This window comes from Macrotis lagotis, chromosome 5 (assembly GCF_037893015.1).
Source record: "Macrotis lagotis isolate mMagLag1 chromosome 5, bilby.v1.9.chrom.fasta, whole genome shotgun sequence".
NCBI lineage: Eukaryota > Metazoa > Chordata > Mammalia > Peramelemorphia > Peramelidae > Macrotis > Macrotis lagotis.
In genome coordinates, this window is record NC_133662.1 from 70228979 (window position 1) to 70301067 (window position 72089).

Below are 72089 nucleotides of genomic sequence, written 5' to 3' on the forward strand. Positions count from 1 at the left end.
TTATTAGAGAAATGCAAATTAAAGCATCCCTAAGGTACCACCTCACACCTCTCAGATTGGCCAATATGACCAGAAAGTACAATGACCAATAGTGGAAGGCATGTGGGAAATCTGGGACACTAATACATTGTTGGTGGAGCTGTGAACTCATCCAACCTTTCTGGAGAGCAATTTGGAATTACGCCCAAATGGCAACAAAAATGTGCATACCCTTTGATCCAGCAATACCACTACTGGGTCTATACCCTGAAGAGATGATGAAAAAGGGTAAAAACATCACTTGTACAAAAATATTCATAGCAGCCCCATTTGTGGTGGCAAAGAATTAGAAATTAAGTGAATGTCCTTCAATTGGGGAATGGCTTAATAAACTGTGGTATATGTATGTCATGGAACATTACTGTTCTATTAGAAACCGGGAGGGATGGGAATTTAGGGAAGCCTGGAAGAATTTGCATGAACTGATGCCGAGTGAGATGAACAGAATCAGAAAAACACTGTACATCCTAACAGCAATATGAGGTGATGATCAACCTTGGATGGACTTGCTCATTCTATCAGGGACAGCCATGGATGATTTTGGGATATCTGCAATGGAGAATGCCATCTGTATCCTGAGAAAGAATTGTGGAGTTTGAACAAAGACCAAAGACTATTGCCTTCAATTTAGGAAAAAAACCATTATCTTATTATGTAATTTTACTATCTCTTATACTTTATTTTTCTTCCTTAAGGATATGATTTCTCTCTCATCACCTTCAACTTAGATCAATGTATACCATGGAAACAATGTAAAGACTAACCGACTGCTTTCTGTGGGGGGGTGGGGGGAGGAAAGCAAGATTAGGAGAAAATTTTAAAACTCAAAATAAGTAAAATCTTTCTAAAAAACATATATATAGGGGGCAGCTAGGTGGTGCAGTGGATAAAGTACCGACCCTGGAGTCAGGAGTGCCTGAGTTCAAATCCTGTCTCAGACACTTAATAATTACCTATCTCTGTGGCCTTGGGCAAGCCACTTAACCCCATTTGCCTTGCAAAAACCTAAAAAAACCCCAAAACATATATATATATATATGTATATATATATATATATATATATATACATATATATATATATACATACATATACATATATAGTCATAGAAGTTATGAAGGTAAAGAACTAATCTTCCACCTTGAGGGTCTTTTTTAGTCTTGTTTATGGATCTATCCCTTGTAGGTTGCTCTAAAAAAAGTGTGATTAAGGAAATATTTACTATAAGATTGAATCACAAATATACAAAATTCCTCCTTGAACATGTGAGAAGCATAATTTCCTTCCTTCTCTAACAATTCTATGACCTCTTCAGTCTCTGCAGAGGGGAAGGGAATTAGGTTCATGTCTTAACTCAGTTACTATTGAGCACATGTTGCTGCTGGGATTTTTGGGATCACCTATTAAAGACAGAATTTGGGGTACCTGAGAAATCAAGGGTCACTGAAAGGACAAAAGAATTCAAGCTCTCTGGGATGGTATAAGCTCAGGATTTTATTATAGCAAATTATTACAAATATACAGGTTAAAACTAGAAAAGCAGTAACCACTTTAAGGATAGGTGAGGTGATGTTTGAATGAAAGTGTGAGAGAGAGAGACAGAGAGAGAGAGAGAGACAGAGAGACAGAGACAGAGAGAGAGACACACACACACACAGAGAAAGAGAGACAGAGAGAGAGAGAGAGAGAGAGAGAGAGAGAGAGAGAGAGAGACAGAGAGAGAGAGAGAGGCAGGCAAGCATGAGGCTTGGCTTAGTCTGGCCACATGGCATATAAGAGGCCCATGGTGATCCACATGGCCTAAGAAAGAGCATGAGAAGAATCCATCCTGCTAATCAAAGAAGAAGGCAAGAAAGCAAAGAAGTAGTGGTGCTTCCTGTTATATATTTTTCTGTGGTAGTCGTTGAGCAAGGGTTGGAGCTTGGGGTGTGGATATACACCTTGGGTCAGCTATCTTCCAATGGCAAGCTATATACCGGTCCTTCCTGTCCCAAGTGCTCAATCCCCAAGTTCAACATGTCATTTACTATCACCCCAGTGTCTTTGGCCAAGGTTAGGTAAAGGGGAAAATGGGTACAAGATACAAACAACAAGGTCAAGGGGAAACAAGATACAATTGATAGGGGTCAGTTTACATCTCAGGTGCAAACAACCTTCCACTATTAACAAAATTTTAACAACATTAGAGAATTCATAATTCTCTACATCACACACACATTCATTTCCAAGTCCAAAACCCTACTTTGACTCAAGTCCCTGTCAACCTTGGTTCTTCAGGGCTTCAATGTTGTATTGGCTTGCTACAGTCCTGTCTGCAATCCTGGCTCCATGGTCATCATACTTCAAACTCCTGAGTCCAAGAGAATCAACTCTGGCACCTAAAACTGAGGGTTAAAAAAAAAAACATGGAACAACAACAAATATCTCCAGACCCAGATCCAGAGCAGGGGAAGAAAGGTCCTGCCCTTTCACAAGGTCAGTTTATGGTGCCCCTGCTATGGGTGAATTGTTATCTTCATCTTAAAGAACTAAGGAAAATGAAACAGAAAGAGGAAAAGAGAGTACCTGGCTCAGTCTTGCCAGTTTTAAGGCTGAAGGCAGTCAAAGGAAGCTACCCCCACCCACTGAGTAGGGGGTCACTATGTTAGGTAATCTGGATATGTTCCACAAGAGTACCACTATGTTAGATAAGCCTGGGCTATACATTTCCTCCTGTTTGACATTTGAGATCCCCTACAAAAGGCAGAAATATATTTTTTAAATATAATTTATCTCAAATTCAGAACAATTTTCTTTGGTCTCTGAAGAGGCATAAGCAAAGTCCTTCCACATGCTTTCTCCATAGACTACAGCAAAATCTCAAATATCTCTATATACAGATGAAAATTCTTTTGCTTGTGAGTTGAGAAGGGCCCTATAAGGCTTAACAAGCAGTGATATTTGGGTAAACTTTGTAAAATACTTATTTTGTTGGCTTATTTGAGGGACTTTGTGAAATACTCCTTGTTCTGTGAATCTGAAAAATTTTGCATTTGGAAATAATTGTAGTTTTCTTTGAATCAATGCAAAAAAAATTGGAGATTGACATGAATGAGCAATAGGCATACCAAGTTAAGGAAAATGGAGATGAGAAGTTGTGTGCATGCTAAGTGTTACTATGAAAGAATGTGTTTGTGTGGTTTCCTTCCAGGAATTAATGATGCTAAGTATTTGGGAGACTGGTGCCCAGATAAAGGGATGGGGAGGCAAAAATTGAGCTTCAAAGAACTGAAAACCAAAGAGCTTTGGTATATCAAAATCTTCTGCCAATACTAAAACATCCAAAGTAATTTCTTAGTCCCCACAGAATTTCACACCAGTCTTTGTGTTGACTTTTATAAAAGGACTGTGGGAATTGTTCCTTTTGCTCCCCTTCCTACTGATTTTGGGGGCAGGGTTCAACTTGGGTCAGATATTGGAATAAAACAAGATATTTGTAAAAAACAAAAGATTTATTTAATTATAGCAGAAGGGTATTCAACAAGAATTTTCAATAAGGATAGGGTGATTTGGATGAATCAAAATCCCTTGCTATTGTTGCCTTGGTAGTTAAATATTCAAATATTTCAATGATTGTTTTGGATTCGGATGGTCAAGAAGTGATATGGAGAGCCCCAGCTGTTAGTCCTCTGAATCAATCAAGTCCTGAGAATGATTGCAAAACTTATTATGGGGAAAACTAGCTTATTTTGCCCGGAGTTTAGGATATTGCTCTCAGTGTAACTACTACCACTTATGGATTATGACCAGGTGTTTTTTTTCCCTTCCAATATTGTCAAAATAATAAATAATAATAAAATAATAAACTTGATTTCAAAATTTACCTATACGCACATGATTCCCTAATCTATATTTCCAGCTCCAACATCTTTCTTATGCTTCAGTTTTGCTTAGCTCATTTCCACCTGGATTTAGCATTTTGAACTCAGAAGTATAGTGCAAAGAATGAGGAACTTGGAATCAAAAGACCTTAGTTTGAATACTAATTCTGCCATTTATTACCTATGAGACTTTAGACAAGTCATCTCATCTTCCTGGGCCTCAGTATCCTCCTCTGTAAAATGAGGTGTCTTCCCACTCTAAATTACATAATTTTATGGCTCAAACTGAAGTTATCTTTTCCTCTAATCAGATTCTTCCTCCTGATTTTATTATATACCTTATCTACCATTTTCAAAAGAGTGATTTTGTCTTTGACTCTCTCTTCACCCTCACATACTATATCTAATCATTTATTATTGTGTGTCACCTTGTGTGACACATGTGACACTTGGACTACAGTAGCTGGTTCATGTGCTGCCTTCCTTAAGCAGAGTACAAGTTTCTTAATTAACCAGCAAAAGGATAACTGTAATTATAATTTGCCTGCCAGTTGGTACTAACTGGCACCTTGGTCAAAGTTTCTCTAATGCATGCTCAAGAAATTCCCCCCACCACAACACTGAGGTGCATAGCTGGACAGTCCTTAAAAAAAATGATATGCTGTCTGAATTTAAAATGTTGACTAGGAGATGACCAAATGTGACTCAGAATCATTAGAAAATTTTAGGAAAATCTAAGGCTTTACCAACAATTGAATTTTGCTTGTCAATTCATAACTTGCTTCTTTTTATATAAAAGAACCATCCATTTGCTGTTATTAGCAAATAGCTTACTAGATCCTCCAAATGAGCATCTGTATAAGGCTATCATTTAATAAAGAATAAAAACCTGTACATTTGGGTGATAATAAAATAACTCAAATCCCTATTACCCCATAGGTTATTAGATGCAGCAACAGGTAAAGAAACTGGTTAATGTTATAGAAGGCTTGGCCCAATCATATGTTCCTCTCCCAGAACATCTCCTGACTGATCTCCTTATTTCCTACTCTCAGGACCCTGAAAAAGGTCCCTAAATACCTGATCAACCTATTCTTGGAATAGGAATAATAGGGAAGGTATATGCATTTGTGGGTGTATATGTACATGAATTTGTGTGTGTGTGTGTGTGTGTGTGTGTGTGTGTTTGTGTGTATATCTGGTGTTTCAACTTTGGACCTTGGAGTGTATAAAGGAAAGCTAGGGTAAGGATTTCAGGGATTTCAACAAGGTCCCTGAAAATGGTTGACATGGTCAAATCTATTTTGGGATATCCATATTAGGAATGCCAATTTTCAGATTTGTCAAGAATGAATCTGGGAGGGCAGAGACTGGCAGCCAATCAGGAAGAGATTGTTATACTCTAGTTCAAAAGTTCTTAGGGCCTGAATCAGAGTGGAAAAGTTGCTCAGATGCAAAAGATATGAGGTAGAAAAGACAAAACTTGATCAATTGAGAATGGTAAAGAACTCCAGCATTGTCAACTTAAGGGGACTGGAAAGATGAAAACTACTCATTGGAAGTGGTCATTCTGGAAAGAGAAAGCATCAGAGAAAGAAAGTTACAATAATCCAGGTGTGAGTTAATGAGGGTTCAGTTAAAGATGGTGACAATTTGGACTAGGAAGGAAAGAAACAATAGGAGAGATGTCACCAAAGCTGAAATCACAGGACTCTGATGAATGGTGAATGTGAGTGAATAGCCAGCCACCTTTACTCTGTTTCCTTATTCTCCCTGAAGAGAAGCAATATGTCTTGTCTAATAATCTGCAGTTTATATTACATTAGTTGGAACTTTTATTAACCAACGAAATGACAATCTCCTATCCTACCCCATCCATTTGGCAGCAATTTATAAATCAAATGAGAGAAAGCCGGGAAGCCTGTTTCACACCACTGCTTTAATTTCTTGTTTGTCAATTTGTATAGATTTCTAGCTCCTCAGAAACAGATGACTGATGCACCAAAGAATGCCATGGATTCAGTGAGTCCCTTCAGGCCTGGCCAAGGAACATTTTGCAGGAGCATGGTGAACTAATTTTCTTTACCTACCAAACTGATTGAAATGGGACACAAATTCCAAGATATTAATTATTGCTTAATCCTCTTCTCCATGACTTTTTCCCTGGTGTACTCATCAGAAAAAGCAACCATGTCTGAGGCAGGAATTACTACTCTCTGCCAGAAAAAAAAAATAATAAATGCATTTTAATTTGCGCTGGCATGATTTCAAAGCATTGCGTTCTGTGTAAAAAGTGAGAATTACTCATGAATTCTTAAGCACCAATCAAATTATTTGATAAGCTAAATTAAGGAAGTCAGGAATATATTCTATTCTACTCATCCCCCTAAATTTTGAACATTAAGAGTGCAAAAGCACTTAGAGTAAATGTTATAGCTTCTTCCTAAGGGAAAGGCAAATGACCTTCTTTCTCTATCCACTAATGCTTCTTTTTATATAAAAGAACTATCCATTTGCTGTTAATAGCAAATAGCATACTAGATCCTCCAAATGGGCATCTGTACAAGGCTATCATTTAATAAAGAATAAAAACCTGTACATTTGGGTGATAATTTAAGGGCCTTAATGTTCACCCTGATATTGGATTGTTTCAGGGAAGCCATCACAGACGTGTCAATTATCTAAATGGATTAGGTTTGATGTTGGTTTTTATTATAGTGCCTTCCTATTGTGGAAACCTAAATCATTCTGATATTTCCTATGCCAAAGACTTCCTAAATAAACTCCCAGTGGAAAGTGAAGTGTTTATTAACTGTGTTTCAGCAGCCATTAGCTAAGGAAAGGCAAATTCTGTAATGCTCAGGACTCATTCTGTAAGGCATGAAAAGATGGAAAGTTCCTGATATCCAAGTGGCAAATGGTTGCAAGGGACCTCAGTAGGAGGTTTCAACATTCATCCTTTCAATGCTTTCTGTGGTGAGAGACCATGATATGTTCTCCAATTTTAGAGTATCTAGTTGGATTGAGAGATACAGATGTGGTAGGGTAGAACAAACATTGGCCTTCGAGGATGTTAAGGTATCCCTAGAACCCTGAAGAGAGATAGGACTTGCTCTGAGAACCCAATTTGCTAGTGAAGTTTGGTTGGCAGAGCTTTTATGTGGGCTGTGTAAACAATTTGCACACAAAGATGATGCCATGTAATTTGTTTCTCTTCCCCCCCCACCCAAGAAATCATCATGGAATCATATATTTAGAGTTAAAGGAGTCTTAGAGACTTGAGTTTGAGTCCTTGCTCTAATGCTTACTATCTATGAGACTATGGGAAAGTCATCTGGTTCAGACCTTGTTCTACTACCAAGTACCAATGTGATCTTGGAAAAATCTCTCAACCTGTGTACCCATTTCTATCAATCAACTAACATTTATGAAGAGCCTATCCTGTACCAGACATTATCCTGGAGAAACAAGATAGGCCCTATCCTTAAATAGCCTACAATTTAAAGAAAATAATGTAAAATACCAGGATTGATGGTGGTAGATTAATAAAGCTTCTAAGATGCTTTGAAACTTTTAATATTCAGTGATTTTTCTACAGTCATTGCTTTTCCCTTCCCTCTCAGGACAAATTTAATCAGATAAACTGAATGAGTATAACAAGATCATAGAATTAGAGATCAAAGTGAACTTAGAGATCATATAGTCCAACCTTTTTATTTCAAAGATAAAAATCTTGAAGTCTAAAGAGAGTTGATTTTCCCAAGCTATTATGATCTTTCCCAATCCCTATGAGTATTCCTGATTGTGTGACTTTATACACAGCAATTCCTGTGTTTTGAAAGACTTTCCTTCTCCTTGAGTTTAGAGTACAAATATACTTGTACGACACCACATAGGACAATGGCAGATGATTCTGAGAAGTATTGCTTCATATAAAAGTGAAAAGAAGTAGGGGGAAAAACAAGACTGAATAAAGCTTGCCATGAGACTCAGTTAAACATGTGAAGACCCTACTATTTGTTAGGCAGTCAGTTAGATGCTGGTAACACAAAGATGGAAACAAAATCACCCTAACCTTCAAGGAAATTATATTTTAATGGGGAATTCTCCTCTGGTACTCTCTAGTTAATGTCTTTTCTAAAGTGTACTCTGAGCTTAATATAGTACTCTAGATGTAGTCTGACATGGGCAAAGTATATCATTTCTTTAGTCCTAGTCACTGTGCCTGTCTATGGAGCTTAATACCTCATTACTTTTTTTTAGTTGTCATATAACTCTTTACTCATCTTATGCTTAAAATCCATTAAAAATCACCAAAAAATTCCTCAGCCAAATTGTAGTCTAGCCTTGCCAATTCCATTACAAATTTATGTAACTGATTTTTTCAAACCCCATTGGGAAACTTAGACTTATCTGTAACAACAACAGCAACAACAACCATTGTCCCTTGTTGCCATGTGGACTTGGATTCAGAAGAATGGGGATTAATTAGTCCCACTCTAATGCTAACTGCTTGTGTGATCCTAATCAAATAATTTAATCTCTCTGGGTCTCAGTTTCCTCCTCTGTAATATGAGCATGATAATATTTTTTTACTATATCATCAATACTGTTTGTTATAAGAGCATCTTAAAACACTAGTTTATGTAAAATAAATCATTTACTTCTTACATGTTCATGAGGAATAAATGATTAATATTCTGAAGCACCTTTCAATTCAAGAAGTATTTATAATATACCTACTCTAAGACTGGCCCTGTATTTGACTTTAAGAACACAAAAATAAAATTTTCATTTGTGTCCACAATACCTTCCCTCAAGAAGATTGTGGGGATAGGGAACAACGTATATATATATATATATATGTATATATATATGGTTAAATAAATTAAAAATTAAATTAAAAATATACAAATGTATATATATATATATGAAATTTCAGAATAGTATGTTGAAGAAATTTGTATTCTCAATAATTCAATAGCAAAGTACTATAAATGAAATGAGAGCTATAAAGCACTTGGCAAACCCTAAAAAACTATAAAAATATTAGCTATTATCTTTATTATTCTCCTTAGTATATTTTTCTCCAATAATGTAATTCACATTTTGAACATGTCCCTTTTTCCCTTCCCCCTCTCCTTTAGCTCCACCTCCCACCATGTTGCTTCTATATTCAGGAACTAGGCATGGGGAGGGGGTTTCACAGGAAGAAGTCTCTCAAAAAATTTCTGTTCTATTATCACCCCCTAGGGGATATAAGGTATAAGAAAAATTGACAATGGATGGTTATTTCTGCTCTTGCTTCTTTCCCAGGAAGCAGGACTCCAACTGGACACTCTTCTTGTCCAGTGCCCTTTTCATGCCACTGGCTGGTCTCTTTATTCTTCTCTGAACACACCACACTGCCACCTCTGTGCCCTCAGTTAAGCAAAGAATACAGGATCTGAAGGCACATCCTCTCTCTGTGAACTTGGACAAATCACACAACCTTTATGAACCTCAATTTCCTCATCAGTAAAATGACAAGGTGTAGATAGATGCTGTCTGAGATCCCTTCCAGCTTTTACCTTTTGTGATTCTATTCTTGTCATTGGATTTTTTCCCTTCTTTGTATTTTAGGGCAGATTTCTCTATGACAACAAAAGATCTCTTCTCAGGCAACTAGTTGCCCTTTAATTTTAGTTGGTCTTGAGCCAAAAGACTAGAGTTTCTGTCTTGTCTCCATTCCCTACTAAATTCATGAATTAGATAAAGTAATGATCTCTCATCCACATGTAGAAAATCTTGATAAAATTATTTGTTCCACCTCCACCACAGAATTTGCTGTGATAATTAAATGACATAAATGCAAATAGATTTGTTGTTAGCAAAGAACTATATGACAGGTAATAAAAAAATTTAACAAGGATTGACCCATAGAAACCTGGACATATGCTCTGCTCAGAAAATCAGGAAATTTAGGGAACCTGATTCTGAAGATGTATGATGATATATATATATATAAAATAGAGGTTCCTCCTCTCCACTTCAAAGCAAGAGCTGATATTGTGTCTATTTTCTGTTTGCTTACTGTGTAATAAATAAAGGACTGAGGGCACATAAAATGACTCCAAGAGAGGAATTTAAACTCATTCTTTTCCCTTTTAGTGAATAAAAAAAACTGTTATAAGCATCTTGGTTGGAAGGGTGGGGAGAGGTAATTGGTTTGGCTATATCATCTCTCTTTTGGGCTGGTCATGTAGCTCTTGAATGCATGCCCTGCTCTTTGCTGTTATATTTATTCTGTCCTAAAGCTAGTTTAAGGAGAGTTGGAGAATGCCCTTGTAAACTTCAAAAGGTCTAAAAAGCCACAAGAGGTCTAGTGACAGAAGTCTGTGGCAGAGACTGTTGTAGCTGTCACATCCAAACTGTGTGAGAAGGAAATGCAGCCCTTGGAATGACACATTTGACCCAACCCAGCAGTGAACCAATCTGGCAGCCAAAAACAACAAAAAACAAGTCTTGCAAGTTAAGGAATAACTAGTCCATCATCTATATCACATTTGGAAATGAACTTAGGGAGAAGAATTTGAGCCCATTTTCTCCAGGCCCTGAGGTAGTAGAGGGGAGAAGAGCCCACCAGGCTTCAGGGAATATATTTCTGTTCTTGTTATTTATCCCTTTATAAAAGCTATTAGGTATTAATTACTTATTAATGGGGAAATATAAACTAATATTGGCAAATGATATCAGGTGCGAATCACTAGTGAATGGATTGATCTTAGGGAAAAATCACTGGAATGAAAAATCTCAAATTTGTTGCAATCCTTCAGTGATATCCCTAGAACCCTAAAGAGAGATACTTCAGTGGCCTTGCTCTGGCATTGACAGTGGAATTGTGGTTGGGAGAGAGAGTTTAGAGTCTGTATAAGGGGCAGCTAGGTGTTGCCGTGGATAGGGCACTGGCCTTGGAGTCAGGAAGATGGGAGTTTGAATCCAGCCTCAGAAATTTGACACTCAGCTGTGTGTGACCTTGGACAAGTGACTTAACCCTGATTGTCTTGCATCCAGAGCAAATTCCAGTAGTCCTGATTCATATCTGGTCACTGGACCCAGATGGCTCTGGAAGAGAAAGTGAGATTGGTGACTTAGCATAGCAGCCCCTCACTCAAATCCAATTTATGTGCTTGTCATGGCATCATCTCCCTGAAATCATGGTCTTCTTTGAGAGTGAAGAACAAATAACAAGGGTGACAAACAATTTACACACAAAGATTTTGCCAATCAGACCACATTTTATGTTACTTTTTTCCAGGAACAGTGATAATGGGGCAAAATATTTCGAGTTTAAAAAGACCTTAAAGGCCCCTCGAGTCCAACCCCCTCAATCTATAGATGAGAAAACAAGGTATAGAGAGCTTGTGTCTTGTAGAGAGATTTGGATCTACCTGATTGCAAGGCTAGTCCCCTGTCCACTACAGCATGTTGCCTCTCTGGTTTACACTAAACCATACACTTTTCTTATTTATCTTATGGCCAAGTTTTCAAACAACTGGCCAGGTTTTAGGGGCTGCATTGGATCCTCATGAAATAGAACATTTCTCTGTGCAAAATTTACTGACCCATGAAGGGACTAAATTATGGCCCTGTCCTTAACACCAATTTCTAATTGGCCTGAGAACTAAGTTCTTGTTTGTTCTTCATTTTTTTTTTGTCTTTCATTTTTGAAGAGGATCAATGATCGCATTCATTGGATTTAAGTGAGACAGTTGCATTAAAGTCATCAGTCTCACTCTCTCAGAGTCATCAAAGTCCTGTGACAAGATAAAAGTCAAAATGACTGGTGACCAGTTGTACACATAACAGCTATATCAAATTGTTTGCTGCCAGGAAGAGGGGGAGAGAAGAGAGAGTGATAGAAAAATGTGGAAATGTGGAAAGCTTACAAAAGCTTACAAAAAGATGAAGGTTGAAAACTATTTTGGCAAGTAACTGGAAAATAAAAATAAAAATAAATAAATAAATTTTTAAAAAATGACTGATGATGGCTTGGGATGCAGTTGGATGACCTTGGTTTCTTCAATGTCTGCTCAAGCTCCAAGTGCTCCAGAGGGTCTGTTTCAGATGCCTTAGTGGCTATTAGAACAAAACTATTCTTCTCTGCCCATTCTGCCTGGGTAAGGTTTCACATGCTTGGTGTAAACATCTCCCTAACAAACTAATAGGATTTAGGCCCAAGTTTGCTAGGATGTGATTGCTGTGCATGCTACAGTTTTTTGGAGCCACAAATAATAGTTGATTGAAAGGTGGATACCAAGGCCCTCCAATACACTCAGTGAACCCTCACATAAGAGATGTTAGTCCTTGAATACACTATATATCCTGAGTACAAAGTAAACATTGAGTAAGAATCTAAAGCACAAGCACAACACATTAAAAGGATTCCTTGGGAAATCTTTTCCAATAAAGTCCTTCAAAATGAAAGAATGATAGTAGTCTGAGGATGAGATCATTAAAACACATCCTTTGGTGAGTACTGTCACAGAACACTTATTGTTATGTCTGATTTTCTCTAGAAAGTGTCAACAATACTGAGTGTTGTATTTTGACAGACTTTTTAGTCCCAGGAAGGGAAGCTTCTTTAATAGTGTACTCAGAACACAGATGAGCGCTATTTAAATATTGTACCTTTTGAGTACTTGAAATCATAACACCCTTAGTTTGGCAGAAGAAGGCACGCACATGTGATTTATCATACATCGGGATACTCAACAGATTGCCCAGTCATACTTGTCATCACACATGCTATCACCTGCAGAGATGGCTTTTACTTTTTCACAAAATGTGATGGGTTGGGTAAAAAAAAATTTTTTTTATGACTCACTAGAGCACATGCTTCTAGGTTTGAAATGAATTATTCACTGTCACTCTTAGTGTTTTATGTAAGAAAGGAAAGAATAAACTTACTTTTGCAACAGAAAATATCAAACTCAAAAAAATTTCTCTCTAATAACCCCATTTTAGAGGTATTTAGAGGTAGGAAACATGTAATGGGTATATTCAATGTAACAGGTATATAAAGGCATATATATCTCTAGAGAACTTAATCTTCTTTTCCCTCCAGATTCCTTTTTTAGGAAAAAAAAAGCTTTTACAAAGTACTCTTTACTATAAAAATGATAAGAGTAAAAATATCAATATTTCTTCCCAAAGCTGAAGGCAAACTCTCTACTATACTTACCTTGGTCCTGAGGAAGATTGGACTCAAACTTAAAGCAGTGGTCCCACCAACTTCACTTTCAAAGTTGTTGAATGGTACTCAACTACTGCTGGGCAGGGTCAGAAAATTTCCTCAGTACTTAGTTCTTCAGTTCTGTTTCCAATAATCTCAATATGAACTCTAGTTCCAAGTCCTGGCTGTTTTGACCTTGTGATGCTGCAAGGTCATCATACTTTTTCACTTAAGAGAAAGGAAGAAGAGCTGTTTATAAAAGTTATAAAAAGTAAGAACATATATTCTTTGTTTAATGTTGGCAGGGTCAGAGGCCTCTCCCTCACCTAGAAGTTTACAACAACTCTAGTATCAACCCAAAAGATTAACCCCTCTACTGTCCTTGAATGGAGTTTAAATTGTGTTCAAGCTTTGAATACTTTTAGTCCTGGGTCCTCATCACTTTCCCTATCTGCTTCTATTTGGACTTAAAAAGCAGCTGAAGACCACTGAATTGAGACCATACTAATGACAGAGTCCATCTGCTTGAATTAGTCCTTTGGCATGACCTCCACAAGGAGAGGAAGGACAACTAGTGCTAGATCAAAAAGAGGGAGCTAATGCTTAAAGTTTCATCAAGAACCTTCAGAAGGAAAGGAAGCCAGAAAAAGCAGAGAGGTGCTTCTGAAGAAAACCAGAGGATACTGACAAACTAGAGGAGGAAATGAGTGAATCTTTACAAGTCCTTCTGAGAGGGTCTGCCTGTCAGAAAATCACAGGCACAGCCAGAAGCAAAGCTGTACATTGCCTCAGAAAGAGCTCTTGGAAAGAAAATATCATTTTCTCATGGATACAGGCATAAAATGAAGACACAGAAAGGGAAACGGAAGAGACAAATGATAAAGAGAAGGGGAATTTCAAGCTATTGAGAAGAAGTGGGAGTAGGAAAAAAGTTTCTCTTGGACTTAAGTAAATGTCTGCAAGTCACACCACCTAAGTGGTGCCAAGGAGGAAGAAGCTACACACAAAAGGAACTACCAGTGCCAAGGTCTATCTCTTCACTTTACTCCAAGTCATGTGGGTTGTATTTAACCTGAGAAAATGAGACTCAATAGATGGGGAAATTTGTTTAAGCTCTTTGAAAAAAGATTGAAGAATTCTGTCAATGGGCTAGAACAGGAATTCATTCTGCATTATTTGTAGGGTTAAATAAATCATAATGAGAGAAATTGTTATATCATATACATATATATCTATATATCTATATATCTATATCTATATCTATCTATCTATATAGATATATATAGATACACACACACACACACATAGATAATCAATGCTATGGAGAAATCCAAAGGTTCCTGTTAATCTATAGCCTTATTTCAAAGTTCAGTCTCTTGATAATGAGATTGAATTAAATCTCCTCAATCTTGTTCAGACCCCACCCAACCTTACAAGAAATTGAATCCCTTTGTTAGATTGCTCAAGACAGGGTAATTTAGAAGTAAATGAACAAAATTCATTGGAATAGTTCCAGCTCCTCATTATATTTATCCTCTTATTACCTGTTAATCAATCAGAGTTGATTTACCACATTCTAGAACATCCACTTTTTCAAGGTGATATAAGCCTTGAGTTAGCTGTCATGAGAGTCTTTGGCATTCAAGAGTGCCACTTACCTCTTTTATTAAAATGCAAGCATTGTTAATAAAATAATTACCCAGAAATTGTTACTCTAACTTTTTACACATCACACTATCCTATATCCAATAACTCATTATTCTATATTCTTCCAGAGTAGCTAAGGGTCCTTAGAAAGTCATATACTAAATTTCAATATTCATAAAAGGGAAAAATTGATGGAAAAAAGAGTCCCAAAAAGATTGTTATTCAGATAGATCCACAAGTGAATCTAATTCTGCATGGCTGACCTACAGATATTAATATAAGTGATACCAGGACTGGAGTTATGATAAAATGTGCTTATCTAGCTTTTTTCTATGGGACAGATATTTGAGAAGGCTAGGATCAGATAATCATAGAGCTAGAGCTAGAACTAGAAGGGACCCAATAAGCCTTCTAGATTGGAAGATAATAGGATTTCTGGCAACTGTTAAAACATCAAATAACTTTAAGCAATATCCCTAGAAGGTACATCATAAGAACACATTGGCATGAAAGAGAAGATTAATGAATGGAAGATAATTGCAGAGGAACACGCTGCCAGAAAAAAAAAATGTAGTTAATGAATGGGAGGAGACTTTTGTGTACATATATGATTTTTTTCAGTTTAAAAAATTTGAATTTAAAAAAAATTACATCATTTAAATGCTTACTATGCTAGATATTAGGCTAAGCACAAGAGATATATAAAGAAAGGCAATAAACAGCCCTACCTTCAAGGATCTTTATTCTAAAAGGAGCTTGGGGGGGGTGGTATCTGGAAACAAAGGGTATGATATCTAGTGAGGAAATAGCACCATCTGGAGAAGGCGGAGTAGAGCCTGGAATGAAATGAGCATAGTCTGGAAACTTCATAAAATGGAAATCTGAGCCAGAGACTCTCCAATCAGAAGAGAAAGTCATAGGGAAAAGGAATCACCAGGGTGAGTCATTTCCAAATATTTCCATTCTTACCCTTCTCCCAGTGAAATAGCTCTTCTAACAAAAGATAAGAAAGAAATAAAAAAAAGTAGGCCTACAAATACTAACACATCAATCAAATATGATTGTGCATATGTGATGCTCCACACCCATAGCACTTCTTCCCCCACTCAACTTCCCACAACCTTGGCAAAGAAGGAAGGAATATTTTATCTTCTCTTCTTGGAGTCCGAATTAGTCATTTTAATTAGCAGGTGTCAAGTTTTTGGTTTTTGATATTGTTGTTCTCTATGTTGTAGTCATTGTATATATTTTTCCTGGTTCAGTTTACATAGGTCTTTTTATGCTTTCCTCTCTTTTTTAATAGTCTTCATTTTTATACTGTGGGAATATTCCATTAGATTGCTTTAAATATAAAAGCTTTGTTCAAAGAGGCAGAGAAGATACTGTTAACACAGATCCTACAGAGACTAGAGTACCACAAAAAAAAGTAAAGGTGGCCTGGTTAGGTAGTGAGTCTTGATAAAAGGCCTACTCAACCATCTACTTAGTTTTCTTTGAGCAGGTAGCAATGCCACCAGCAACATATGAGTCCAAATGCAGAGGGTTAGAGAGATAAGTCTTTTAATATAGTACATACCTTAATAAAGTTACTTTTTAGTGATCTGAAGCCACTCCTGGCTCCTCTCTTCACTCTCCTGTCCTTTACACTTCCTTACCATTAGCCTTCTTATTCCCCAAATGTCTCTGCCCTCTGAGTCTCCATCTGCTTGCATTTCACCCTGGTGATTCCTTTTCCCTATGACTTTCTCTTCTGATTGGAGAGTCTCTGGCTCAGATTTCCATTTTATGAAGTTCCCAGACTATGCTCATTTCATTCCAGGCTCTACTCCTCCTTCTCCAGATTGTGCTATTTCCTTACTAGATATCATACCCTTTGGTCCCAGATAACCACCCCGCCCCCTTCAAGCTCCTTTTAGAATAAAAGATCCTTGAAGGTAGGGACTGTTTTTTGCCTTCTTCATATCTCTTGTGCTTAGCCTAATGTCTAGCATAGTAAGCACTTAATTAATGCTTGTTCTATTTGTCTATCTGTCTATCTATCAATCTATATCTTTCTGTGGTCCATGTCTATCCATGTGTATGGATGTATCTGTCTATCCGTCTGTCTCTGTCTTTTCTATCTATCATCTATCTATCTATCTATCATCTATCATCTATCTATTATCTATCATCATCCATCCATCCATCCATCCATCTATCCATCTGTCTGTCTGCCTGTCTATCTATATCATCTCTATCAGTAGATATTATAGAGAAACAAACAACAAATTCATTCAGGAAACTTAACTCTGCATTTTCTTTTATTTGAATACCCATTTCACCCAACCAAATAATTAACTATAGCTTTTAGCAAGTCCATAGAGTTGTATGCAAAAAAATATCTCTTGAGAGAAACTGACTTGCCAATTAAAAAAATTATTTAGCGTAATCACAACTTGTACATCTTTAGCACTCCTAGAATAAAAAGGTTGTGGAGTTTTTCTTCTGAGGAACATGATGATGTTGGAGTTCCTAAAGGTCAGTAGTAACAGAGGAAATACTGAAAACTGAAAGCTGGCTTAGCTCTGACTGACATATACAGGCTTTAGTGGAAGCAGAACATTTAAACACATCATGTACAAACCTTTTGTTCCTGCATTTTACTGCCTGTCATTGGATTCTCTTTCCATTCTATCCTCAAACCAGAAGACAATATTAGCTCAGGTTTTGACTATTATAAACAGGAATGCTTGGAAGACTGTGTGTGTGTGTGTGTGTGTGTGTGTGTAGAAAGATTATATACATATATATATATATGAAAAAGATTTTAAACCTGGTCTTAGGTCAACAGAAAGAGTAGTTCTTGGTATTCATGAAGGTTTATCTGTCTAATTTTGCAGAGGCTATTGTTTGGTTCTGAGGTGATTTCCTTTTATTTAAAGAAGGAAGGGGAGAAAATCCTTCATTTCTCTGCTGGTCCCTTTTCTGTTGTTTGTTGTTTTTGATTTTTTTTTTGTACAGGCTCAAGGCCACTTCAAGGAAATGTGATGCTGTTTTAGTGTCTAAATCCAACTCTTTTTTTTTTCAGAGTTTAATACTTCAGGAAGTCATCCCTCTGATCTCAATGTTCTAAAGGAAAAAACCTTGAGAAAAAAAAAACTGACTGAATCTGGCTTAAGCACTACATGGAGAAGAGGGATATGTGTGTGTGTGTGTGTGTGTGTGTGTGTGTAGATACATATGAATTCAGAGCGTGAAAAAGCAAATCTAGGAAAATAAATATATCCAATGTCACTGACATGAACCAATCCATCACTGGATGTTTGATTTAACTCCCTTTCTCTTTCCATGTCATAGCATCAAAGAATCACAAATTTAGAAGTAGAAAGGACTTTAGAGGGTCATCCAGTCCACTCCCTTCAGTTTTCAAGTGAGGAAACTGAGGACTAGAGAGGTTAAATGATTATTTTTGGTAGTAATTTGAAAACACATATGGGTGAGAAGGTTAGTTTTATTTTTGGATATTTTTTTCCATTTTGTTTAGATAATGTTTGGATAAATTTGGACAATGACTGAGGAAATCAATAAATCAGGAAAGAAATATTGGTTGCCTGAGATTCATAGTAAAGATGTGATAGTGTCTTGTTGTGTCCTTGTGTAGGTCACAATGGAAAGGAAGAAATAGGATACAAATCTATGTAATCAACATATATATATATAAATATATATATATATACATATATATATATATATAAAAGCATAGACAAGATACATACATAGTATGTATGTAGGTATGTTGAAGTGGACAGTGAACTAAATTTGAGTTATAATACCAGTTTGAGATAGGAAAAACTAATTTCAAACCCTGCCTCAGACACTTACTAGCTGTATGATCTTGGTGTAATAGGGATCTGGTACATTCCTTAGAAGGCCTTTCTCTATCAGGAAAACCTAAGGAGTCAACTTCTTAGATACCATGATGATATGGAAGAGAAGAGCCTTAGAGAGACTGTGGGATGTGTATACATATTCTTTAACTTGTTCTGGTCAGTTAACTACAGGTAAATGTAAGATTCTTTGATAGGATGCAAAGGCATTTCAAAAGACTTAGTTGGTTCTCTCCCTTTCCCTTGTTTCAGTATTTTCTTCTGCTCTGTTCATAACTGGACTCCTTTGCTCATAGAGCCTGGTGAGAGATCATGCTATAAGGGGAGGAATCATTGAGACCTTCTCCCTATTGAGGCATGTGGCCCTGAGAAATATGCCTCAGGCCTCAGATGCTATGTGTGTGTTTTTTTTATCCATTCTAGAAGAAAGGAGTGGAGTCTCCACATTTGTGAGTTTCCAAATGTCAAAAAACATAATTTTCTTATGTTTCAGAGACCAGATATACAGAGATCTGGTACCCCAAGGAGAAAAAAGTGATGACCTTCCCTAATGACCTAACAATGATAATTGAGACAAGAACTCATCCAGCATCCGAAAAGGATCTTAATAGGAGCAACATTATGTGGAAACTGGAGTGGTTTGTCATTTTCTTCTCCCACTCATTTTATAAATGAGGAAACTGAGACAAACAAGATAAAATGACTTGTCCAGGGCCACATAGTTAGTAGGAAGATAAATCTTCCTAATTCCAGGCAGGGTGCTCTATCTACTTTGTCACCTATAAGCAGAATCGACAATCACAGTGATTCAGAGAAACATGGGCTTGGGGGTTGATGAAATTAGTTGGAAACAAACTTTGTAAATCTTTTGTTTGCATTGTAAAAGGAATCTTCTTTTATCAACTAATTTAGGCCACACCTGAGGACCTGACCTTCAATTTGGATTGCATTGGGTAGTCAGGAAGCACAGATCCTGAAGACCACCCAAAAGAGACCCCTCCGGAAATGGCAAGATCACCATTGAGGGACTTGGGTCACTCCCAGGACACTACCTCCTCCCATGGACACTGGGAGAGAGCTTAAGGGGGGGGGGGGGGGGGAGGAAAAAGGAGCTCTCTCTTTTTGACTTTCCAGTCTCCTGCTGAATGCTGGCCAGTTAGCAACCCACATGGTCTCTTAAAACTCTAACTTTTCTATACATTCCTTAGTATGCTGTAACTTTCTTTAATAAATCTCTATTTTCTTTCCAAAACCTGAATTCCTGAGTCTGAATCACAATTCCTCTCAGGGCAGAACTGAACCCAAGAAACAAATCAGCCATTACAACCAGACTAAGGGCTGTGGGGCTTGAGTTCTTATTTTCATTCCCAGCTTTCCCATCTTTTTCTCAACAATGTCTCTTGCCCTGAGGTCAAAGCCTGTTTTTTTATGAGTATTTTTATCCTAGCCTACATTTAAATGCTTTTTTATTCATTCACTTATTCATGAAGAGCAAGATTCCTTAGGTCTTTTGTTTGTAGGCATTTCAAGGATAACTGACTGTTTCTCCTATCTCTTGGAAGGTTAGCTACAGTTGCTGTGAAGAGTTCATGATTGATTATGTGGCTAATTTCAACTCCTGGAGATTGGACTGGCTTGCTTTAGACAAAGAAAGAGGTAGCATACTTTAGGGGGCAGAGTGCTCTATCCATACAATTATTACAAAATTGACTAAAATGTACCAAAAAAAAAAAACCCCTCCAAGATCCCATCATTTGCTGTTTTGAGATTTTTAAGGGCAGTTAAGTTTACTAACCCTAATGTGCCCCCAAAGGCTCTCCTTTAACCAGGAGTCTCTCATTATAAGTGAAAGATTAAGTTCATGGAGGGTTATTTGATAAATAGAAGCAGAAACTAACCTTCTATTGAACTGTACTTAAAAATCTCTGTTGAGTAGTGGATTTGAATTCTCAGTAAGTAAAAAAAAAACCTTCCTAATAATTAGAATTGAGTATGTAATGGACTATCTTGGGAGGCAGGGAATTTCCCATCAATGGAGAGTGGGATTATGAATTGTTGAATATTTAATAGATGTAGATCATCGTCATAAAGATTTTTTTATAAAGACATTAGGTGTAAAGTTTGTTAATTATTGATGTTATTTCTATTAATGTAGGAACTAGCATAGTATAGTACTCAAAACACACTCTGTTGTCGAGAGATCTAGCTTCAAATCTGTCTCTGAGGATATTAGATATCTGAGCTTGGCTGATTCCCTTAATCCTTTCCTCTGTAAAATAAGGGGGTTGGGCTAGATAGCCCAGGTCCTTTCTAACTCTAAATCTGTGATTTTTTTATTTATTTGAGATAGTTTTATTTTTCAGTGATGATATAATTTATGAATTTTTTATGATAGATATAGCACCAGATGGGACTCAGAAACCACCTGGTTAAACTTCTATTTTATAGATGATGAAACTGAGGCTGAAGTAGGATCAGAGGACTTGAACCCAGATCCCTTCACTCCAGATCCACTGCATTTTCTCATTTTATTATTCTTCCTTTCCCTGAGTTAGGTCATAAATGATTGATTGATATAGTCTATCCGGGCCTAGGACTGCTGATTCCATTGACCATCTAAGCTTGCAGATTCTGAGTCTCAGGTAAGCAAAATCATTCGTCAGAGGGCTACATTAACTCACCAGGACTCTAGTCTCTGGAGCCATCTGCTGGGACTTCTGTGATTCATTAAGTGGCCCTGGCATCATTAGCCATCAGTTTGCTGACAGCCAGGGAAGGGCTACCTTGGTGTTCAGGCCAAGTCTGGGGGGATGGACAATCTCCTCCTGGGGAGGCATGCAGGGTCTGACTTGGCATGCAAGTAAGTATGAAATAAAAGCTAGACCACTTCAATACTCCAGATTATTCAAAACCCTCAAATCCAAAGGGCTGAGAAAAACAGTTGTAAAAGCCAGTATTCAAGCTGGATGAGATTAAATGACCAGAGGTCAGACAATTCATTTACAATTTCCTAAAATGTAAGTCTTTTAAGGAGGCACCTGCATACTACACTAGTCCTCCAACCCCAAACCAAAATCAAAAATCAGCAACATAAATATCTTGCTTTGCACACAATAGGAGCTTAAGAATTGATTATTGCATGGGATTGTTGTAAAATTCAATAAAGAAAACCTGTTTATCTGCAGAGGTTATCTTATTGTTAAATCTGAAAGAAGGAAAAACAGGGCTTAATTGGTGACCTTGCAAGGCAACAACAGGCATGACAAAATCCATTGAATCTAGGTGCTTTTTGGGGGTGAATTAATTAAATATTTGATCAAATATAGCTTGAGAATGATATAAATATTCAAGTGATCATTGACAGAAAAAAGGTTCCCCACCTTTGTCTTAAGGGGGAGTTTAGACAGGTCTTATGGGAAGTGTTATAAAATGGCTCCATAGCCCAGAGTGATTAAAATGGTTTTTATTAGGATATCTTAACAAAATAGCACACCTCTCATGGTGGGAGAGAAGGGCAGGGAAATCCCAACATACAAGCTCTTTTAGGCACTTTGAAAGACTTTGTTCCTGCCCCATTCATGCCAAGCATAGGCTGGGGTCACTAATCTGATACATTGGTTCCTATGTTTCCCCACCCTGCTCTTTATACTAAAGAGCAAGAACAGATGGATCTCTTTGAGCATGTGCAAAGGAGAAGGTCAAGTTTCGGTTACTCTTGACCAGTTAAGGACTAGTTTCTTCTAATCTAGTTTGTCATTTTTGGAATGGGAGTAGAACTCTCTCAGCTTTGTGATTGACTGGGGCCATTCCCCCCTTTGTAATGGATTTCAAAGGGGCCCCCCTCTACACCCTGTGAAGACCAACAACGCCCTTCATTTCTCACTGAAAGCTAGATGGCAAAATGGATAGTCAGGAGGACCTAAATTCAAATTTGGCCTCAGACACTTATTACCAGTGTGACCCTGAACAAGTCACTTAAGCCTGTTTGCCTCCCTCATCTATAAAAAGAGCTGGAGAAGGAAATATCTTTGCCACAAAAACCCCCAAGTGGTATCATAGAGTAAGACATGACTGAAATGACAAATAGCAAGATAAATATTTGTGATGAGAAGGAAATATCTCCAAACCTAAATGAAAAAGAGAGATTTATAGAGTTCAATGAGCAATGGATCTGCAGTCTGTAGACAAGGATTTAAATTCCACCTCTGCCTTTTGCTGCCTGAAACCCTACTCAAGTCAATCAATCAATCAATCAATCAATATTAAGCATCTACTACAGTGGCACTGTGCTAACAGCTGGGGATTCAAAAAGAGGCAAAAAAAAAAATAGTCCCTGCCCTTAGGGAGCTTACAGTCTAATAAAGTAGAGAACATGTGGACAAATATATACAAAGCAAGCTATATACGGGTAAATAGTAAATAATTAAAAGAGGGAAAGCATTAGAATTGAAGGGAGTTAAGGGAGGCTTCCTTTAGAGGCTGGGATTTTAGCTGGGATTTAAGGGAAGCCCTTGGAAGGTCAGTAATTAGAATGGAGGGGGGGAAGGGGATACAGTACTTATTTTTTTTTTGCAACAATCAGGAGACCCTTTGTCACTGGATTGAAGAATGAGATTTCTAGCCTTAGATCTAATGAATAACTGAAGATGCACAATATCTCTCTCCTTTGGCTCCTATCCCTGAATCCTTGTTACAACCCTCAGCTATTGAGGGAGAAAAATAGGCATTTTCTCAGCAGCTCCCAGAAAGAAAAAAATTCTCTCTTCTGGTTGCAGCAGATTTCTAAAACATCTTCAAATAGGAAAATTCTGATTGTAGAGGCTTCAGATTAAGTAAACCCAGGTTCTCCTAATGCCTTTATGTTTATTTTCTCCTTAAAACAAATCAAAAGACCTGGACCCAGAACGCAAAAATCAATGAGACAGCAATTACCAGTACTCTTTCTGACCATACTTATTAACAACCATTATTATAAAATGGAACACAATCTGTAGAAATATTTTTGAATCCTGTAAGAATGCTTATGTAGCATCTACATGAAACAGAATACCTCAAAAGTCATTGATTGGTTATTTTTAATCCTATAAATAGATTACATAAAGGTCTAACAAAGATCAACAAGACTATAGAGGACTGCAAAATTTATATTTACCTTGAAGACAATATGGAAACAAATTTAAGGGATTTTTACCCTTATTTCATTTATATGTAATTGAAGATTAATCTAGATTTTTTTTTTATCCAGCATAGTGCAAACCTTCTGTTTTCCTCCAGCTTCCCCAAGAATTAGTAGGAACAACTCTAGGTCTTGTTTACAATGAGATTTTCTTTTTTCCTTTTTTTCTTCCATTTCAATGTGCTTTTTGCTTCCATGCTGCAACCATGCGGATCAAGGTAGATGAGTCACAGTAATTAAATGATTGCACTGCCTCAGTGAGCTGTGATTTGGAAAGGATGAAAGCTTAATTTTTTCCATCAACAAAGCCAATTTCAGCCAAGATGCTCTCCTGAGTGCCACCCGCATTAAAAAAAAAATGACATGTTTAAAGTAATCAACACTGGAGGAAATTTAAACCCATCATCACAGTAACACGGATGGATTATAAATTTACGTGGCATTTATGACTCCCACAAAAAGCAAGTTCCAAATGTAGCAGGGAACCATTGGGCAAGCAGAGCCTTGCAGATGGAAAAACACCCACTGGTGAGTGCAAGCAGATAGGGTTCTAATAAATTAGAGTAAATGACGGCAGACCCGAATTTACTATTGCTTATCTGTTAAATCTACCAGGGAAGGCAAGTTGGTTCTAATCGTCAAACTCGATGCTTTCTCTAAGAAACAGGCACTTAGAGCAATTAGGAGAGATGCAGGCGAAACAGCTCCCCATTGATGAAATGACAGACAGCACCCAGACCCAATATGCATAATGAGTGGCTGCGGATTTTAATGGATGAAGGCTCAGAAACTAATGGACGTTTAATGCACAAGGCAAGCCTTGCCCGGGAGATGACAGGTTTCTGAAAAGAGCTTTTCCCACTGCTAAAGCAGTTGTAGTTCTGTGTGGTGCAGAGGAGCACGTTTTCATTTAACTGAAGGAGAGTATGTCCTTGCTTTCCCCTTGGATATTTCCAAGTCTTAGTCAGGAATAGAACAGTTTACCCTGTTGACTCATCTGGTGCTAAAAGCTCTAAGTTTAACCTCCTACTGTGGGGAGCCAGTCCACTGAATGCCAATCCCTTCCTTCCACCCCCTCACCCCAATAACTGTTTCCCTACAGAATGACTCAAGAGATCCCAAGTGTCAGTCCTAAGTCTTTTTAGTGCAGGTAAACAGGTGACCGGAGTTTTAATCTTATATATTTCTGCATAGAGGTTATACAGTTTTACATGCTGCCAAATATTTGAAAGGATAATGGGATCTATGATTTCACTGATATAGGAAACTAAGGAAATTTCTACTATAGATCTGAGTTCTTAGCCTGGGGTTCATGAACTTTGTTGTTTTTTTAAAGCTATATTTTGATAACTATTTAAATATTATTTATTTCCTTTGTAATCTTATGTATTTTATGTATTTAAAAATATTTCTGAGGTGGAATTCATAGACTTCATCAGACTGTCAAAGGGGTAAGGTAAAGAGACCCATCCTCTATAGACAGTACAACTGATCTTTAATTTATGGTCTTAGAAGTTTACCTGGATTAATGTTTCATGACTACATTTTTAGGTTATGTCAAATAACTTGATTTCTCAATATTTGGAATTGGGAAGGGAGGAAGGAAAAGAATTCGGAGCTCAAAGTTTTAAAAGTGAATGTTTTTGCGTGTAACTGGGAAAAATAAAATTTAAAAAAAATTTTAAAAATTTAAAAATTTACCTGGGAGTATAGAGAGGTTCTCATAGAGCAAAGATGTAAGCCACAGGATTCACATTCAAAGTTTTTTTGACTTCAAGTTTCCTTTAGACACATCTCATTTGAAATGTCAACAAAAAATGAGTACAAATAGCGATTGTAATGGACAGATAGATATCCCGTATCTCTAACTCTTGGAGATACTTATCTTTTTTTATTTACTTTAAAAAAAGACAACTCCATGAATACAGTGGATAGAGTAATAAGCCTGCAGTTAGGAAAACAATTTCCTGAGTTCAAATCTGGCCTCAGACATTAACTATATGTCCCACTCCTGTTTTTTAGCTTTGTCACAGCTTTTTCTTTTCTTTTTTTTTGTATTAAGCTAACCGACTTTAATTCTGCTTTTATTCTTGACCAAGGAGAATGATCTTGGGCCAGAAAAAAAGTGATTAATAGGGAGTTGAAACACAAGACAAGTAGGAAGATTATAAGACAATACCCAAGTCTAATTAATAAGTATGTCACTGGACCAAGAATTGCTGCTTTTCACGGTGCTGAAAGATCTACTGGCTATGATAGTAGAAGCTTTATCCCTGATCTTGATTGGGGTTAATAATCTTTAATCTTGGAGCGCATAAAACTGCTTGATGACTGAAGAAAGACAATTTTTTTCAATTTCCAATGGTCTCAAATGTCTGAATTTATCAAATTTTAATGTCTCAATTTCCAAAATTTTTATCTGGAAACAATAGACCAACAGATTTGACTTTGAATCCAGGCCAAACATGAAAAAAAAAGCATTGACAGTGAATTTCTGGGGGAAAATATGATGATCCCAAAGAACCAACATCAAGAATGTCACACTAAATTAATATCATTTATCACTTTTATATATTTTTTCCAACTACATGAAATGGTAGTTTTAACCATTTTTTTTTGCAAGGTTAAGAGTTTTACATTTTTCTCCCTCCTTCCCTTCTTTCCCCTTTCCCCCTTACAGAAAGCAATCTGATATAGGCTCTATATTTATAACTATGCTAAAAAATAGATCCATATTGATCATGTTATGAGAGAAGAATCAAATGCAAATGGAAGGAAGAAAGTATGAGAGAGGGGAAATGACAATACATATGACAGCTTTTCATAATTGAGATAATAAGCTTTGGTCTTCATTTAAACTCTACAATTCCTTTTCTGAATATGGATAGTATTTTTCATCATAAATCTTTTAAAATTGTCTTTGATTATTATACTGCCAAAATAAACAAGTCCATCATAATTGATCATCACCCCATGGTGTTATTAGTGTATATAATGTTCTTCTGCTTCTGTTCATTTCACTCTGCATCAATTCATGCAAGTCTTTACAGGCTTTTCTGAAATCCTATCCTTCATGATTTCTTCTTTTCTTTTTTTCCTTTTTTTAAAAAAATTTTTATTTATTTTGAGTTTTACAATTTTCCCCCAATCTTACTTCCCTCCCCCCCACCCCCCCCCACAGAAAGCAATTTGTCAGTCTTTACAATTGCTTCCATGTTGTACATTGATCCAAATTGAGTGTGATGAGAGAGAAATAATCTCCTTAAGGAAGAAACATACAGTATAAGAGATAACAAGATCAGACAGTAAGATATCTGTTTTTTTCTAAATTAAAGGGAATAGCCTTGAACTTTGTTCAAACTCCATGGTTCTTTATCTGGATATAGATGGCATTCTCCACTGCAGACAGCCCAAAATTGTCCCTGATTGTTGCACTGATGGAATAAGCAAGTCCATCAGAGTTGATCATCACCCCCACACTGCTGTTAGGGTGTACAGTGTTTTTTCTGGTTCTGCTCATCTTGCTCAGCATCAGTTCATGCAAATCCCTCCAGGTTTCCCTGAATTCCCATCCCTCCTAGTCTAATAGAACAATAATGTTCCATGACATACATATACCAGTTTGCTAAGCCATTCCCCAATTGAAGGACATTTACTTGATTTCTATTTCTTTGCCACCACAAATAGGGCTGCTATGAGTATTTTTGTACAAGTGATGTTTTTACCCTTGTTCATCATTTCTTCAGGGTATAGACCCAGTAGTGATATTTCTGTCACAGCTTTTTCAATGAGTCTTACCACATAGAAGGTTTGGGAATTGATCACACTGATTTGCCAAGATCTGTTGGAATGGTTTGATGTTTCTTTCAGGAATACCAACTTTCCCATATATTCTTTAAATATCTCAGCAACCTAGAATGACTGTAACAATAAATACTGAATTTTCTGGGAATAAGTAAGTATTGTTTTCTTTAGACTCATGCATACCAAGGATTCTAAGGATGTCCTACAGGATCTTTCATATGCTATAGGCAGCATCATAGTGCTCATTCCCATTTAAGTGGGCAAAGGTGATGTCAGGAGGGGGACTTAATATTATCTGCAGACACATAAGATGGCTTGCACAGAGATGATAGAGCCCTTCTTGGTTGCTCTAATTCTTTCCTGCATGATGCTAATAGCAGTGGCCAAAGCAGGCTGGTAACCCATAGCAGAGGTGATTCTGTCTAGTAAAGCAGATACGTCAGAACCAAAGTGAATTAATTAGAAGATATTATCAATAGAAAACTATATATTTTAACCTTCTTGGTTCCTGAAGTTCATCCACAATGAGGCTAGTCAAGGTTACCTGGACCCATACACCCAGTAATTCATTCATCTGGCTATATATGGATGCTACATTAGAAGTAACACCCTTTTGATTGATGACACCAGGCTCAGTCCCCTCATGGTATAAGTCATGGTCCTCTTGGGTTCATTAGCAAACACAGAATAACCATCATGGACCTTAGCAATATTGTTAACTACATAAGCAATATGGCCTTACTCATCATAGTTCTACTAAACAGACCAATTTTGGCACCCTTTGCATAGGAGCTTAAAAGATCCACAATTCTGATGCCAGTGACTAAGAATTCTTGCTTCATGGTCATCTCTATGAACTCAGAAACCTCAGTATAAATAGCAGCAAACTGTTTGGTTTTGATTAGGCCTCTTTCATTGATAGAGGATTTCTGTCCAATCACATTCATGACTCTTTCCAGTGTCTCAGGCCCCACAAGAATTTTAATACGGCCATTAAAATCCAAGGTCTTCTGATTCTCACAATCTTTCAGTATCCACAGCAATGGTCTGGACTTTGCTCTCAGTTAGATATTGGATGACCTCCAGATCCAGCTTGATTTCCCTGCCCTACACTTCAAAGGCACTGAAGATGGAAGGGACCCCTTGTCAAACCACAATCCCAATGACAGACAAGATGCACTCTCGAGGGGCGGCTAGGTGGCGCAGTGGATAGAGCACCAGCCCTGGAGTCAGGAGTACCTGAGCTCAAATCCAGCCTCACACATTTAATAATTACCTAGCTGTGTGGCCTTGGGCAAGCCACTTAACCCCATTGCCTAGCAAAAAAACTTAAAAAAAAAGATGTACTCTCGGAGGCACTGCCCTTGCAGGGGGATATCTGAGCCATTTGTCACAAAGTCTGAGCTGGGCTACATAAGGAGCCCTTAGAACCTCACTGACAAAATCTGGAAAGAGATTGAGTCATTTGACTTTCTTTTTCTTTTTTTTTTTTTTTTGGTTTTTGCAAGACAATGGAGTTAAGTGACTTGCCACACAGCTAAGTAAATATTAAGTGTCTGAGGTTGGATTTTAATTCAAGAGCCAATTGATTTTTCATAAAGAAATAAAGATTATATGTATTCTCATCACAAAACACTGTGACTATTTAGCCAAACTGTCTGTTTTCAGTCAGGATTCTCAGGACAATTGATTGTTGTCTTTTATCCATTTATTATAATGTTACATTATAGGTTCTAATGTCAGTCTGGACATATGTGGTGTTGTCCATCACATATTCCAGTTCAGTCCCCACTTCCAGTCACTCTTCTTCTATCAAATGACTGAAAAAATGAAAAAATTTTTTTAAGAATTTAGTATGGGTCAAGCATTGTTTTAAGCCCTGGAAATACAGATACAAAAAATGCCTCTCAAGGAATTCACATTCTAGTTGTAGGAGATGGCACATGAAAAGGTAGGGTGATCAGGGTATTTTGGTTAGAAATGTTGCAAGATGGTGAATGGATTCAGAGTCACAGAACTGTAGGAGAGTTGATTGGCATGTCCTTTCTATTAGGCCTGATATGGTCCCCAAACTGCAAAGTTTAGGGGGAGAGAAGAGAGAAGGGAGAAATTCAGAGAGGCAATCTGTTGAAGAGATGGCTAGATGATTGGAGTCAGTTTGGCCTACTGGAGTGGACTGTGTTAAGGATACACTAATCAAGGGGTGGAGCCAAGATGGGGATGGGAAGAGATATTCCCTTAGGTGCTCTTTCTCAAAACTTATGAAATAAGGACTATAACTAAATTTTTGAGAGACAGAAGCCACAGAAAGATCCAGTGAGGCAGTTCTTCAGCCCAAGGTAACCAGGAAAATAACAGAAAAACTCCTCTCCACGAGGTTAGAGGGGTTGGCCTGCCAGAGTGAAGGAACTTCAGCCTCCTAGAGGCAGCCCCAGGGTGCTGGGAGCTATGGCTCATGGCAGCAGGACCAGTTTCCTGACCTACACCCTGGGGAGCACTGGGTACAACTTGGAAGATCAGCAGGGGGACCTCCGCCCAGCCCTCAGGGCACTCAGCGAGCAGCATGACCATGGCAGCTCAGATCCAGGAACTGGAAGCAGGCAGAGCCAGGGAGCAGGAACCCACAGGAAACTCAGCCTTGAGTACTCAGCCTAGGTAGGGGAGTGGAAAAGACTTACGAGGTCTGTTGTCTGTCCCTGGAACAGGACTCTGGGGCTCTGACCACATTCAGATGCTGATCATAGTCTAGACCCCCCATAAAACAGCAGGGCCCCCCACCTCAACCCCGTGGCAGAGGGGTGCGCTTGTGGTCGTTCACAGACCAGGAGGGAGGACACAGCTTCACACACTGAGATCCTTGGTGGAGGGGTGTCCCAATAATACTCAAAAGCTCAGGAAGCACCCCAAGACCAGGCACAGGCTGGGGAAATGAGTAAATAGAGAAAAAAGAGGAGCACCATTGAGAAATACTTTGTCTATGATCCCAAGAAGGATCAAAATACTCAATCTGAAGATGAGGGAATCCAAGCTCCTGCATCTAAAGACTCCAAGAAAAAAGGGAAATTGGGCTGAGGCTATGACAGAGCTCAAAAAAGGTTTTTGAAAAACAAGTGAGGGAGATAGAAGAAAAATTGGGAAAAGAAATGAGAGAGATGCAGGAAAAACATGAAAAAGAAGTCAGCAGCTTAGTCAATGAGATCCAAAAAAATGCTGAAGAAAATCGCATGTTATAAACCAGCTTAGGCCAAATGTATAAAACAGTTCAAAAAGTTATTGAGGCACAGAATGCTTTAAAAAGCAGAATTGGCCAGATGGAAAAAGAGATAAAAAAAAACTTTGAGAAAAATTTCAGATCTAGACTAGAACTGAAGGAAGCTGCTGACTTTACAAGAAGTCAGGACACAATCCTCCAAAACCAAAAGAATGAAAAATTATAAGAAAATGTGAAACATATCATTGAAAAAAACAACTGATATGGAAAACAGATTCACGAAAGATAATTTAAAAATTATTTGGATACCTGAAAGTCATGATCAGAAAAAGAGCCTTGACATCATTTTTAAAGAATTCCTACAGGAAAATTTCCCAGATATCCTAGAAGCAGAGGGCAAAATAGAAATTGAGAGAATCCACCTATCTCCCCTGGAGATTAAAAAAAAAACCCAGGAATATTATAGCCAAATTCCAGAACTCCCAAGTCAAAGAGAAAATATTACAAGCAGCCAGAAGGACACAATTCAAATATTGTGGAGCTGTAGTCAGGATCACACAGGACTTAGCAGCAACTACATTAAAGGTTCATAGGGCTTGGAATATAATATCCCGGAAGACAAAAGAGCTTGGAATGCAACCGAGAATCAACTACCCAGCAAAACTGAACGTCCTCTTCCAGGGAAAAAGATGGACTTTCAATGAACCAGGGGAATTTCAAAGTTCCTGTTGGAATGGCCAGAGCTGAACAGAAAGTTTGATCTTTGGGTACAGGACTCAGGTGAAGCATAGAGAGAGGAGGAGAAGGGTAAAATATGAGAGACTTAATGATGATGAACTACATGATTTCCTGCATAGACAAACAATACTGATAATACTCATAGGAAACTTCTCATTTAATAGAGCAGGTAGAAGGAGCTTTTTGAAGATATGTATTGTAAAAATGGAGTCAATGGCTAAAAGGGAAATGTAATGAGAGTAAGAGAAAGGAGAGGTAGAACATGCTAAGATAATTCATTATAAGTTTTTTTTTATTACAATGAGCTACTGCAGTGATTTGGAAGCGGGGGAAGGTGAGGGGAAATGAGGGAACCTTCACTCTCATCAGAGGTGGTTCAGAGAGGAAACAGCATATATACTCAATGGGGTATAGACATCTAGAATAAGAAGGAGAGAAGGGGGACAGGGCGATGGGGGGAGGATGTGAGTGATGGAGAAGAGGGTGGACCATGGAGGACAGTGGTCAATTATAACCTATATATTCCTTGCAAGGGGCTGGAATTGGATGGCCTGTCTGGGACCACAGGGCTGGGTGGTTGCTGGGCCTTAGGGATGGTATATGGGCTTGAGGCTTCTTAGCCCCAGGGACAGTGATTAGTCTACTGTGTCACTCAGCTACCCTACTGCCCCGACCCGCGGGGCAGAAAAGTGGAGTGTCGAGGAGGACCCAGCCTGAAATGGAATGGGTGAGAATAAGGAGAGTGAGACCCAAGGATGGTGGATAGGGTCTGAGTTTATTTTAGAAAATACATGCTTATATTGTAGAGAAGGAACAAGGGGATTAGCTTAGGGGTGGAGTTGGTATGCCTTGGCCTGAGAGAAGGGATAGTCTGTGGTCAGTTTATTCTTGATAATGGAGGGTGACTTTCCTTTATCTTGGCCCTTGGTACACCTGGAAATTTGTTTGCTCGTTTTATCTTATCTGACAGGGGGCTTCTTGGCTCCTGGTATGTCTGGGATTTGTTTGCTCTTTTTATGGGGGCTTCTTGGCCCCTGGCATATCTGGAATTTGTTTGCTCTTTTTATGGGGGCTTCTTGGCCCCTGGCATGTCCGGAATTTGTTTGCTCTTTTTATGGGGGCTTCTTGGCCCCTGGCATGTCCCCCATTTTTGTATTAAATTTATGGGCAGGATCCCTGTCTTAGGCTATGCAACTTGTTTTTCATGCTTGGTATCCGTGACCAGGAGGGGACCTTAGCGAGGTCCTTGTTATCTCCTGTAGGATCTGATGTTCCCAAGTCATGGAGTTGCACTAAATCCCGTCATTGGGTATCACTGCAGCCCTTAGGGGGTGCCTTTCCTTGAGCAGATGCGCGCATACCAAGGTGGGCGAGGTGTAAGAGCAGCGAACCTCAAGGGTTCCATTTGGAGGTCCTCACAGGACCCTTGGCTTTTCAATTGGTGGTATAAGACCGAAACTGGTTTTCCAAGGGCTGAGTCAATTTGGGATTTGATAAAGTTGGTCAGTCTCCTGAAGGCCCATGGTCCAAAAGAAATTAGAATTAGGAAGCCAATTAATGGGCCTAGAAGGCTTGGGAGCAGAGTAGAGAGCCAGGGGGATGTGGAAAACCAATTTTTATACCATCCCTCACCTTTCTCTCTCTCCCTTTTTCTTTTTTCCAGGTTATCCTTAACCCTTTGCAGACTGTCTTCTACCAGGCCAAGTTTATCCTTAAAAAAACAGCATTCTTCCTTTAGTGCCGCGCAGAGTCCCCCCTGTTGTAAAAATAACAAATCAAGACCGCGTCTATTTTGTAATGCTACTTCAGCTAGAGAGGCAACAGAATCTTTTAGGTGTTTTAACCCTGCTTGAAGTTCTGAGAGATCCTTATCAATAGCAGAGCTAAGCTGGGTGTACTGTGCATTGGAGGAAACTAAGGAGGCAATACCTGTACCAGAGCCAACAAACCCAAGTCCAATCAGGACTGCGAGTGTAACTGCTGTTAGGGGTTCTCTTTTGTCTCTGATAAGGGTACACCTTCCATGTTCCCAAAATTGGAGGAATTCCTCCGGGTAGTGGACAGTTAGGTGAGGAAAAAGGGAGACAAGGACACAATAGTCCTTTTTCTCAAGGAATTGTTTGGTGTCCACAAAGGTGGTTAGTCCTGAGGAGCAGGCAAGATAGGTATTAGGAGGGGCTACAGCATATCTATAGGAAGTATTAATAAGGGTACTTTGGTTACATACTGTGTCTAGCTGAAGAGGGGGGAGCATTTGCGGGCCAAGGAGACAATTTCCCTGACTGGAGATTTTTGCAAGAGTGAGGCCTTGGGATTCCCCAGTGCCCCATCTGAGATCATCTGTTCTGTTGGAGTATGTGATGTTCCCGAATTGAGCAATACCTTCATAGAAGGGTGGGGAAGAGGAATAGCAGATCCAGCATTCTTCCAATGAAGAATTCTGTATCTGGGTCAAAGCTTGCACAGAGGCATTAATGAGGGTAAGTATGATATGGGCAGTAGAGGGACCGCTAGCCTGGAGAGTGGGTCTATAAGGGACGGTGTCAAGGGAGACAGGGGTGCTGGGAGTAGGTTGGTCCAAGGGTCTGGTATTATAGATGTTAGCATTAGGCCCAATGGCCACCGGTTGGGAGGGTGTGGGGATGGTTTGGGTGAGTTTGATGGTGAATATAGTTCCAGGGTCATATTTAGACTTATATAATCGGAGTCCCCAGGTATATCCCCTTTCCCATCCGCGTGCCTCTTTCCCTTTCGCAGTAAACTGAATTTCCAGGGGGTTGCACCATTGGTTGTTAGTCTGGCAAGAATTCTGAGTGAGGCTATAGTTGGCGGCGACTGTTATAAAGTCTGTTTCTGAGTGTTTTATCCAGTACCCAGTACCTGTTGTTTCACAACCCCACTGTTTGCAGAAATAATCTGCCGGTCGGCCGCAACGTGGGTGGGTCCGTGCATATCCGGGGCATACATAGAAGGATAGGCTGGCAAGCTTTCCTCTTCGGTCTTTAGTGAGGCATCCAGTGGGTCCCGCATATGGGCCCCACATCACACTCCATCCTGAATCGTATTGCGAGAGTTGACAAAGGTCGGGGTATAGAGGGGGCCATGGGGTGGTTGAATCTACTTTAGATGTGCTCCAAACACGGGAGCCTCAGGAGTCTTCAACGGACCAGGTATAGTTGAGTAGTCTGTATGAGCAGGATAGCGGTAAGAGCAGGCATAAGACGAGGGCCTTCATGCTGGATCCCTTATCTACAAGAGAGCACAGAGGGAGATTTCTCAGGGGGTTCCCTGGGTGGATTATGTAGTTTTACTAGACGCTCGGGCAGCCATCTAGCATTTTGAGCTGATGAATCATAAATACAGGCATGTCCTTTACCCCAGATAAGTACTGGGTCAGGTCCTTGCCATTTGTTGGAGATGGGATCTCTCCACATGGCCTGTGCATAGTTGTGTTCAGTAGTGGGATGCCAAAGGCGATCTGCTGCAGATTTGGCATTAGCATCAAGGGAGAGGAAATTGAGGACAAAGAGGGCATGGTTAAGAATGGTTTTAGCATTATTAATCTTGGGGTAGAGTGTCTCTGACCCTTTCTGTAATTTAGTAATCATGTTTTTGAGCGTTTGGTGGGCTCTTTCTACAATGCCCTGTCCTTGAGGGTTATAAGGAATTCCTGTAATATGTTTGATACCCAAACTCTGACAGAAGTTACGGAAGGAGGCGCTTGCATATCCGGGACCATTGTCTGTTTTAATGATCTTAGGGTTGGGGAGTGTGGCCAAGGTGGCCAGAACATGGTTAATAACATGGCGGGTAGCTTCACCGCTCTGGGGGGTGGCAAAAATAAACCCACTGAAGGTGTCGATAGAAACATGGATGTACTTAAGCTTTCCAAAAGGTGCATAGTGGGTGACATCCATCTGCCAGACTTCACCAGGAACCAACCCCCGGGGATTGACTCCGAGGTGTGGCTCTGGGAGCAGGACAAGACACCCTGGGCACTGTTTGACAATTTGTCTTGCTTGTTCCCTGGTTATGCCAAATTTAAGCCTGAGTGTCTGTGAGTTTAGGTGGTGCAGCTTGTGGGCCCGCGTGGCAGCCTCTAGGGGACACAGCAACACAGGCTCATAAGCTACCCCACAGAAACCTGTTCCTTTTCCTAAAAATGGGTCTTGAGTTGCCCGGTCCACTTGTGCGTTCCCTTCTGTCAGGGGGCCTGGGAGGTCAGAATGGGCACGAATATGACCAATGAAAAAGGGTTGACTTCTGGAAAGTATGAGCAACTGTAACTTGGCAAAGAGAGGGGAGGCATTGGTAGATGGTCGTATATAAGGGACAGTTTCTAAAAGGGGTACCGAGTGGGCAACGTAGGCACTATCTGTGTACAGATTTAAAGGATCAGGGACTGCCTCAAAAGCCCAGATGATCGCAGCAAGCTCTACAAGTTGTGCTGAGGTGTATGGGAAGGTGAGGGAGGTGATCTTCCCATTTACGCTCACTGCGGCTTTCCCAGATGCTGAGCCATCTGTGAAGATGAGATGGGCCTCCTTGAGGGGTGTCCTTTTAGTTATTTTGGGGAAGACTACAGGTGTTATTTGCAGGAACTGAATAAGTTTGTCAGGGGGGTAGTGATTGTCTATGACTCCCGGGAATGAGATACAGCTCACAGCCCAGTCATCATCGTTCAATAGGAGCCAATTTATTTGTGATGCTGTGTATGGGCAAATGATGCGATCAGGTTCTTTGCCAAAGAGTCTTACTGCAGCTTCTCTTCCTCCTTTAAGGAGGTCAGCAGTGAGGTGTGGGTATGATGGGAGAATTTTGGTGGGGGTGGCTGGCATGTGTATCCAAAAAAGTGGATGATTTTGCCAAAGCAGGCCAGTGGGAGAGAGATTTGTGGAAAAGAGCAAAAGCCAGAGAGGCTTTTCAGGGCTATAATATCCTATGTGTTGGTTTTTTATGGCTTGCTCGACTAGCATCAGGGCTGAGCGGGCTTCTGGTGTCAAGGAGCGTGGGGAGGTGGGCTCTGGGTCTCCCTTTAAGATGTCAAATAATGGCTTTAATTCCCCTGTTGTTAGTTTTAAATAGGGTCGGAGCCAATTGATGTCTCCTAGTAATTTCTGAAAATCATTGAGGGAATTCAAATGATCAATACGAATATGGGCTTTCTGGGTCAAGATTTTGTTAGTAAAAAGTTCAAATCCAAGAAATAACTGGGGGGGTCGGGTCTGAACTTTTTCCGGGGAGATCCGGAGTCCTCTTTTTTCTAGTGCCTCTATAAGTTTCTGAGAGATAGTTACCAATTCTTTTTCTGTAGGTCCCGCAAGGAGGATATCATCCATATAATGGATGATATAGAGTGAGGGATATTGTATCCTAAAGGGGTCAATAGTCTGGGCTACGTACTTTTGGCAGAGTGTAGGGCTATTGGTCATGCCCTGGGGTAAGACTTTCCATTGAAAGCGTGGGAATGGGCCACGGCAATTGGTGATGGGCAGGCTAAAGGCAAAGCGTTTACAGTCAGCGGGATGGAGAGGGATTGAGAAAAAACAATCTTTGAGGTCAATAACTACCTTGGTAAAACCTTCAGGGATGGCTACAGGCGAGGGAAGACCGGGTTGCATTGCCCCCATGGGGATCATAGTTTTATTAACCGCTCTGAGGTCATGTAAAAGTCGCCATTTACCTGAGCGTTTTCGGATGACAAAAATGGGGGTGTTCCAGGGGGACACAGAAGGTTCGATGTGTCCTGCATCTAATTGTTCCTGCACTAATCTAAAGGCTGCATCCAATTTAGCCTTAGGAAGGGGCCACTGGTCAATCCAGACGGGATGGTCATCTTTCCATGATATTTTTTCCGCCTGTAGTGCAGGGGGACCAGTGGCCCTTATAAAAAATGGTTTTCAAACCCTAATCCTAAGCGCCCTGTTTTTCCTGTAATTTGCAAAGGGAACGGTTGACCTTGCTTTTCTTTTCCAAGACCTTGTCCAGGGAGAAATCCTTGAGCAAGCATCTGGCTGGTTACTGTAAAATTAGGGCTGAACATAATGACTCCCATTTGGGAGAGAATGTCTCTTCCCCAGAGGTTAACAGGGAGGCCAGGGACTACATAGGGTCGAACAGTACCTACATTTCCTTCCTCATCTTTCCAGGGGAGCCATTGAGAACTTTGTAGGGCATTTTGAGATTGTCCTATTCCTTGTAGGTGGGTCATAGAGGGCTGAAGAGGCCAGGAGGGCGGCCAACTTTCTTTGGAGAGGACTGTGGAGTCCGCCCCAGAATCTAGTATGCCAGAAAAGATCCGGCCCTGAATGGTTAATTTAAGTGTAGGGCGTTCCTGTGAAATGGTTTGAGCCCAAAAAACATCTGAAGACCCTGGGTTGGAAGCTCCCCTCCTTTGTGTAACTGTTGAATATTGGGTTTGCAGGGGGAGCGGGAGTGCTTGGGCAAGGCGTTGTCCTTTCTGAATAGTGATGAAGTTATTAAGAGCGGACACCATTATTCTAATTTCTCCCGTATAATCATTGTCTATAAGGGAGGGGTGGACAATAAGGTCACCCAAAGTGGAGGAGGCATGGCCAATTATAAGAAAAAGGAATCCCTGAGGGGGGGGGCCATAGACACCAGTGGGGATCATACTGGGACCATCCTCAGGGTTTAATATTGTACAGGAGGAGGAACACAAGTCCACCCCTGCGTTCCCTGTGGTGGGTCTGCGTAATGGTAGGTGGGCAAGCTGTTCCCCGAGGCTTGCGGGTTGGGGGTTGTTTGAGGGGCCCGGGGCTGGCCCCTCTTGCCGTTTCCCGGAAATGGGACAATGGGTTGGCCTTCAGCATTGGTGGTGGATCGACAGGTGTTGGCCCAGTGCTTTCCTTTCCTACATCTGGGGCAGAGGGTCTGTGGTTGATTAGGTCTTTGGAAAAAACCTCCTGTGTTGTTGTTGGTAATTGGGCATTGGCGGGCAAAGTGGCCTTCCTGGCTACACCTAAAACAGGTCTTAGATTGGTCAGAGTGCTGAAGGGCTGCCCCAACAGCTAAATGAACTGCCTGCGTAAGGGGGTCTATGTCTCTACAGAGCCTTATCATTTCATCTAAGGTTTTGTTTCTCCATTTTCCCCGTAAAATGGAGCGGCAAGTGGCATTGGCATTCTCATAGGCTAAGCGTCTAACAAGCTGGTCATCAGCCGCTTCCTGCCCTAGGGTCCTCTCTGTAGCTTCCAGGAGCCTGCTTACATATTCTGAGAATTCCTCCTGGTTTCCTTGGACGATTTTATTGAGGGGTGCAAAAGGGGAGCTAGTGTTGGGAAGGGCCCGCCAGGCAGAAATGGCAGCACTAGCTGCCTGAGCAAGCAATCCAACTGGGAGACGGGACTGCCGGGTTTCACTAGCATACTTGCCCTGCCCTGTGAGTTTTTCATAAGCTCCCTTAGAAGTTTTATAGGTAGTTGAAGCAATGGTTTGACAACGATCAAAAAAATCAGCCTTCCAGGTGAGGAACTGTCCTCGTGTAAGTACTGCCTGGACAACCCTGAGCCACTCGGAGGGGAGAAGATGTCCCCCACGGGGGATGGCTTCTAGTGCTGAGAGAGTAAAGGGGGCATTAGGCCCATAGGTCTTAACAGCTGTATGTAAGTCTTTCAAGTTTTTGAAGTGGATTTTTCTATAATTTAGTGATTTTTGTTCCCCTTGACGATCTGCCACTTCCCTTTCATCTTCCCTGCTCCTATTCTCCTCTTCCTCTTCTTCGCTATGGGAAGACTCGGGGGGCTCAGCCTCTCCTGCATCAGGGTCACTATCATCTTGGCGGGATCTTGTCATGACAGGGAATGCCATTTGTTTTTTATAATTCATGGCAGCTTCTGCCTTAGAGTGTCTCTGTTTTGTTTTGCTTACACTTCTGGTTTTTGAATTAAACTGGTTTTTTAAGAGGGGGATTTTAAGGGACCTTTGTAATGAATCCTGTAGGGCAGACAACTCACTGGAGAGCTGCGCATATTGTGTTTGGAGATCTAAAACCTCACGGAGTTCTTTTACTTGCACGGATAGTTGCTCCCGTGCCTTATTGAGTGTGGTCATATTAGGTCCCAGGGGCAGGAGGGCAGGGGCAGTTAGGTATGGAGGGGGAGCGGAGGCTAGGGGCCAGTCTGGGTTATTATATCTAGCAGCTTCTTCCTCAAGTTCTGCCTCATTGCCTGGGTCTAGAGGCTCTGAGTCTGGGTCCATCTCTGGACTGGACTGGAGATTCTTATTTCTTGTAAACACTGGGCAGGTTATGGGCTCCTCTGCTGGTGTTATCTCAGAAGGGAGAGGAGGATAGAGGGATTTGCTTGGGGGGATTTCAATAGCTGCTGAGGGAGATCTAGCTGGAGTTTTAGGGGGTTTCGCTTCCTCTTCTTTCAAAGACTTTATAGAGGCTGTACGCGAAAGAGGGCGAAGGCAGGACTCTGCAACTAAAAGAAGCTGTTTTTTTGTGGGGTCCCTGGTTGCGCTTTCCACTATGTCTCTTATAAGACCCCAGTAAGAAAGGGCTGAAACAGGGACGGCATCGGGTCCTTCTATTTTCAATTTCTGATTAAGATCTCTTCCTACTTTCTGCCATTTGTCTGGGTGGATCTCAGGTCCTGTTACCAGAAACCACGGGCATACTTCATCTATAAAAAGGAAGAATCTAACAAGATCCTTTTTCTTTACTTTAACTCCCCTGTCTTTAAGTGCCAGTTTAAGGTCCCGTATAAAGACCTGTTCTTTAGACAGCTTGGAACCCATGAGAAAAGAATGAGGCAGACGTCACTTACCTGTTCGTGGGGCTCTCCGGAGCGATCAGAGGGGGTCGCGACGATTCTTCTTTACGGGGTCTGCCTGGCAAGAGTCCGTGCCTCGAGCCACACGATGGGCGCCACGTGCCCCGACCCGCGGGGCAGAAAAGTAGGGTGTCGAGGAGGACCCAGCCTGAAATGGAATGGGTGAGAATAAGGAGAGTGAGACCCAAGGATGGTGGATAGGGTCTGAGTTTATTTTAGAAAATACATGCTTATATTGTAGAGAAGGAACAAGGGGATTAGCTTAGGGGTGGAGTTGGTATGCCTTGGCCTGAGAGAAGGGATAGTCTGTGGTCAGTTTATTCTTGATAATGGAGGGTGACTTTCCTTTATCTTGGCCCTTGGTACACCTGGAAATTTGTTTGCTCGTTTTATCTTATCTGACAGGGGGCTTCTTGGCTCCTGGTATGTCTGGGATTTGTTTGCTCTTTTTATGGGGGCTTCTTGGCCCCTGGCATATCTGGAATTTGTTTGCTCTTTTTATGGGGGCTTCTTGGCCCCTGGCATGTCCGGAATTTGTTTGCTCTTTTTATGGGGGCTTCTTGGCCCCTGGCACCCTACAGCACATTTAAGAAGGACAGAGTGAAAGGAGAGAAAAAATATGGTACATGGTAGTGGGGAAGTACAAATGGAGGAAGTTGTGATCAGAAATGGCAACAGTGGAAAATTATGGAAGTAGCTTTTGTGATGGACTTATCCTAAAGAATGTGATCCACCCACAACAGAGTTGGTGGTGTTAGAACACAGACTGAAGCACATTTATTATTATTATTATTATTATTATTATTATTATTATTATTATTATTATTTTGGGGGCATTTGTGGGGTGGATGGGGTTGGGTGACTTTTGCACAGCTCGGTGATTGTTGGGTGTCTGAGACTGGATTTGGACCTGGGTGCTTCTGACTCTGGGGCCATTGCTCTGTCCACTGAGCTACCTGGCCACCCCTACTATAATAATAATAATAATAATTATTATTATTATTATAATTTAATTTTAATTTTGGGGGGTTTTCAGGGCAGTGGGGTTGGGGTGGCTTCCCCAGGGTCACACAGCTGGGTGATTGTTGGGTTTCTGGGGCCAGATTTGGGCTTGGGTGCTCCTGATTCCAGGGCCAGTGCTCTGTCCAATGTGCCACTTAACTGCCCCTACTATTATTATTTTTTAATTTTAATTTTATTTTTTCTCTTTATGGCTCATGAGGGTCTATATTTTTTGAGTGGAGGGGGTATTATGTTTACTCTTAAGCAAGAATATTTTAATAATGTATAAAAACATCATTTGTACAAAAATAAAGTAAACATAAATTTTAAAAAAAGGATACACCAATCAGACAGACAGTGAGTCTCAGTAGCAATTTCAGAAGTTGTTTGTTGATCACACCTCTAGAAAGTAGAATGTGAGAGATATCATGTTGTAACAAAGAAAATTATATTTGGAGTCAGGGGACCTTGGTTCAAATCCCAGTTCTGGTATTTCCTATCTATACAACCTTGCACCAGTTATTTAACTTCTCTATATATTATGTAAATGCTTACTCCCTTCCTTTTCTTCCCTAAACTTGTAGGATCTGAATCTTATCCCACTTCCCTCTGTACTTTGTCCTTCATTGGCTTAGTTAGGAGCCCTTATCACTTTTCTGGTCAAATCTGTTGGTTTGAAACAGGAAACTTCTTTTCTGGGTGCTGGAGCAAGTGAAGCTGTGAAGAAACCTTTCCCTTTGCCACCATTCTTCTGAAATCATCTCAGTCTTGATTGTGAACCCAGTAACTTTCACAGGGGCTCCTATACCGTGGAAATTGCTTTCAAAATTCATATTCTTTGTAGCCCCGAAGTCTTCTAGGAGATGCTATCCAAAGGAAAAAAAAAATTAAACAAGTCCCTAACCTGATCCCTAGGTGAGTCCATAGTAATCAAATTAACTTATAAAAAAGAGGAGGAGCAGTAGCTGGAGGAAGAGGAGGAGGAGGAAAGGAAGAAGATTTTTTATCTTCTTTCCTTGTATATTGGATCAGCCTAGGCAAATGTTTGCAAAAGGTCAACATTATCTCTAGCACTTTTCCTATCTTATTTTTTCCATCCTTCCCCAAACCCATGTTGTTCCATTTGCAGACCATTTGCAGAAGCACCCAATGTCTCATCTCTTTGATTTAAACTCTTTGCTTGCATTACACTACTCATGTATGCCTTCTCTTTTTTTTAAGGTTTTTGCAAGGCAAGTGGGGTTAAGTGACTTGCCCAAGGCCACACAGCTAGGTAATTATTAAGTGTCTGAGGCTGTATTTGAACTCAGGTACTCCTGACTCCAGGGCAGGTATTCTTTCCACTGTGCCACCTAGCTGCCCCCTATGCCTTCTCTTTCAAAATGTTTCATGACCCAATATTATTTATTTCTCATTTCCTCTCTCTAATTGCAACACCAGTCTTTGCACAAGATTCCTGATCTCAGCTATATGTTAGGAGGAAAACAATTTGAACTTAGTTATTCTGATATGTGAATGATTGTCCTGTAATTAAATGAGAGAATTGGACTAGTTGATGCCTAAGTTCTCTTTAAATCTGTGATCCCATGGAAATGCAGAAAAGATGATCTAATAGAGGTATTTGCTTTAAAAAGAAAAAAAAAGGAAATGCTTATTATACCCACCCACCCACCCAAAGTTTCTAACTGGTGCATATTTAGGCAATGGAAGATAAGTGAGGAGAAAGCATCCAATAGTGTGAGAAAACTGAATTTTCAGGCTAGAGCAGCAATTTCTGGGGTTGTGGAGGTGTGGGAAGGCAACGTGTCTGGTTCATTTGAAAATCAATCATTTATAAATTTGGTCTTGCTGGTATAAAGTGAAAAGGAAAGGAATATTGTCCCCTGATTGAGAAATTTAGAATACTTTAGTTTGATCAAGAGGCTAAGTGGTAAAAGAAATCTTATGTAGAGCATACCCTAATGAATGTTGATCGGTTCCACATAAATTGAATCACACATTCTTAGAGCTGAGAGTCACACAATGATTCAAGTTTAGAATTCTTTCTACTAAAGAATCACTACCTTTCTGACCTTGGAAAAGGGAGAGAGGAAGCATAACGTTTAAGTTTTCTGAGTCTCCATCTGAGATCTTTCTACTACATTGCAAATCCTCACACTAATCCTGTGAGCTAGGAAGTCAGACACTGTACTAAGTACTTTACAAATATTTCATTTAGTCCTCACAACAACCCTGGAAGGTAGGTACTATTATTATGCCCATATTACTGTTGAGGATACAGAGCAACCAGAGAGGTTAATTGATTTGCCATGGATCACACAACTAGTTAACATCTGAGGCCAGATTTGAACTCATCTTCTTGACTCCAGGCCCAGATTCAACTCATTATACCCTGTACCACCCAACTGCCTTTAAAATGATTGCCATTCATTTTATGTCTCTGGGCCACTGCAGAAATCTCAACATTAAAAAAAAAAGATTATATTGTACTTGCAAAAAACATAATTTTTCAATTATATAATTTTTAAAATTCAATTTTATTTTCACTTTTAAATTCTCTCTTTCCTATGCCTCACTTATTAAGAAATAAAAAGGGGTGGCTGGGTAGGTGGCACAATGGATAGAGCACTGGCCCTGGAGTCAGGAGTACCTGAGTTCTGGCACATAATAAGCTCTTAATAAATACTCGTTCATTTATTGATAGGGGCTAGCCTATCCTTTCACTTTGTTGTTGTCCAATCATTTTAGTTGTGTCTTTCTCTCCATATCCTGTTTTGGGGTTTTCTTGGCAAAGATAACGGCATAGTTTGCCATCGCCTTCTCTAGTTCATAAGGAAACAGCCAAATAGGATTAAGTGACTAGCCCAGGATGCAGTGGAAGACCTTGGTCTTTTTAAACTAAAGTCTTTTTCAGGCTCAAATTCAAAAGCTAGGTATGAATTGAGGGAAAAGAGGACCTAGTTTGCCTTCTCAAAAACATCAGCCTGGAAGGGAAAGACCCATGGAGTTTCTGGACAGAAGAGAAAGAGTTGTTATTTACACTTAGATAAATATTGAGATCCCTTGTAATTCTTAAATTCTGTATTTACCTGACCCATTCCAGTGAACCCTGGAAAGAGTGTGGGAATGAGCTGAGCAAAGGCAGTGCAAGACAGAGGTGCTGAGAAGATGATGAAAAGGCTGGGGGATAAACAAGGAGGAGCTGGGTAAAAAAGCTAGGACAGCCTTAAGTAGTAAGACCTGGTTTCAAATCCTGTCTCTGTCTAATTACAAAGTCTCTCTGACCCTTGGTTAAGGATCAAAAAATCTAGAACTGGAAAAAGACTTCAAGGGAAAGCTGTATACTCCATTACCTTCATTTTACAGATAAGAAAACTAAGTTAAATGATTTGTTCAAAGTCACAGAAGTAATAGGCATCAGAGTCAAATTGTGATTCCAAAAAATCATGCTCTTTTCCTTTATGTCCCATTACCTCCCCAAAGTATGCTAATTAACCAAAATTAAATCTACTGCTGGCATGGGAAATGAGAACTCTACCTATGACCCACCTGTCTGAGTAGCTTTGGTCAAGTCACTGGATTATGCCAATTCTCCATTATAAAGTGTAGTCATGGGTAAGTCATTTAATCACTGTTTTCCTCAGTTGCAAAATAGGGGTAATCACACCTATCTTCCAGGGTTCTTGTGAATATAAAAAGAAATATTTGTCAGAGGCTTAACACAAGGTCTGGCCCATTCTAAGTGCTTACTAAACAGTTGCTTCTTTACTAGCTTACCTGATTATTTTCTAGCATAAACAAGTAAGAGAAAGCATCTTTTTTTTTCAAGGCAAATGGGGTTAAGTGGCTTGCCCAGGCCACACAGCTAGGTAATTATTAAGTGTCTGAGACCTGATTTGAACCCAGGTACCCCTGACTCCAAGGCCGGTGCTTTATCCACTACGCCACCTAGCTGCCCGAGAAAGCATCTTTAATGAAGACTCAGAAGATTTGGGTTCTAATTCTTACCCTATTACCATAGCATGAGGGACTCAAGCTAGATAATTTTAAAAACTAGAGATTTTATCTATTTCTAAATTTCATTATATTGCATTAATAACACTACAAAGTGAATTGAATGAGGATAGCTCAATATGAGATATGACTAACCAGAGAATGACCTTCCTTAGAATTCTATATTGTTTCTTTTGATAGCAAATTCTGTTGGAGTTTTCCTACAGCTCCCAGGTGGGAGAGTGAGCACACACAGAAACACACACACACACACACACACACACACACGCACGCGCGCGCACACACAGACAAAGAAACACACATACACAAGCTAAAACACACCTTCCTTTCTGCTTGCAACAAGAAAAGTCTAGTTAAAGGAATGTAAATGAAGTTTACTGCTAAAATAAAATATTCTCTTACATGAAGAGTAGGTATGATCCTGGTGAACTGATATTACCTTGGAGCTTTGAGTTATGCAAAAAAACGTTTGGGTAATGTCACTGCTTGAAGTCATTAAAAACAATTTAATATCTCCCTTTTCATGTTCTGGTTCCTCCTGCTAACTCAGATCTTTCTAAAACATTTTAAACTTGGAATTTTCTATGTTTTTTCTTCTTCTCTAAAAGTAATTTTGAAAACCTGACATTAAAAAATAATTATGTGACTGAAAAATTACTTTTGTGCATGCAGAGTGTGACATTTTTTTGAAACCTGAGATTTCTGCAGTGACTTCCAAGACACGAATCCCCAAGGATGCTCATCAGATGACTTTTTTAGACACAGTAAATGGACTGTCTCCTTGGGGGGGCAGTGGACACTTTAGACATCTGCATTAACTCTTTCAGCCCACTCAGGGTTGTCTGCAACCCCAGTTTAATGACAGTGAATAAATTATCTCCGACAGGGGCTGGTTAACTTTTACAATAAGAATATTTAATGGATTTTGCCTTTTCTGGGCTTATAATTATAACAGTTCTTATAAAAGCCTGAGCAGTTTCTGCTTTTTTTCTTCCCTAAATTTCACTCATCTACTCCTCCAGTACAGTCTAAGAAAGACCAATATACTGTTCATAGAATAAAAGAAGTTCTTCAGAGCTAAGGAGACTAAAGATCTTGTAAACCAACCCCTTAATTTTACAAAGACAAGGTGGGGACTAGAATCCAGTTCTCCTAAGTCTTTCCACCACACTGCCATTAGTCTTTAAAATAATCATGCAAACTCAGGAGGGAATTGTATTCATAGTTTCATTTTGCAAATGGGGTGAAGTGAAGTGATATAGTGATTTGTTCAAAATCATTCAGTTATTAAGAGATAAATCTCAAGCACAAAAATCACATTTGACTCCTGAAAAATTTAGTTGTTTGAAGTTCCTTCCTAAGTGTGAGATTTGAAACAAGAACAATGTTTATTTTAAGTTAATGGACAGAGATAGGATTCAAACCGAAGCCATCAATGAAATGAAACCCAGTGTAGAGTATTGCCCCTAGAGATATGAAAGATATCAGTGGCTTACAATATTGTCTTCTGTAGGACTCCAACAGGGAGAAGCTATGTATGGTTCACACCTCCACCTGAGTATTCTCCTTTGCAGCACTGCTATTTGCTTCCTTAGCTCTCTCCATGGTCATTATTTCTCATTGCTGATTTTTGGCACTCTCCTTCACAATCCTGATTCCTCCAGCATTCTACTGAAGATCTCTACATCCATAAGTTGCTCTGCCTCCACTAAATGCTTCACTAATCCTCTTCCTTCAGTTCTGTCGCAGAGGTGGGTGGGTCACATGTGGTCCATAATGATCCCAAGTATAGCAGGAACCAGGCTAAAATATAATTAGGAAATATTTCAAAAATAAATGAAAATATAATAAAGCATGAGAATGTTAAAATGGAGTTTTCTAGGTCAATAGGTGCCTGCAGGGATCCTTATGTATGGTTTAGTGACTCCCACAATTTGACTTTGACACAACATGTTCTCACTAACAAATGATAATTATTTTCTCAAGGAACCACCTCTTTAACAGCCTGCCCACATGAAGAGAATTTCAATTGTGCTTGTGACTATAAAATACTATTCTATTATTCTTTAGACTTTTTCTCTTTACCAACACACTCACTGTAGATCAGGGTTCAGCCTGAGAGATACCTGGGGAACTGGAGAAAGACAGTCAGTGCTGTCATTTGCCTCTAGTCTATCCTTTTACTTGGACTGTGTGTCCCTTTCTCATGTTAGTGCTATCCTGTCAGTCTAGATGAGGGAGTACTCTACTCTCTCTAATTGTCCTTTAATTCCCTATTTTCTCTCTGACAATGAACTGGATTATTTAAATTACCCACAGCTACCTCTTGAAGGCTCTAGGCAAGGGAAGGGATATAGAATCATTTTCTTGCATCAGACCCTGATCCATGATAGTCTGTTCCGTGTTCAGAAGCTAATGAGACTTCTGGCAAAGTTCACCTCAACAATGGCAAGTTCTGGTCTATTTCTACATCATATATGGTACATTGGAGGGAAATGATGACAGTTTCTAGATGAAGGAAGTTCAAGAAATTCTTTCCCCTTTGGTGACAAAGAGTTTCCCCTAAAATAGCAAGCAATTTTGCTTCATATTGCCAAAATATGGTGTTACAAAGGGAGAGAGCAATATTTGGAACAATATCCCTAATGAGATCAATAGAGAACTATACAACTAGAGCCATGAACAGAGAACAATAGAGGACAACATTTGAATACATCTTCTGGGAGCACAGTGCCCAACCCATGTGCTATCAAGTATTAGGTATACTAAGAAAGGCAAAAAAAAAAAAAAAACTGAACAAAACAATAAATCTTTCCTAGCCTCAAGGAGCGTACTTTCTAATGGAGGAGACAACATGTAAACAATGGGCAGATACAAGATTTATAGATGATATATGTGATAATGTAAGTATGTGGTAATATATGCCTATTGATTACCTTGGGCTTGTTGACAAGAGAGGAATCCTCATATCTGGGATTATAAAACAGGGGAAGGTTTTACATAATCTTTTGGGAGTGGGTTGGGTACTTCCATGTTTTGGTTTCTGTTGCCTTTTTAATGAAACTATTCTCAAATATTGGAAAATAAACTTGTAAATAGAAAGTAAATTTCACTCTGTTGTGGTGCCATATGTAGCATCTTCTCAGGATAGTCTCCTTATGCACATTCTCAGGTGGGATTCCTTCAGCGATTTCTACACCAGTTTCAAGGTGCTCTGTGGGTCTGTACCCTCACGACTTCCATAGCTCATGAGATCCCACTGGTATTTAACTTTGTCACCAGGTGACTTAGTATAAAGGGATTTATCAAAATTTCATAGCATCAATAATGACATATGATTGCCCCCAAGCATAACACTGTATCTCTCATATATGTACCTTTGCATATATGTCTCCCATGTCTAGAATACTCCTGATTTCTATCTCTCAGTTTTCCTGATTTTGCTCAAAATTCAGTTCAAATTCCACCTTCTGCAATTGGCTTTTCTCAGTCTCTCCAGCAGCTCATGGTTTCCCCTCTTGGACTGCTTTCTATCTGCTTCTCTATATCTTGTATTTGCCCAGTTGTTTACATGTTGTCTCCTCCATTAGAAAGTAAGCTCCTTGAGGCTAGGAAATATTTATTGTTTTGTTAGAGTTTTTTGCCTTTCTCTATATTCCCAATACTTGGTAACATACCTAGTACATAGCAAGCATTTAATTATACATTAGTTCACTTGATTTGACTTGACAAAAGTAGTCATTTTAGCAAATCTAAGTAAAAATAGTAGCTATCATGCACTACTTGGCACAAGGCAATTGGGATGATCTTACTATTTTTAGAAAACAATTGGCATAACATAGAGAAATGCTACTGAAGCATAGGGACCAGTGATCTAAAGCTAGGGGTGTGCTTGAGCCAACTTTAATAAGATTGTCATGAAAACCAATTGCTAAATTTTCAGTGTGAACACCTATACAATAGAAATCAGGAATTGCTATAAATCAGGGCCTGATTTGTTGTTTTATTGATTGTTTGCTCTTAGGAAAATGATAATTCAGGTTAGACTTAAAAAATGTATATGCAAACATTTTTTGGTGGACCTTGGTTGTTAAACATTTACTAGCATTACCATATACTAGTGCTGTAGAATCTCTTAAATACATGAACTACTGTACCTCAAGAGGGAGTGAGTATTAAACCTGAATAAATAGAGATTAGTTTACTTTAGAAGGAGATTATTTAATGAAAACTCAAAAGCATATACACTAATAGGAAAATTTTTAGCTTTCAACTTCTAGTCTAGTCAACTTTAGAATAATTAGGCTTTCTTTCTGGAATTGCAATTATTTTCATAATGGTCTTTTTTTTTGCAAATACAAATAGTAATATGATTACTGAACTATGAGATGATCAAATGTCTCCAAAAATATTTTCCTTTTTGTCTTTAGTCACATGACATACCAACTCCCTCAACTCCTTAATTTGCTACCCAAATAGAATTTGTGTTTTATCTTTTCTCCTGTGATTTCCTTTTGATGTATCCAGAATTAAGCAGGAGGAATAGGGTGAATTACCTTGGGAAACTGAAAAGCTCTTTTAATGACACCAAATTTTTCTTGAAACAAAGATATATCTTTTAAAAAATCAATATTCTGCCAAGGTTATTGTAGCTCATAAAATGATACATTCTCTAAAGATTTAAAAATAAGTATCACTTAGAGATCAATGGAGAGGTGCATAGTGGATGTGAGCAAACTGCAACATAACAAGTAAGGAACTATAAAGAACTATAATAAAGATGTCAACAAAGAATTATATTATCTAAAGAGAAAAGACCATATAGTAAGACTGAAGGATAGCTCATGCATACCACAATTATTGTTATAATGAAATGGTGGGAAAGGACCCCAATATATTACAGGTACCTACACTGGCATACTTTTGAGAATATCAAAACCCATTATTAGATGGGTTATAATTGGCATAATTGGAGGAACAATTCACATGGAAGAGATCTTCAATCTATTTAAATATGATTTGAAGAAATTAAACTCATTTTTACTGACATGAACAATTTGGGGTTTTTTTTGTTTGGTTGGTTTTTTAGGTTTTTGCAAGGCAATTGGGGTTAAGTGGCTTGCCTAAGGACGCACAGCTAGGTAATTATTAAGTGTCTGAAGCTGGATTTGAACTCAGGTACTCCTGACTCTAGGGCAGGTGCTCTATCCACTGCACCACCTAGCCACCCCATGACCTGAACAATTTTGAACTGGTCTGATTTACTCAATTTATTTTTATTTTTTTGCCAATTTGTTCTGATCTGAAAGAGTTTATATATTTTATTAACCTTTAAAAATGATTCTTAGCTGCATTTATCATATTTTTATGCTTTTATTTTTATCTGTATCACACAATTTCTTGATTTTCTAGCATCTTTTTAGTTGTGTGCTCAATTCATTGGTCTATTTTTCTCTCTTTTATTAAGATTTCAGGTATATAAATTTTGGCCTATGGATTACTTTAGATTCATCTAACAAATTTTATTATGTTGACTCGTTATAATTTTTATGAAATTATTATTTCTATGATTTGTGCATTGACCTATTTCTTTAGTATAATATTTCTTAGACTCTAAGTCTATATCCTTTATTTATATTTCCCTTATTGATTATAATTTTATTACACTATAATGTGCTTAATATTTCTTCCTTTTGCATTTATTTATGAGTTCTTTATGCATAGCAGTGATCATTTTTGACATTTAATTCTGAAAAATAAGTATCAAATGACATTTTCATTAACTTTTTGAGGATTCAAGAGTATTAACTAAGTGCCAAACCCCAGGGAAGCTATTTATTATTTATACAATTCAGGTTTTTAAAATGCTAATTCCATTTGCCACAGGAAAATAAAAAAATAGCATTTCTTTTGAATAAGACATTTTAACTACAGAAATGTTAAAAGTCAGGAGTGTCAAAATGGAACCTCCTGAATGGGATAGGATAATTTTATTATATGACCTCTAAAGTTACTTTTATGAGAAACTGTAAGATATTTTAGTACTTACTGTAAATCTCAAATATTTCAGTAAAATGAGATTTACTTGGACTTCCAAATATGTTGCATTGAGCCTATTACTATATTAATTAATTAATTAATTAATTATTAATATATTAAGAACAATGATTTATAATTGTTTATCTATTGCAGGTAATATAACAGGACTAAAAAAAGAGAGAAAGACCAATTGGTTGGTCAAGTTAACCAGTATGATGGAAAGTGTGCCCTGAGAACAAGGTCATTTATGAAGGTCTAAATGAACTCTTAAATGGTGATTGGTGGGATCTTGGCAGTATTCTTATTTGTAAGGATCTTGTTGGTATTCCTTGATAGTTCTACCTTTACTGTTATTATTATTGCAGTGGAAATGACTGATAAATCTGTTGCATGTCTGCCCAAAATAGTTTTAACTTTCTGGTATGATTAGCAGCATTAGCCCTTAGCAATGTGATAGAACTGCTCCTAGGAATCTAAGAAAAGTTAGAGAGGCATAAGATTGTCATCTGGTCCTGTTTGACATCATGTCAATCAATGACATAAAATTCAAAGAAATAAATGATGTTTTAGCATATTATATTGCTACAAAAAAAGCAAGATACATTAGAACAAATCAGAATTACCAAAACCTGTCTAATGCTGAAAGTTCTGACATATAAAGATGATCATGAAAGAGATCAAATACATAAATAATGACATCATATGCTGGTACTATATCATAACTGGAAACATCTCACCAGTTATAAATAAGAGCTATACATTACTTTTTTTTGTCAGTGGTTAAGTTCCTTCTTGTCTTCAGCTTCAAATCACACAATAAGGTATTTCCCCCTCCCAAGAAACAAGCAAACAAAACCATTCATCTTTAAGGTTAGTCTAGAACAAATAAGAGAAGAAGTTAGGGAACTACTATAACCTGAGAAGGAAAATGGTTTTTTTTCAGTTTCCATCATTTATTCAAGAATGATTTTTTAATCAGAAAATTCAGAGACTTGAAAAATGATATCCACAGTTCAACTTTTTTCCTCTAAGTATCACAAGGATTTTATTTTATTTTTTTATTTTTAAAGATCTTATTTGAGTTTTACAATTTTTCTCCAAATCTTACTTCCTTCTCCTCACCCCCCACCCCCACAGAAAGCAATCTGTCAGTCTTTATTTTGTTTCCATGTTGTACATTGGTCCAAATTGAATGTGATGAGAGATTTCTTCCTTAAGGAAGAAACAAAAAATGTAAGAGATAACAAGATCAGACAATAAGATATCTGGTTTTTTTTCCCCTAAATTAAGGGGAAATAGTCCTTGAACTTTGTTCAAACTCGATGGTTCTTTATCTGGATACAGATGGCATTCTCCTTTGCAGACAGCCCAAAATTGTCCCTGGTTGTTGCACTGATGGAACGAGCAAGTCCATCAAGGTTGAACATCACCCCCTTGCTGTTAGGGTGTACAGTGTTTTTCTGATTCTGCTCACCTCACTCAGCATCAGTACATGCAAATCCCTCCAGGCTTCCCTGAATTCCCATCCCTCCTGGTTTCTAATAGAACAATAGTGTTCCATGACACATATATACCACAGTTTGCTAAGCCATTCCCCAATTGAAGGACATTTACTTGATTTCCAATTCTTTGCCACCACAAAAGGGGCTGCTATGAATATTTTTGTACAAGTGATGTTTTTACCTTTTTTCATCATCTCTTCAGGGTATAGACCCAGTAGTGGTATTGCTGGATCAAAAGGTATACTCATTTTTGTTGCCCTTTGGGCGTGATTCCAAATTTCTCTCCAGAAAGGTTGGATGAGTTCACAGCTCCACCAACAGTGTAATAGTGTCCCAGATTTCCCACAACCCTTCCGACAATGATCATTATCCTTTCTGGTCATATTGGCCAGTCTGAGAGGTTGGTACCTCAGAGAAGCTTTAATTTGCATTTGAGAAGGAAAATGTTAAAAACCTTGAGGTCACTGAAAATCTTCACTTAATAAAAATTTTATAAAGGAAACCTAATAATAAAAGAACTGACAAAAACCTGGTAAATAATTTAAATAATTTTGAAAAGGAAAAGGGCATACTGAAATTTCAAAAAGCACTTTTTGATTTGATGTCATGAATCTAACTAAAAGATCAATTGTTATAAAAAAGAACAATTCAAAAAACTGTTATAAAAATCATGAATATGTGCTTTGTTATGTCATAAAATTATGAATTTATTCTCCTACACCACTTGACAGAAAGTAAAAAAAAAATTTGAAATTGCACGATTGCAGATTTGTCAAACATTACCATGGCAATAATAGTAAGGTAGAACTATCAAGGAATAGCCCCTAAGGAAAGGCTACAGACACCATCATAACACAAATGATTTGAGAGTTTATATTTTGGAAACTTTGGATTTTAGATCATGGAAAAGAACTGAAAGATTTCATTAATATTTCACTGATATATGCAGTAGAAAATTTGAATGTCATAATGTTTAATTAAAGGCACAAAAGAGAAATAGATGAAAAGAATTCAAAAAACAAAAAAATCAGAAATTCTACCTTCTCTTAAGTAGGAATAAAAAATAAAAGCAAAAAAATAAAATAGATACAAGAATCAATCTAGCACACTGAACAAAATAAGTAAATTTAAAGAAAGTATAACACTATGATTTTAAAGAAAGTAAAATTCCATTTAAAATAACTGTAGACAATATAAAATACTCGGGAGTCTAACTGCTGAGACAAACTAAGGAACTTTGTGAACACAATTTCAAAACACCTTTCACACATATAAAATGAGACATGAACATTTGGGAATATATTAAATGCTTATATGTAGGTCAACTCCATATAATAAAAATGACAATCTCTAAGTTAATTTATTTATTCATTGTTCTGCTGATCAAACTACTAAAAATTATTTTATAGAATTAGAAAAAATAAAATAAAAATTCAACTGGAAGGATCAAAGGTCAAGAATATCAAGGAAATAAGTGAAAAAATAAATGTGAAGAAAGGTGGTTTAACTGTACCAGATTTCAGGTTTTATTACAAAGATTACGAAGAAGTAATCCTCAAAACAATCTAGTACTGACTTAGAAATAGAGTGATGGATCAGTGGAATAGATTTGGAACACAATTTATACATGACCGTAGTAATCTATAATGTTTTATAAATCCAAAGAACCAAGCTTTTTGAACTAGAATACAGTCTTTGACAAAACCTGCTTGGGAAACTGGAAAGCAGTTTGGTAGAAACTAGGTATAGACAAACATTTCTCACCATTTATTATATTATTAAGTCAAAATGGCTAATAATTTAGGGGTAAAGGACAATACCATGAAGAAATTAGGAGAGCATGGAATAACTTACCAGTCAGGGCTATGGACAAGTGAAGAATTTGTATTATGAGAATACAAGAGATGGAGCACATTACTGAATGTAAAGTGAACAATTCTGACTACTTTAAATTAAAAAGATTTCGTGCAACCAAAACCAATGCAACCAAGATTAGGAGAAAATCAGAAAACTGAGAGAAAATATTTAGCCAAATTTTTCTGATAAAGGTCTAATTTCTCAAATATATACTGAGTCAAATTTATAAGAATATGAGTCATTCTCCAATTGATAAATGGTCAAAGGATATAAACATGCAGTTTTTAGATAAAAAAAATCAAAGCTATCTATAGTCATATGAAAAAATACTCTATATCACTTTTGATTTGTTGTTCAGTCATATTTGACTCTTTGTGTATACACATATTACAGGCAATATACTTTTAAATTTAATCTGTATAATTAACATTGTAAAGTCTAGACAATCAGCAAAGAAGATATCATCTTGGTTTATAACGTTTGCCAATTTTCAAAGTGTAAACACTGATAATTTGACAATCAATTCTTGAGAACCAGTTTGAGTTGGTGCCAGCCCACCCCTATATAGATGGTGCAGTGGGGAGACTGCTGGACTTTGAGTCAGGAAGATCTTAGTTCCAGTCCTTTCTTGGAAACTTTCTTGCTATGGGATCCTAGTCAGGAAACTTACCATTTTTTCTCTCAGGCTCAGTTTCCTTAGTTCTAACATGGTAAAGTTTCATTAAGGCCTTTATAGTTATTTTGGACATTTATAATAGTCAAAATGACTTAGTCACTCAAAGTTGTTCTTAAAATAACATTGCTGTTATTATATACAAGGTTCTCTTGGTTCTGCTCATTTTACTCTTCATTTTTAAGAAGTCTTCCATGTTTTTTTAAGATCATTGAACTCATCATTTATGAACTGTAAGTTCTAAAACAATAATAGAGACTACCTCATTCACAAGGTGGTTGTGAAGATCAGATCTGATCACATGTGCAAAGTGCACTGGAAATCTTAAAGTGCTCTATAAATGATGGTTTAGTGTGTGTGTGTGTGTGTGGTTTTTTTAATTATGATGATAGCTTTAGAACTGAAAAGGACCCAGAAATCTTTTATTCCAACTCTCATTTCCCAGACAAGAAACTGAGACCTAGAGAGATTTGTCCACAGATGTAAGTATCAGAAGTAGAATTTGACTGCACTACCTCTGTCCCCTGGGTCAGCACTATTTCCATTAAACCATACTGCAAGATAACAAAATGTTTGATTCTACTCACCTTCCCCAAATAGACTTTAAAAAATGAATTGCCCATTCATTTGCCATAATTATATACAGTTTGACTCACAATGGGAAAATAGTAGAGCAATTATTCTCCAGGAGACTTCCACAGAAAGGGAAGGCATAGGATAGAGAGATTAGACCAGGCACCAGTCTAGGTGTGTCATTATGAAATTTTGGCACTCTCTATTTACTATATCCTAACTCCTAGACTTAAACATGAAGAATGGCGAGTGGAATGAAGTGTAATGTTATGAAAGACAGAATAGGATTCATATTTCAACTTCGTCATTTAGGTAAGTTTATCATCTCTCTGAGGCTCAGGTTTATCACCTGTAAAATGAGGGTTTTCTTTTCATCTTTAACATTCTGAGATTTTTGTGACCCACATTCTCTACTTGCTATACCCCCATTTTATTTCCCATCCCCAGATAGGACACAGTAAAGGGGGCAATGCTTGGGAAATAAAAAGGTTCCTTCCTTTGTACAATAACTGTAGGCTTCACATTGGTTGGAAAGATTTGCTAGATATACCAGTGGGAAGAATGAAAAATGGAGAGGAAAGCAATAAAGATAAAGAAAGATAAGAAAACCCCAAAAATTAATTTATATCTAACCCAAATAAAGGTATAAAGATAATATTTAAAACCCCTGCCCCTCACATGAAAAACCACTTCATCTTCAGTCCTTTCCTCTTTTCAAGATAAGTAGGAAACCCAAAAGCTAGCCAAAAAGGAAATTGTTCCAAGCAACAAGGAAATTTCTTTCCCAGAAGGCCAGCAAGTGAAACTGTGTGGTAGTTTATAATCAGTGAGAGAGAAATGGCTGTTCTTCATATTTGTCAGGTTTTTTGTTTTTTTATTTTTGGTGGAATATGCAAACCTGGAATCCCAGCACATGTTATGGACCTCTAGCTAAAAGAAAGACATCTATGATTAATGACTTCCTTGATGCACCAGGTACATAAAAAAATGAGCTTTCCATTTTTGTTGCCAAAACAAACATTCTTGGCAATAAAGAACATGTTCAACTTTGATGTTTTTTTCAAGACTAATCCTATTCATTAATCAAGTCCTATCCAGAACTCCACAGGCTTTGACTGACTATATGGAACAAAAAGTTCCCAGATGAAGCCTAGAGAGATGGGTTAGTGATTATTATGAGAAAATAGTTGTGATCTTTTTGTTAATTTTTTGTTTCTTTTATTCCTTCCAAAGCTTTTTTCAGAATTTTTTTACCTTAGTTCTATTCATATTGTCATCACATTCATTTCTGACTATGTTCTTACCTATTCCCTAATCCAGTGAAGCATCCCTATATCAAAGATTTAAAAAGAAAGAGAAGAAAAACAGTTGACCAAAACCAGCCAAGCCACTAACCATGTTTGATGGTACATACATTATCCTATGGGGGTAGCTAGATGTCATAGTAGATAGATGCTGGACCCAAAATAAGAAGATTCAAATTTGACTTCATACTTACTAGGTGTGTAACTCTGGGCAAGTCACCCCTATTTGCCTCATTTTCCTCATCTGAAAAATGAACTGGAGAAATAAATTGCAAACTATCACAGTATCTTTACAAAGAAAACTCCAGATGGGATCACAAAGAGTTGCACAAGACTGAAACGACTGAACACTATCCTATACCCATAGTCCCTCCCCACAATTTCATTTTTTTTTTTTATTTAAAGATTTTTGTTTTTTGTACAAAGCAATGGAGTTAAGTGACTTTGCCCAAGGTCACATAGCTAGGCAATTATAAGTGTCTGAGGCCAGATTTGAACTTAGGTACTCCTGACTCCAGGACGGGTGCTCTATCCACTGTACCACCTAGCCGCCCACTCCCCACAATTTCAAAGAAGGAAGAGATGTATGTTTTTCAACTTTTCTCTAGGGCCAATCTTGGATATTAAAATTAGACAACATGAACATATGAAATATATTCTACTTTATATGTTCATGCTTTAAACTTAGGTTAATCATAAATTCAATTTGATCTGCAAAAATCCATATGTTCCAAATATTTATTCCCATTTCAGTACTATTTTAAAATCTCAGAGACACTCATTTCCACTTGTAGTTCAGAAATCAAGGCAGACACTGGGAGTCCATATATTTAGGAGATAACCCAACTTAGCTAATACAAGAACAAAAATTTACAGAGTTCACATTCTTCCTTGACCGTAAAACCAAAAAAGCCCCCCCAAAAAAACTCATAGAATTTAAAACTTCTGACCTATTACATTTGACAGTAATTCCAATTGCCAAACAAATTTTGTAAATATTCTATTACCATTCATTACTTTCATCTATACAGGCACATTCAAATAAGTTACTAAAACAATGGTTTTCTTCTACTGGCTATTGACATGATTTTAACTGACACTTGAAGTACCTTTTGAAATTTTTAGTCCCAGGGTGTTGGCCCAATGTTGCCTGCTCATTAGAATGTGCCTACCGTTTTCCAGGCATGTTTCCCCTAGGAGCACTTTCTTGGAGACTAAAAATTTTTGAAAAAAAAGAGTCATAACTAATCAATGATTTAAAACACAGTGAGAATACTAATGTGAATATCATTTCTAGCAATGATTAGGATAATTCTCGAATCTTATTATTAAAATAATATGAAAGTATTATGTATATGTATTTTTGGCTTTATATATATGTTTTCAGACTACATATACATATGTGATAAAATAAATTTATTTTACTTTTCCTAAAACCTCAGGGGATTATTAATATATCAAAATAAGGTATATTAATATAGTGACATTAATATGATTCATAGTCACGTATCAATATAGCATATACTAAATGTGTTAAGGTTTAAGAAAACCTTAGGTTAGAGGAAAAATAGAATGCATCTGTTTTTTGACAACTGTCTACTTTTTCCAAATGCGCTTTTCATAATGTCACTTAAAAAGGAATTTGAGAATAAGATGAATTCTCTTGCTAGTTTCCAATATCCTGATGAAGGAACATAAAACTAGCAATGTAGTGTCATCTAAAAATTTGAAATTTAAAAAAGCACCAATTTGCCTCAATTGAACACATTAGTGTTATTATTCAGGCTAATGCCAACTCACTTTATAAGGACTCATACTATGTGGTAGTGGGGTTTAGACACAATTTCCATTTTGCATGTATGGTCAGGAGAGAGCTTATTTAAGCTATTTGGCACTAGTAATCCAGTTGTAAATTATTGACCTTGTACAGAACCAGATCTTGTATGCCTAATGAACATTGAAATACAACCTATAGTAAGGCTGATTTTGTTTTCTGAGCACATAACACATAGACTTTATTTATTCTGAGGTTTTATCTGCCTGAATCTTGGCATTTGCTAAAATTTATTCTCATTTGACTAAGTAATCTTAGATGATTCTTAGTAGATACTGGCCCTCCTCCATTCCTGTAATGTACTTTCTCCTTTACATCAATCTCATAGAGATTATTTTTCCTATAAAATAAAAGTCAGACACCATCTTCATGAAGCTTTTTCAAGTTCTCCCAACTGTGAGGGCTCTCATTCTTCAACTACTTTGTTTTGAATGATTTTCTATATGTTAGTAAATATATATGCTATATATATTTTCATGTACAATTATTAATATACTCATCCTTTACAAAAGTCCTTGTATATAGATTGTATTATCCTTTGTATTTGTAACTTTATCCTTATTATAAAGTGCCAGATGCTTAATAAATACTTGTTGATTGATGGATCAATACAGAGATAGAATTATATTATAAGTATAATTCAACTTGTTTTTATTGTCACAACTACCTACACACATTTGAAAATATGACTACCAATTAATTTATTGATTTAAATTCATGCCCTCCTTCATATAAAATAGCAGTGAAAGCATCAATAGTATCTTCTATATATCCAAGCTGCATTTGTACATGTATGTATACCAAAACAATTAGCTTCTGACTTCCATTCAAGGAAATGAACATTTTCAAATCATTTTCTCCTTTGCCGTGCTTTTCAAAAGATGCAGTATACCTAAGCAGATAGAGAATTGACCTCAAAGTCAGAAATGTTTGAATTCAAATTTTGCCTCTGATGCTGGTATGAAATATCCTGATTGTGTGATTCTGAACAAGTCACTTAAACCTCTCAGTTTTTGAGGCAATTCTACAAGACTGTAGGTTGCAAAATAGATATTGACTCACATTGGTAAAGGTTATTTCCTAGTAGCTCTTAAAACCAATTAAATCACAGGTCTTCTATTTTTTATTTTTATATATTGCTATATTTTGTTTTGATATAACCGATACATCCTTATAAACTCTCAAGCTCCATTCCACTTGAAAAGAACAATCCCTGAAAATAGTTTATGTATTGCTATCAGAAGGGAAGTTATAAAATAACAGTTAACATTTATTTAGTGTTTTAAGGATTATAAAGCACTTTTTATATTTTATCATAATGACTCTTATTATCATTATATACATATACATGCATGTGTGTATGTATATATGTATGTATATATATATGTATATGTATATGTACATATATCTTACATAAAGGCAGAAAAGTTAGGTCACTTGCCCAGAGTGACACAGCTGATAAATGTCCAAGACAGAGAATTTGAATTCAGAGTCTCAGGGGGAAAGTTAGGTGGCACAGTGGATAGAGCACCTTCCCTGAAATCAGGAGTACCTGAGTTCAAAGCCGACCTCAGACACTTAAGCCGGCCTCACTTAATAATTGTCTAGCTGTGTGCCTTGGGCAATTCACTTAACCCCATTGCCCTGAATAAAAAAAATTTTAAAAGAGGAATTCAGAGCCTCTTCATTCTAAATCCAACACTCTATATAATAAAGTATCTTTCTGCCTGAAAGAAAAAGCCCTTTGATTTGGGTTTTACAGTATTGACATTTTACGTTCTGTTTTGACCAGAGTTTTGCTGTTTCTTCATGCTGATTTTACTTACATTATTGTGTTTATTCTGTGTATTATCCTCTTGACACTGCTTTCTTTGCTTTCTATCATTTCTTCTAAGGTTTCTCATGTTCATAATCATTCCTTATAATTCATCAATAGTCCATTATATTCACATTCCAGTTTATGCAGATATTTCCCAAATGTTGGCATATATTTTGTTCTAAGATTTTTGAAATATCCTCATAAATATTGTTATGAATATTTTTGCACAAATGGGAATTTTCTTGCTGTCAATAATCTCTTTTGGGTGGATTCTCAGTGGTAGGCTTTCTCAAGGAAAGACTATCAACAATATGCTAACTTTATTTTGCATGATTTAAAATTGTTTTCCAGAATAGCAAACCAATTAACAGTTCCAACCAGCAGTAAATTAATGTGCCTATTTTCCCATTATCCCTCCAATATTGCAACATCATGATTATTATTAGTTAAGCAAAGAGCACATGAATATGCCAACCACATTTGTTCTGATGAAAATTTTAGCTTATGCCTTGTAGAATTTCAGTTTTTTCCTCCTCTAAAGGGATTTCTCCACTTCTCCTATTTCAACTTAATAATTTACTTCTATTCTCTATTGAAGAGGGGCCTTTCTCCTTGCCAAGGCCAATCACTTACTTCATATGGAACCTTGACCCCAATGACCTTACAATTATCTTCCCTCACAATTATCCATCCTCACTCTTGAGTTTCTCCTTTTCTATCAGTCTTAAAAATACACTCAAGTCTTCTCCCTCTCCATCTCAAAACAAACAAACAAAAAACCATAGCCAGGTACATTTCCATGTGAACTATTGCACCTATTCTTTGAAAAAATGCATTAAAAACTATTCCTTATTTTCTGACAGACTAGGTTCATAATAGAACCTGTTTATTCTTAGAGCTGAAATTCTAACCCTTAAAAGGAAAAAAACCTTTAGTACCATGTCATTTATCTAGCATTATTTGAGAAAGAGATGTTCCACATGTCAGTTTTCCAGAGGAATCTATTCTTTCAAACAGGAAAATCTTTTGTAAAAAATTATGTAAATCTTTTAAAATGTATTATATATTTCTGTGACTTCTTAAACTGAAGATATAGAATTTATACTTTTATTCTTTGGGAGATCATTATAAACATTTATTTTATACTGTGGATAAATATCTGTATCCACTTTTTTCTTTTTCTGTCTCTTCCTAAAACAGTAGGCACTTAATAAATGTACATTGACTATTATTTTGCTATTTATCTGTAACAGCTTATCTTTAACAGATATTCCACTACCATTCTCCTAGCCCCATGGGAAATCTTATAAAGATGAATTGAGACAATATAAGCTAAAAAAATACTACTAACATCATTATAATGAATAATTATTAATGATACAATTATATGAAGATGACATAATAAGAATACACAATGCAAATATAATAATAGACTCAATAGTTATTGGTTGGCAATAATATAATGATGATTATTAACATAATTATATAAATGTAGAATAACGATACTATAATAGCATAATATAAAATATTTACTATTGATCAATATCATCATTAATATTATTAATATCAATAAAATATTATTATATGTATTTTCCCCAAAAATACCAAACACTACCAATGTAGATATGAGGACAAACACAAAATAATAGAATAAGACCACATTACAGTTCATCATTGATGGAGAATAAGGAAGATACACAGGCAAATATAATATGTAAAATAAATTCAAGTGTAAGTGTATAAGGGCATGTAGAATGTGATGAGATCAAATGGCAGAGCATTCTTTTTAGCTTTGTGAACCAATGAAGGATCAAAGAAGAGTCAACTTGTGGGCTGAATTTTGAAGGATTAGTAAAATGGTGGTATTGGGAATGGGAAGAGGAAAAAGTTTGGACAAAGAAGAAATGAGAAAACGTGGAATTTATGGAACTCATTTGGTGACAGAAGTAATTAACTCTGGCTAGATCTAAGACTGAAAAAGAGAATGGAAGGTGAATTAGGAAGATCTCTTATTTTTTGGCTTCTAATTTGCAACGAATTAGGACATTAGATAATCAAACTTATTAAGAAGAGACTTACCAAAGATTCAGAGAGATCCTAAGGAGCATAAAACAGAGATTACCTTTAAGAGACAAATAGCAAGATGTTATTAGGATGCACAGAACAAAAGAAAAGAGAATAAGAACAGGAGACAAGGAGGAGACAGAGGATGGATGGGAAGAATGCAACTGCAGAACAGGTCCCAGAGTGAAGCCTCTCCTCAGGGAGAGATCCTCAGCTAATCCTTTAGCATCCATAAGCTTCAGTTTCCCCATCTATTAAAGTAGAAGTTAAAATAGATGGCCTTTGAAGTCCTTTTAGCTCTAGAGCGAGGCTCCTTTGCTATCCTTCCATTTCATAGATCCTGATGCTTAAATGGTCACACAAATAGCAGGGACCAAACCTCTGGTCCTCTGATGCCAAATCTATGATTGCCCAATCAATCCAAGTGTCTCTCTTAGATCAAGGCATTTGTGGGTTTTCTTTGTGAGTTTTCAATGTGCTATTTATGAAATGAAGCTGCCACACACAAGGTGTGTGGTGTATGTTACAGAGCAGTGCTCATGGTTTCTGGGTGGGGCTTCTAAGTTGGTAAAATATTATTTTTTCCCAAAGATGACCTGAGTCTTCAGGCCATAAGAGTCCCCAGGAAAATTCTTCAATAATGGTAACTCTTCCTTTTTTTCTCCCTCATTTTTCCCCAGAAGGGAGAGAAGATGCTTATTAATGGTGGTTGAAGAGGTTTCCATTTTTTCATAACATTTTTTCTCATCACTCATGGATGAGAAAATAATGAAAAGTGTTAGCTGTGATCATGAATAAATAAGTCATCTCTCCTCTCCCTTTGTCTAGTAATTTAGGTTAAAAATTCACCCAAACTCACAATTCTACAAGTAGAAGCACGATTTTTTTTCTGTAGCCATAAAGTGAGAGTAGACAGGAAAGCCTGAGTCTGCATTTAAAATCTATCAGCTTTTCCTGATCTACATGACACATATTATCTTCAAGCTCTCTTACTTCATGGTTCTTAGTTATCTGGTTTCCATGAAAATCTACTTTTCCACTCCTTACTCCCTTTCCTCCATTCTTTTACTCCTCCATTATTGTTGGGGGAAAACTAAACACACTTATTTTCCCCTTTACCAAAAGATAGCCTGGAGCAAAACCTCTGCTCTAACCTTGTGAGGTTGGCCCACTTCCTATTTGGCCCAAAGGGAATAGGGAGAGGTACACACATACGGGCCAAGTGAAGAGTTGCCAGTTATGTTTTGTTATGTGTCTGAAGTACAACCCTTAGCCCCAAATGACTCGTCTGGTTCCAGTAAATGAATCTACCTTGGGGAGTTAAAATGTTGTTAACATTAAAAATATTCCTCTAAAAGTGTTTTGGGCGCTTGAAGGCCATTCCCAAGGAAGTATTTTGTAAACATGCCTTGTACAATGATGATTGAGATAAGTGGACAATTGGTTATCACAGATAATAATTTATATAACTTTCTGGAATGTTTGTTTAAAAATCTGGTGTTGCTACTCTATAAAATCATATCTTAACAAGAGAGATATTACGTAATGCACACATATGTACACATCATGCATTTATATTTTAAGATTTGCAAAACACTATATACATAGTTTCTCCTGTTCTCATTACAGCTCTGTAAGTATTATTATTCTCATTTTACAGATAGGGAAACTGGGACTAAGAGGTGATGTACTCAAGACAAAAATGCTAGTGGGTATTAAAAGCAACCTTCAAACACAGGTCTTTGGATGCCAAGTTTAGCAATCTTAACTACACCACAATGTTTCTTTGTATCACATTATGAATTGAACAGGAAGAGTATAGGTGACTGAGGTTAAAGTTCTAATTTTAGAGTCAAAGGACATGAGTTTGAATTTTGTCTTTCCCATATACTTTCAATGTAAATTTGGTCTTCCTCATCTGTGAAATGCATATGTTATGGCCTCTATGACCTTTCCCACTAGAAATCTTTGAAAACGCAAAATTTTACTTGCATAAGAAAGTACTAGATATTCTCTGAAGTTCTTTCCAGATCCAAGTATCCATGATTATCCAGATGATCGATATTATTAGAGAAAACAATGCCAAGAAATCTTGCCCCCCCCACCCTGAGAATCCTTCATTTTTAATATAAGATCTAGTCTCCAATTGAGGGAGGAGGTAAACTTAGAATAAAGTCATAAATAGAACTCTATCAGCCCTACCCTTAAATGCTTGACTCCAATTTAGAACATACATGAGTTTTAAAAATGGATTAGAATTTCATTATGAAAATAAGAGAATTAAACACTAGGCAAGAGCCAAATTGATCTTTAGGGAACAAAATAACTTATAATACCGATGAAAGGAATGAAAAAATCAGTTGAATTAGAGTCCCTCGTCTTAATTTTTGATAAAAATACAGTATCTGGCTTCATAAGTTAGAGAACTTTACCTTCAGACCTTTACTTGCTTAAGCATAGGTTTATACTATAGGGGGTGGGGAAAAGATAGATATTCTTGGGACTTTATATATTTTCACATATGATTTCTCAAGGTGGAGGGTAAGGGTAGAGGTACAAAACCAGTGACTATTTGATTAACTCAAAATAGTCCTTGAAAGGACTCTCCAACAAATATGTACAAAAATACTTGAAGCAAATTTTTTGAGGAGACAAAGAATTAGAAATTAAGGGGATGGTCATTTACTGGGAAATTGCTGAGCACGTTGGTGTTGGAATGTTATTAAGCTATAGGAAATGATGAGCAGAATGCTTACAGAAAAAAAAAAACATAGAAATACATGAACTGATGCAAAGTGAAGTGAGCAGAACTGTAATATTGTCCATAGTAATAGCAATATTGTACAATGATCAACTATGAATGACCTAGCTAGTCTCTGCAATACAGTGCTCTAAGACAATCTCAAAGGACTCATGATAAAAAATATTATCCACCTCCAGAGAAAGAACTGATGGAGTCTGAATGCAGATTGATGCATGCTCTTAAGGAAAATTCTTTATTTGGAAGGGGAGGCTGTTTCTTTTCTTTCACAATATTACTTATATGGGAATCAGTTTTGTTTGACTACATAGTATAATCTATATTGCCTTCTCAATGAAGGGAGAGAGTAGGAAGAGAGGGAAATAATTCAGAACTCAATTTTTTTAAATGTTTAAAAATTTTACATATAATTGGAAAAAAATTGAAAAAATGAAAGTGTGGGGATAATGGTAGAGAAGGGGACAGAGATAAGCCACTTTAGAAAGTGGAAACTTGGCCACTTATTAGAATAGAGGAATTCAGAACTTGAAAGTAGTTGAGTGTGAACTAATGCTTATGAACTTCGGTGACTGAGAGTATAACGATACCCTCAACAATAACAAGGAAGTGCAGAAAAGGGGAGGATTTGTTTGGGGGGGGGAATGTAAAGACTTCACTTTTAGACATATTAAGCTTAAGGTATCTAAGGAAAATCCACTTTGACAAAGAAGTCAGACTGGACAAATAGTGTGCAAATCATTGACTCAGAGAAAATTGAATCCCTGGCAACTGATGAGATCACTATGCAAAATAGTATAGATAGAGATGAGAAGAGGGAACAGGATAGAACCTTGAGAAATATTTAAGTCATTTATATAACCTTGGGTGCACTATTCAGCCTCTCTGGGTGTCAATTTATTCACCTAGAAATAGAGGAACTTGAATCCAGAGATTTCAAAGAATCTTTCTAGCTTTAAGTCTATATTCCTCTGGCCTTAATTCTTATTCTATACTTCTCTTTTTAGCTCCCTTTCCTCAGTTCAGGTGTATTTCATTCTGTTATTGTTTATTTGTTTGGTTTTTATTGTTGCTATCTATTATATAAGTTGAAAATTTAAACTGAAGCTTAGAGAACTCCTTTAGAGGAAAGGCAGAGTATAGGTACTTATTTAAAAATCTTTGAAACTAGAAGAGATGACGCATCAAAATTTTACTTTCTTTGATTACTAAAAGTAATTCCATCTTTTAAGAATGCCAACTTTTCCTCTAGTTGCTTCTTACAGATCAAATGTCAACTCCACCCAGCACTGGCGCTGAGAAAAGAGATAGATGAATCTTAGATTCATATCAGTTGTAAACATTTCATACTCCCAATATCTATGATGCAAACAGAACATGAACTACAAGAAATATGTAGCAAGTCTTTATATTTTTCCCCCCTCCTTAATGTATTTGAATTGCTAATTAAATGCAATCTTAAGCTGCCTTTGCCCTAGTTATCTGGCAGCCTGGAAATCAAACTTGTGTTAACAGTGGTATCAAGAAATAGATATATAGTACCACTCATTCTTTATTTTTAGGGGTCTTTTTTGCAAGGAAATGGGTTAAGTGGCTTGCCCAAGACCACACAGCTAGGTAATTATTAAGTGTCTGAGGCCAGATTTGAACTCAGGTACTCCTGATTCCAGGGCCAGTGCTCTATTCACTGTGCCACCTAACTGCCCCAAGTACCACTCATTTTTGCAAAGAAGACAATGATGAATTTATTTAAGAGGAAAGAATATTTGTTTTGTGGGGCTTCACCAACTTATTGTTATTTATTTCATTTTTATACTCAAAATATGTTCATATTTATTATACTTTTAAAGTCAAAAGGCATTGTTTTATTTGCAGTGATTGCCTAGAATTCTTTTGCATCAAGAAAATCAGGAGAACTGACTTCAGTGTCCTAAACCTTGACACTTTTTTGAAATTCACTAGGTTGGGCTCATCTCTAAAGTTCATAAAAAACAGTCACAACATCCATCTGGATGACTTTGCTTTCCCTTCTTCAACACTACTCTTCTGTGCCATAGACCTGAGAGTCAGTATGTGATATTGAAGATATCAATGGATATGGAGTCTCTAGGTTATGGGTTCAGATCCCAGTGCTTCCATTTATTCCTTGGGTGACCCAAATGTAGCGTGGTTGAATTTACAGTCAACGAGACTTGTGTTACAATCCAACCTCAGATGCTTTCTAGCCATATGATTCTGGATATGTCACATAACCACTCTAGGTTTCAGTTTCCTCAAATGAAAAATGCAGAGTTTGGCCTTACCTTCTCTTACAGCTTCAAATCTATGATCTTCTTTTTAGGCTTTTTGCAAGGCAAACAGGGTTAAGTGGCTTGCCCAAGGCCATACAGCTAGGTAATTAGTAAGTGTTTGAGACCGGATTTGAACCCAGGTACTCCTGACTCCAGGGCCGGTGCTTTATCCACTGAGCCACCTAGCCACCCCCAAATCTATGATCTTATGAATCTATAAATCACCTTACTATTTTCCTCATGTATAAAATAAGTAAGGTTGAAATAACTAGTTTCTAAGTTATTTTCCTGCTTGAAACCCGTGATTCTGTGATTGAATGACTCTATTTTTCTGCTGTAGTGGCACAAACACTTAGTATTCTTGCTCCTGATGTGAGAGTCCTCAATTCAGCTCTATAGAGGCAAATTTCTGCATACTCAAACATCTCCAAATTTTGGCTTCTCATCTTCTTTGACAAAAAACACAATCAATTTAGAGAGCTATGTATATCATCATCATCATCATCATCATCATCATCATCATCATCATCATCACGACCATGACAGGGTTAGCTTTTACTGAAAGTATTTACTGAAAATATGTAGTAAAACAAAATTATGAAAAAATTACTGCTGAATTAAAGAGCATATTCTCCCTACTATCACCTTATTCCTTGGAGAGAGTGTGCTCAGATTTAAAGAGATTGCTACAAACAATCAGTCCCACCAGGCTTGTTTCTGAATGTGGCATAGCTGATGAATGTTTGCAGGACACATTTCTCTGTTGCTGATTCATCCACTGCTGGGCAGGGTCAAGCAGGAAACACCTAATTACACATAAGCTTGCCTGCCAGCAGAATCTCATTGGATTCCAGTTCCCAGATCTGGTGACTTCCTCTTCTAACCTTTCAAAATTCACAAGGTAATAGCGATCACAAATATTTTTTCACCTAAACGAGAAAAGTGTGGATACAACAGAGACAGAAAACTGTCACATCACGCAGCGAGCTCCTAATTAAATGAATTGACTTGTCAGTATTTAGGACCACAGCAAAAGAATAATAAAATCATAAATATGCCCTAACAAAAGGAATGAATAAGCTTTACGTAATCAGAAATACTACTTGGAAAGGTCTTTCTTTCTGGGGTTTGGGCAAAATGTATCTTATAGGGCTTGGTTCCTCAGAATAGAGCACTTTTTGAACCAGGGCAAAATTCAGAGTAGAGATGCTCCTTGCACTTTTGGCAGAAATGTTGGAGAAAAAGCTGTTTGACAGATCAAAAATAGAGCCCTAAGAGTATGTCTGCCATCTGTGGTCCAGATGATAATGATTATGATGATGAATTAAATGTTTAAAAATAAAGTTTCACCACAGGTTTTGTTTTCAGGGACAGTCATTGAAATAGTTTCATTATTTTTAATTCAAAATGGAGTTAGCATTTCCACATACTTAGGGAGATAAAGTAAGACAGGATGATTTTGTGTCTTTTACGAGGGGATTTTTATTTGCACAGAATCCTTTTAGTATGTATGCATAAGGTCTTTGCACTTACATGTTTGGAGACTCCCAGAACTGTGAAATAGTCTTTTTCTTGGCAAAGGAAAACCTGGAATATACCCTAAGATAGAAAGGTCATTTCACTCATTCATCATAAATATGGTCCTTTTTAATTTGTTTTTAGCATATTTAAGAAATATTTTTAAAGATGTTCTAAATGTGTGTGCAGTTATGTTTATGAGTTATAAGACTGACATGCTCAATTTTGATGAAAAAATATCTCTATGCAAGGGTATTGTTTGCTCATTCCTAGGAGCACTGTGTGAAATGGCATGACTTGACATCTTGCTAGATTCAAGGAAGAAGGGAGAGGTTTTAGGATAGAATTTCCCATGTAGGAAGAGAAGTTACAATGTCATAGAATGTAAGATTTAGGGTCAGGATGATCAGGAAGATTTAGAGTCAAATTTTATCTCAAATTCTTATTAACTATGTGACCTTGAACAAGGCACTTAACCTTCAGTTTTCACTACTGTAAAATGAGCAAATTGAACTTGATAATACTAAAACCCTTCTATGTTTAAACTAATAATCTATGATCTGGCTTCCTATTTAAATGTTAACTATCCAGTTTTATGGAATAAAAGTTGCCATCAGCATAAGGTTGGCAATGAAGATATTGCCTCGGGGTGGAGCATAGGTCAAGCCTGGGGGGAAAAGGATCAAGAGGATCAGACCTGCCTGGAAAGAGCTCAACAAGAAGGAGCAACCATCCTAGGGAATGGAAGCTGCCATCTGGTAACTTCCTAGTTTAATGAATTATGCTAGCTTAGGTGCTAGGTCTAGTTGTTGCTATGCATCTGAAGGGCAGAAAAGTTCTGTTGGGGTCTATTTACATTTTGGCATCTGGGATGAATCTCTAGTTTCCCTCCCTAGTGACATATCTGAGCATAGACTATAGTGCAAGAATGAGAGCAGACATAGTATAAATAAGCAGAAGTTGACCTTGCAACTTAAAGGGTTAGACAATTGATGATTAAGTTGTCTACAACAGTAATGATGTCCAAATAGGGAGACCTAGAAAAACATAAGGTCTAAAGTGTGAGAATCAAGGTTTCTGGGCTAAGCAAGCACCAAGCACAGAGATAGACAAGGAAAAGAGTAATTGGCCACATATAAAAGTTTTCAGACCTGCCTCTTTGTGTAACCCAGTGTAACTCTGCTCTTGTTTTTGTTAAATTTGCTTCAGCAGAGGGGCTCCCACAGCTGCTGCTAAATTCATTAACCTACATGACCAAATTGAAATCTCCACAGCACAGGTTTCAAAATGAGACCCTTGAACTAAATGCAGCCCACAACAATTTCCAGGGCTGCCTATCCCTAATTAAAATTTTATTGGGAAATATTTAACAAGATAAAATGCGTTGAAACATGGGTAATATTACATTTAAAAGCTAACAATAGGCAGCTGGCTGGGATTTTTATGTATGGACTACATGTTTGACATTGAAACAATATGGCCAGCCCATTAGAATTGTTTTCTCTGCAGTAAATTTTGAATGCCCGGCAGTTCAGACTGATGAAAGACCTAAATGTCCCATACCTTGTCTTGCCAGGTGATCTTCAAAATCTTCCCTTTGGCAATTCAAATAGAAGTGGTACAATTTCACAGGCATACAACAATGAACTCAGTACAATGGCTCTGTAGATCATCAGTTTGGTAGGAAGATTAATAATGAAATGATGATAATAATAGTAATAATTAGTAATAGAGAGATCACATATGTAACGAGGGAAGATTAAAATATGGTAAATTGGATTGGAGGAAGCTGAAGGAGGTTTTAAAGGTAATCTGAATAATGGAAAAAAGGATAATTTAAACATAGGGAGAATGCATGCAAATAATTATTACATCAATCAATCAATAAACATTTATCATGTGGCTATCATGTACCAGCTACCATTCTAAGCACTGGGAATAAAAAATCAAAAGGGAAAGTTCTTGCCTTCAAGAAAATTATATTCTAATTGGGGAGAATATATGTACATGGATAGGCATATATATAAGAAATATATAAATCAATTCCCAATGAACTTGGACTGACAAAGATCATAAAATATGAAAATGCCAGATATTTAAGGGAAAGTAGTCACTCTAATGAACTGTTTGGTGGAATTTTTAATTGTACCAGTCATTCTGGAAACAATTGGGAATTATGTTCAAAAGTTCATTAAACTTTTCATATACTTTTTTTTAGAGTTTTTTCGGCAAGGCAGTGGGGTTAAGTGGCTTGCCCAAGACCACACAACTAGATAATTATTAGGTGGCTGAGGCTGGATTTGAACTCAGGTACTCCTGACTCCAGAGACAGTGCTCTATCCACTGTACCACCTAGCTGCCCCTTGCATATACTCTTGACCCATCAATATTACTCTACTATTCTATAGTCAAAAGAAATCGAAGAAAGAGAGAAAATTCCTTGATGTAAAAAAAAAATTGTTTTTGTAGCAAAATCCTGGAAGGGGGAGA

At 37.7% G+C, this 72089-nt stretch overlaps 1 pseudogene; it reads right to left on the reverse strand.

The window, feature by feature from the left end:
• Positions 1 to 27895: 27895 nt before the first annotated feature.
• LOC141489309 (ATP synthase F(1) complex catalytic subunit beta, mitochondrial pseudogene) lies at positions 27896 to 34583 on the reverse strand (annotated as a pseudogene).
• Between the last annotated feature and the right edge of the window lie 37506 nt (positions 34584 to 72089).